Consider the following 64,526-nt stretch of genomic DNA (forward strand, 5'->3'; position numbering starts at 1 on the left):
TTGTTTGAAGCTGAGCGCAGACTTTTAATCGTTCCTCTCTTGCTCCAAAAACAACCACCTCAGTTTTTCCTTCATTTAATTTCAGAAAGTTCTGGCACATCCAGCCGTTTTTTGTCGATGCACTTAGTCAGTTTTTGTATTGGACTATAGTCCCCTGGCGATAAGGTTATGTAAATTTGTGTGTCGTCCGCATAACTATGGTAACTTATTTTGTTTTTCTCCATAATCTGAGCCAGTGGAAGCATGTAGATGTTAAACAGAAGAGGCCCCAGAATGGAGCCTTGCGGAACTCCGCACGTCATATTTGTACGCTCAGATGCATAATTACCTATATACACAAAGTAATCCCTATTCTTTAGTAGGATTCAAACCAGTTTAGTACTAAGCCAGAAAGGCCAACGCAGTTTTCCAATCGGTCTAGTAGTATGTCGTGGTCGACCGTGTCAAATGCAGCACTGATATCAAGTACTAAGATTGAAATTTTGCCATTATCTGTGTAAGGTGGATGTCATTAAAGACTTTGACAAGAGCCGTTTCAGTGCTGTGGTGTGGTCGGAAACCCGACTGAAAGGTATCAAACTGTTGCTTAGTGACAAGAAATGGTTGAGTTGTTGAAAGACTACTTTTTCAATGATTTTACTTAAAAACGGAAGGTTTGATATTGGCCTATAGTTGCTCATTAGTGACTTGTCTAGGTGTTCTTTTTTAAGAGTGGCTTGATTACTGCATTTTTCAGGGCCTGTGGAAAGATTCCTGAAAGAAGAGATGTGTTTCACAATCTGTAGAAGATCAAGTCAAACAATTGGAAACATTTTTGGAAAAGTCCCGTTGGTAGAACATCAAGGCAACAGGTCGAGGTTTCAGATGTTGAATAATGTCCTCCAGGTTTGTATGGTTGATCGTGTGAAATTCTGTCATATTGGAACTATTTTTGCTTGAACACTGTGACAACACATATCCTGACTTGATATGGAGGCACTGACTGTTTGTCTAATCTTTTGAATTTTGTCTTTGAAGAAGGAGGCAAAGTCATTGCAGGCCTGGTAGATAAAAGTTCAGATGCTACTGGTACTGGAGGGTTTGTTAACCTATCACAGTAGCAAACAAAGGCACGTGAATTATTATTGTTTCTAGAGATAATATCAGAGAAAAAGGACCTTCTTGCATTCCTCAGTTCCAAATTATAAATGCGAAGTCTCTCTTTATAGGAGTTATAATGGACCAGGAGATTTGTTTTTCGCCACCTTCGTTCAGCTTTCCTACACTCTCTTTTTTCTGTTCTCACCAGTAGGACATTTCTCCATGGAGATCTTTTCTTACAGAGACAACTTTGACCTTAGGGGAGCAATGGCATCAAAACATTTGTAATTTTACAGTTGAAATTATCTACAAGCTCAGTGACTGAGGCCCAGAGAGGGCTGGTGTGGAGGAGAAAGCTGTATAAATGTGTCACTGGTGTTTTCAGTGATATACCGTTTTCTGATTATCTTTGTTTGGACACTTTTGGGCACAGAGATAGTGCCGTTAAAGAAAACACAGGAATGATCTGAGAGAGCAACGTCAGTCACCACAACCTTGGAAATGTTCAGACCTTTGGAGACAATCAAGTCCAGAGTGTGCCCCTTATGTGTGGCTCCATCACATGCTGAGTCAGTCCATAGTTCTCAAAACCAACACAGCTCTTTTGTCCCCCTGTCCTGGGGGCTGTCAACATGAATGTTAAAATCACCCGCAATGATTACACAATCAAAGTTAATGCAGATAATAGACAGCAATTCAGTGAAGTCATCAATGAAGGTTGCAGAATATTTAGGTGGCCTGTAGATATTTAGAAACATCGCTTGAGGGGAAGATCTTATTGAAGAGCAACTATTCAAAAGAAACAAAATTTCCACAACATATTTGCGTACAGTGGAATGAGTCATTAAACAAAATGGCGACTCCACCTCCTTTCTTATTCACTCTATTCTCACTCATAAAACTGAAGTGGGGGAGCTGACTCGATGAGAACAGCAGCGCTGTTATTATGGTCTAACCAGGTTTCAGTTAAAAACATAAAATCTAGATTGTGCTTAGTAATAAAATCATTGATTAAAAATGATTTTCCCTGCCAAAGACCTGACTTTTAGTAAGGCTAGTGTTAGTGTGTTTTCATTTTTTGGGACAGGCTGTAGCTGACGAGGAATGGATGCTAAATTTGCTAAGTTTGCAGTTAAGTGCTTATTCACCATTCTTTTCCTATTACCTATCACAACAGAATTGAGGAAGAATTGAATCCACAGGGCCCGGGCTTGTCTTGAAAAGAGTCATTAGTATCACTAGTCCTGCAGCCAAGGCCCGCACATATCAGATAGGCTTGCCAGATTTGCACACAAGCGTCCTTATCAGTCTGGGGGAAGGAGTTTTCTGACATCCTGGTAGTGGTGGTGCTTGGCGTTTTTCTTTTGCCCGGGTTGAGCCATGGGGGTAGGAAGGGGTGCATATTGATGGGGGAAATAGGGAAAGGGTGTGTGGAGACATCAGTAGAGACAGCGATGAATCCTCAGAAGGTTCGGGGTTGGGAAGGTTTGAGGGGTGCTGGACGGTGAAGAGGGGAGTGGAGGTTTCGTGTCTCTGCTCTCTGGTCTCCCATGGTCAAATCTTTGCACAGGCGGGGCTGTGCTGGATCACTGCCGCACTTTTGTTGTGTCTTCCTTTTGTTTTGTGACCTTGGCAGAGGGAGCAGATGTGTAGCGCAGAAGTAAAGCATTAGAGGTGAACAGCTTTACTCCTGGCTTGTTAAGGGAAAGTCTATCTGCTTTAAAAGATGTCTGCGCTCCCAGAAAATGTTTAAATTGTCAATGACTTCAGAGAGTGGACGGTACATTCAGTTGAAAGCCATTTGTTTAGTCCCAACAGTCGGCGAATCTCTCATCTCCTCCTCTTCTGACTGACGGTATAGGACCACTGATAAACACATTTGCGCTTAGGGGGGTGACTGTGTCAAGCAGTTCCCTAAAGTCCAGTTTCAGCAATTCAGACTGTTGCTTTACAACATCATTTGACCCTATATGCAGAATATGTTCTTCACAGTTGGGGTGTCTGCCACGATATCTGGGATTTTTTGGGTCAAGTCAGACACCATGTCTTTGGGAAAACATAGTATTTTGGTGTTTTTACTGTTTTTTAAATCTTTTACAGCAGAGTCACCCACAATCAGGGTTTGAGGCCCAGTTGTTAGCTTTTTACTTTTGAATGCTCTCAGTCCTTACCCTGCTGTGTGGTGTGAGACGCAGTCCCGGTCATCAGATGACTGTCCAGCGTCTTGCAGCAGAGGAGCAAATCTGTTATCCAGTTGCACACCAGGTTGTTGGGGGGGCATTTTGTTGCTTATTTTCCCTTTTGCAGCTGAGAGAACTGAGAGTAGCAGCGTATCTACAGGTTTCTGGAGTTTATTCCAGATATGAGGAGCATAGAAACTGAAAGCGCTTCACCCTGTTTAGTTCTGACTCTGGGGACAGAAAGTAGACCTGTCCCAGATGACCTGAGAGGTCACACACACCACACACACACACACACACAACACACACACACACACACACACACAAGGTGGTGTGACACTATGGGCTTTTTTTTTTTCAGACTTGTTTTTAGTTTTGCGAAGCAGCACATTCATGATCCCTAATACCTTTCTAACCACTTACCCTGGTCCCTGACCCCTGCCCCGAGCTGGTATCTGTTCCTCAGCGGAGCAGGTCGGGCCCCGCTGCTCTGGCTGACTGGAGGTCGGCGGATTCAGACGAGGAGCCTCAAAGACCAACTGCTTTAGCAGCATCTGGTCCTAGTCTTCTGGAAGCGAGGCCTCAAAGACCCACTGCTCTCGCAGCATCTGGTCCTAGCTTCTGGCAGCGAGGCCTCCAAAGACCAACTGCTTTCGCAGCGCCTAGTCTCTCCCGAAGCCGCTGGCCTCCAGCTACCCGGAGCAGGACCCTGAACTTAAAGACTCAACATGGCTTGTACTTATAAGGTCCTCTATGGACGTTTTGTGACCTCACTGATGAGGTCATTGTGAACTCACAGCTGATTGGCCAGTAGTTCTTTAGATGTGTTATAGAATGCTGTGATGTCATACACCGTAAACAATTCCAGTCTATAAGACTTTATCATTTTATTTTTATTTATTTTTGAGGGATGAAAACAAATACATTGTAATACATTATGAGAATATACACATCACACTATAAATGTGTAAATTAATTTACGTGTTTAGAGCAGACATATTTTCACCTGTAGGTCGGTAACTAGGAGTTTATTAAACCAAAACTAGAGTTGTGATGGTTGGAGAAGTGAAAAGACGACCCAAACGGCTTTTCATAGTTTTATTTAGTTTCTTTCGACTTTGAATGAAGTGCGTGTTTTTACGATGCAAAATTACTGTTTATTCACATGGAGTCTGATGGATTTAGCAATTTTAATTACGTGGATTTTTTATGTTTAAAAAAGAATCTTACTCTTCAACCAAAAGGTCAACCTCCTTAAAATCCTTTCCATAAAGTTGTCAAAAATTTAGAATAATAATCAGAGCCTCTCAGTGCAAAACAAGCACTTTTGTGAAGGTATACACAATTCATTATGACATCACCTTTCTTTTATATTACTGCATATACACTAGGGGTGATCCGAGTACCCGGCGTGAAACGAGTATCCGTCGGATAAAGCACTTTTGCCGAGTACAAGTATTATCCGAGTAATATGAGTCAATATCCGTGCTCGGATTGAATACAACTCCTCAACTGGCCGCGCAGCGTTCTGTGATAATCACCCCCCCCCCCCCCCCCCCCCCCCCCCCGCCCCGCCTACAAACACGCTCAGCTCTATCACACACACACACAGAACATGGAGAAATGCGCTCCCTCGGCCGCTCTCTCTCTCTCCTCTCTCTCTCTCCTCTCTTCTCTCTCTCTCTCTCTTCTCTCTCTCTCTCTCTCTCTCTCTCCTCTGCTCCCTCAGTCAATTCGGTCTGCGGATCTGTTCCGTTAACGTTTAGGGTTTCTTCAGCTTCAGGGTTTGTTTTTAACTTCGGTTGTAGTCCTTACATAGAACCAGTAGATTTCTGGTGAACGTGGGGTTTGTAGTCCTTACATAGTAACCAGTAGATTTCTGGTGAACGTGGGGTTTGTAGTCCTTACATAGTAACCAGTAGATTTCTGGTGAACGTGGGGTTTGTAGTCCTTACATAGTAACCAGTAGATTTCTGGTGAACGTGGGGTTTGTAGTCCTACATAGTAACCAGTAGATTTCTGGTGAACGTGGGGGTTTTTAGTCCTTACATAGTAACCATAGATTTCTGGTGAACGTGGGGTTTGGTAGTCTTTACATAGTAACCAGTAGATTTCTGGTGAACGTGGGGTTTGTAGTCCTTACATAGTAACCAGTAGATTTCTGGTGAACGTGGGTTTGTAGTCCTTACATAGTAACCAGTAGATTTCTGGTGAACGTGGGTTTGTAGTCCTTACATAGTAACAGTAGATTTGGTTGAACGTGGGGTTTGTAGTCCTTACATAGTAACCAGTAGATTTCTGGTGAACGTGGGTTTCAGACGTGCTGCTTGGTTTAAATGCAACTCCGTGCGTCTCTGCCATCGGAGATTTTTTTTTTTTTACTGTCAGCTGCCCCCCCCCCACCCCCTCTCTCTCTGTGTCTCTCTCTTACTCACACACACACCACACACACACACCTGGTGTGGAAATAAAAAAAAACAAAAAAAATAAAAAGAACCAAAAACAAAAAATCACACTGATCATACAAAAAAAAGTTAAAAAGAAAAAAGTATATGATGTATGAAACTCTTGTTCATTACATTTTACTTCATAATTGCACCCATGTGTTGTATTCATTGTTGCAAAACGTTCTGTATATATTGGTTGTTGTTACCATGACAACACCATTGATCTGAAGCTCGATGCTGTCATGTAAATAGTTTTCAAATCAGCAATAAATATAACAATTTTTGATCAACTCATATCAATTGCATGCTTAAATAACATACCGGTTAAAGCCCCGCCCATTTCAAGAGACCCGACCCACTGCCGGGTTAAATCTGACCATTTCCGGTTTAGGCCCCGCCCAGTCGAGTACGGATCCGGATACAGATAATTCATGTGGTAAACAGATACGATACAGATAATGCTTACTCGCTCATCCCTAGTGTATATGCATTTATCAAAACAAAAGTTGATGTTTATAATTTATCAAAACAAAAGTTGATGTGTATATGCATTAATTAAAAGAAAGTTAAGTGTTTATGCATTAATCTAAAAGGAAGTTGATGTGTATATTTATTGATCAGTGGCACAGCGGTAGCGTGTCTGACTCCAGATCAGAAAGTTGTGTGTTCAAATTATGTTGGGATCAATGTTTAGGGGGGGCAGTAGATCAGTCTGTATGGAATTAGGTTGGGAACCGAGGGTTGCTGGTTAAGTCCCCATGTGGACCAAAGTGTGGTTTGGTGGCTGGGAGAGATTCCACTTCACCTCCTGGGCACTGCCAAGTGCTCTGAAGCAAGGCACTGAACCCCAAACCGCTCAGGGTGTTGGACCACTTCGATATGTCAGTTTAAATAAACCTTTTGTTTGTAAGAGAAATAGTTAATTTGTTATGAATCTATTTTGTAATTTTACACGTTTAAAAAATATCAAAACATATTGATATTGCAGTTTTCATAATCAATATTGCAATATCACATTTTGTCAATATCGTGCCGCCCTAGTGTGTGTGTCTGTGTGTGTGGGTGTGTGTGTGTGTGTGTTGTGGGTGCTGTGTGTGTGTGTGTGTTGGGAGTGGGGCTGCTAATGTCAAGGGCTGGGAGGAGATGGATGCAGAACACGTGGTAGTACAGTGTGTGTCTGTGTGTGTTGTGTGTGTGTGTATGAGTGAGAGAGAGAGAGACAAATAAAAAAAGCTTCAAGTAGACTCTATAATATAATCATTTTTTTTCTATAATTTAAATTAAAATATCTGACTTTACTGCCACTATCTGTTTCTGCTTCTCTACCATATTTATAGTGTGTGATTTGCATAATACCAATCATAGCCTACATCACATATAAAAACTACCTCTGTCCCTGTTCTGTTTTTAAAGACACAACATTAGGTTTTTAATCAGACTGATAGTCAAACTGGAAATGTCCCCGTGTTTCTCCATTTTCGGGATTATGTTCCCAGTTTTGATCTCGGACGTCTGGTGACTTTATATCATATCAGAATATTCTAGTACTGCCCACTATGAATATTAAATAACGCCTAACCATGTGTCCTGTATCATAGCTACATGTATGACCTTGCAGCAAAAGAAACGTGTGAAAATCAGTTTGGTATTCAGTGAGGTTGATTGGTTGTTTAGAGGCTAAAAACAGGTTAAACTAACTGTCCCTGTTTAAACCTGTTGGGTGCTAACTCTAGCAGGAGGATAACACGGGGTAGACACCACCGATTGGTTTCATTTCTCTCTCCACTGACAGACCTCCTAATGTACAAACTACAGAGCTACGTGTTGAAATTGACTGGAATTCTCCTTTAGGAAAAGTCCATCTGCTTTAAAAAGATGTCTTAATGCACCTCTCCATATTTCTGACATTTGTCGTTACAATCATATGTCACTGTAAAAAATAGAATGTTGGCACATGTAGGGAGCTGCGTTGGGAACCGGAGGGTCGCCAGTTCAAGTCCCCATGCGGACCAAATTAAGAGTGTGGTTGGATGCCACTTCACATCCTGGGAACTGCCAGATACCCCCCCACCGCTCAAGGCGCTGGTCCAGCTGGTAGCCCACTCACTCTCACATCTCTCCATTAGTGCTTGAATAGATCCTGAGCGTGTGTGTGTGTATTTCAGGCCTGTGTGGATTACTGAAAAAGTGTACACAGAGTGTAAATTGTAATTTCCCCACTGGGGATCAATAAATATTATAGATGAAATTATATTAATCAAAAGAAAGATTATGTGTACGTATTACTCAAAAAGAACGTAGAGGCATATAACGTATAGGCATATGTGTATATGCCTTAAAAAGAACATATATGCATTAATCAAAACGAAAGTTGATGTGTACATGCATTAATCAGCAGACCTCGTGGCGCAATGGTAGCGCGTCTGACTCCAGATCAGAAGGTTGCGTGTTCAAATCACGTCGGGGTCAAATGTCCTTACTGCAGTTGTGTGTGTATTTCAGCCCTGTGAGTGATTAGTGACTGAGTGTAAATTTTAATTTCCCACTGAGGATCATTAAGTTATTTTAATCCAGTGGTCTCAACCGGTGGGGCGCGCCACCCTCTCTCCTGGGGGGCGCGAGTAGACTACAGGATGGGAGGTGAAAAAGACTGCTCAACCACGGGAGCTGCCGTGAGCCCCTCTCCCGTCCAAAAGCACTCACAGTTAGCAGTAGCCTCGCGCAGCAGGCACAGCCTGCAGTCAGAGCAGAGAGAAGACACACACCCCTCCGCGTCCAGGCTAGGGTGACCACCCGTCCCGCGTAGCGCGTGCGCGCACAGCGTTTGAAGCCCAATTCATACGTCCCGCAAATTGAGACTGTGTCACGCATAATCAATGCTTGCTCCAAAAAAAAGTTGTCGCTCTATCTTGGAGCCCGAGGCAGCCAAACAAACAACTCGTTCGGGATGAACTGCGCCTGTAAAGTAGACGAGAGCCGGCGGCAGCAGCCGTAGGGGGGGGGGACAAAAAGCTAGGTAAAGTCGGACAGTTTCCAGCCAATTTCAGAAGAGGAGGTGACAAAAACACTGTGGTGCAATTCCGATTTAATAAAATATATCAGATCATACCCACATATCAGCTGGAACAGTCTCTAGTTTTAATTGTAGCTCTCAGAATGTTCTACATGAGATCTGATGCTGATTTTAATTACAACAGACTGGAGATGATCTGTGATCTGAACGGATTTAGTCTCTCTGACTTCTAAACGTCCTATCAGCCAGAATGTACAGAATATGACTGTAAATCAGCCAAATAGTTAAAATCCCTCCGATTCGTTGTCATGACAGCGCACGCACGTTGCATACCAGACACTGGGAAGGGACTTTTAGGAACGCGCTTTCCAATTCAAAAAATGGAGAAAGAGCCCGAGTCTGAGCAGTCTGAGGCCCCCCCACCATCAGTTAAAAAGAGAAGGTGGGTACAAGGAAGACTGGGAAGACTCTTTTGTTTAAACTGTTCTGTGGTGTTGAGAAACTACAATTCCTGTTAGTTCTATAATTTTATTATGTATTTAAAGTGAATAAATTGTAAGGAAATATAAAATTAATAGCTAAAGTAAATCGTAAGTGGAAGTGCATCTGTCAATTATATTATAATTGTATGAATGTTCAAAATATTAATCTTTATTTAGAAAATACACATTGGTTGGCCTATTCATGAGCTTACATCAGCAGTTACACATGTTCAGGGGCATAGGGCATTATTAATATACCATGTAAGGTGGTATGTGCTAGAAATGGGTAAACCAGTATTAGTGAGTCTGCTCGTGGGGGGGAGGGGGGTAGGCACCGCTGCGCCAGGCAGTGTCCCACATTGTCCCTCAGAAACATACCACTTGTCCCCCCTTGGGCTTATTAGCAGGTGGTCACCCTATTCTTAAGTGAGTTTTATCTTTAAGCTTTTGAGTGTTGTTTAGGTTTTATCTGCTTTATCTATTACCGGACAGCGGGGGCACGGAGCAGAGCAGAGCGGCCGTTAGGGAGGAATCCTCCTCCGTGTTCAGTCCCCTCCTTTTGAACGGGCGGCAAAAATCTTAACGTTGGAACTTTATGATGAATAGAAATGTTGACAGGTTGATTTCTGTTAATAACAAACACAACTATAGTCAATATAAAAAAACAAAATATGACAAGCCATCTTGGTCATCTTTCCACTGTTCCTACAATCACCACTGGTTGGAAACTAAAGGATCCAAACTCAAAGGATGTTCCTCTTTAACTAAAAGGTCTATCTCTGTAGGGATCCATCCTAATGTTGTCACACTTAGAATAATAATCTGAGTCTGTCAGCAGCAACAACACAACCTTTAGTGGACGCTGACTTTACCTTTAAATTAGGAGTTTAAAACAGAGACACAACAGGAAGAATAAATCCATCAAATCAAGTCCCCAATAATCAGCATGTGGCTTGTTTTATTTCAGGTAGTCACCATGGAGCTGTTCCAGATTCCCAGACATTTAAAACAAGTCAATCATTGGCGTTATCCTACGAGTCAGATGATAAATCAGCTGTTTGCTATTTGAGCTGCTCTGTTTCCTGCTGCTCCGTCATTCTTTAGTGTCCTCTGGAAACAGGTTGCTGTCCTTTATGTTTCTTTTGGATGACAATCATCAGTGTCTTTGCTTTAGTCTGGAGAAACTCCAACAGATTTAAAACCATGCAGTCACAGAAAATACAAACAGGAATAGAAAATGTCAGACAAAGAATATGAAATGAAAAGTCCCCAAAGTAGGAAAATATAAGGTTCATCTACCAAACACCAATACTGAGAGCATCCAATTAAACATGGCCGACTTCGTATGTCGGTAATGAAGAGAAGAATGTTTGGACTTATTACAGATTCATTTTATTTTTATTTAACCTTTATTTAACCAGGAACAATCCCATTGAGCTACAATAAATCTTCTTCAGGGAATAAGTTTCATAATACATAAAAGACAGGAATGGTTCCATACTACAACACAAACAAGATATTACACTTAACTTAAGCAGACATACAACTTAAAAACAGGTTCCACTGAGATTTGAACTCAGATTGCTGGATTCAGAGTTAGAGTGCTAACCATACACCATGGAACTTTTAGAAGTGTTGCAGGGGTATACTAGACAGTTTCTTTCATGATATCCACATGTGTGCTATTGAAGGTACACAACAATCACAACAAAGATGAAAAAGCAAATTAATGGGCCAACTTAAGTCATTTAGTTAGTTAAGCATCCAGAGGATGTGGGAAAAGCAAGTCAAGAACAGGTTTTGAAGGACTTGCCACAGACAGTGAATACAGCAGTAGATATGTCTACTGTGTACAAACACATGGTAACTTTATATCTGTTGACAGTAAAGATGCTCACAAAAAAGCTTAACTTGCAATTGCGTTTCTTGCGCAGATTCATGTCTTCTTAAATAAAAGTAATTTCTAAGTTCTTTATTCCCAATATCATGTCTCAGACGTTAGTTCCAGATGAAAACACTAGTTGTCAGAAGTGGGATTTGAACCCACCCTCCAGTGGAGACTGCGACCTGAACGCAGCGCCTTGGACCGCTCGGCCATCCTCTGATCCAACAGATCTTCAGTAGGACCTGTCTCAAAAATTATAAGATAGTGAATTAAACATGTCATGATATAGTAGGTTCTCAGTCATCCATGTCATAGTTAAACAAGGGAAGGTTTCTCAACTGTCAGCCCACAATATGGGCGTTCATGGAGACATGGAAGTAAGTCACCAGGGTGGCAAACTGTTATGGATCCGTCAAGATGCGTATCCAACGCAGATCTCTCTACTCGGCATGTCTGACCACAACTCTGTTCATTTGGTTCCGTCTTACAACCGTCCCCTCAAGAGAACAAGCCGAAACGAAAGTTAGTTCCGGTTTGGTCAGAGGACTCGATGCAGTGTCTACAGGAATGCTACTGCTGCACTGACTGGGATCTATTCAAAAACAATGTAAGGACATTGATGAGCTCAAAGAGACTGTTTCTGCATACATCCCCTTCTGTGAGACTTAGTCATCCCTCGTAAATCCTCTCCATATGTCCAAATAATATACCATGGGTCTCCAAATCTGTCAAAAGCATAATAATGAATGAAATATTCTTCATCCAAGGTAACATGACTCAATACAGAGTACTTCAAAAACAAGCTAAAAGGAACTTAAGCTTGCAAAACTTAATTATAAGGAACAAAGTTGAGAACATGCTGAGCACAGGCCACTCACGTCCTGCATGGGAGGGTGTGAAAGCAACGATGGGGATGCAGCCTAAGAAGTGTCTGTTCCCCACCAATGGCATGTCACACCTTGCCCTCTCAAATGAGCTGAAGTTTTAATATTCATGATTTTAGTGTGGAGCTGTCAGTTTTTAACAACGTTGCCCCAACGCTTAAAAACAAGAACAGGCTGCAATATGTAGTTAACGTGTGTGGCAAGATTTCTCACAACCCTCTGACTGACTTAAACTCTGTATATGAGACAAGGTCCCTCAAGGAGGCCCAATCAGTCCTGGCCGACCCTAGTCACCCCCTGAACAGCTGCTTCATTTTGTTGCCGTCTGGCCGCAGATTCAGTCTAAAGCCTAAATGCAGGACAAACAGACACAAAAACTCTTTTGTCCCTGCTGCTATAGGCTTGTTTAATAAGTCAATGTGAGGTGTGGACTTCTATGTAGTACGTATTTATTTTATTTCTAGATGTATGGCTGTTGTCTTGTATAACCTGTGTGTTATTTATGTTACATGCTGCTGCACAACAAATTGCCCCCCGGCGATAATAAAGACTCCTTGAACCTTGAAGGGCAACAGGACTTAGTAAAAAGGTCCTCCGCAGTAGTTTTGTCTCTCATCCAAAAGAATACTTTAGTTGTTTTTTACACAGAAAGGGTTGGACACAGAGCCCACTCCCCCACCCATATCTGACAATTGAAAGCTGTGGGGAAAGGGGGGTTCCAAAGCTAATAGACCATCAACAAGCAGTTCTGATGCTCTATACTGGCCCATTCAGGATGAACACTGTATACTCTGACTGCAGCAACACAAGTTCAAATTTCGGTGATACCTAATTTTTATGGTGATTACAAGACTGAATGCAAAGTGTGTATCCCCCATGTAACTCAAAGTGACGTGACGTTGTTTGCTTTGTTTGTCAAAAAGTAACCAGAAAGGTTACTCTACCAACCCGGTTTGATAAAACATTAGATCTCTGTTACACTGCACAAATAAGGGAGCATATCAATCAATCAAGCTGCCTCCATGATGATCTACAGACATAGAAATGTTCCACCAGCCGCAAAAGGCTGACCCATGGCTAAATGACACCACAAGGGCCCTTAGGCAACACTGCAGACAAGCTGAACGAAGATGGAAAGACAATCTACATGTGTCACTGGGTGTATTAAGGGACAGTCTATCCACATACCAGAATGCTGTGAAGGTGGTGAAGATGCAGCATCTCTCGTCATAGCTACCAATTGCCACAAACCTAGATTGATATTTAATACTATTAACTCATAAATCCATGCACCTCTGCTTCGACTGATGCGTCAATTAGTACATTTGAGAAATTTCTTGGTTATTTTATTGACAAAGTAGCATCTATCAGGGAAATTACCAGTGCTAATTTTAAGGCAGGACAAATTGATCAGGATGGGAGTGGACCTCTATCTGGTAGACTGGATCAGAGACTACCTCACCGACAGGCCAACGTACGTCAGGCTGAAGGACATCATGTCTGACACTGTGGTCAGCAGCACTGGAGCCCCCAGGGCACAGTGCTGGCCCCTCTTCTCTTTACCCTGTACACCTCGGACTTCTGCTACAACTCAGAGCTGTGTCACATACAGAAGTACGCAGATGACACAGCCATCGTTGGTGTATCAGGGGTGACAGGGAGGAGGAGTATCGGAGTCTGGTGGGGGACTTTGCTCTCTGGTGTTGCACTAACTGCCTACAGCTCAACACCTCTAAGATGAAGGAGCTGGTTGTTGACTTTGGGAGGTCAACGGTGGCTGGACAGCAAACTGGGCTGGACAACACACAGCAGCCACCTGTATAGGAAGACACAGAGCCGGCTGTACTTCCTGAGGAGACTGCGCTCCTTTAAAAACTGCAGCAAACTGCTGTGGATGTTTTACCAGTCTGTGGTCACCAGTGTCCTCTTCTACACTGTGGTGTGCTGGGGGGGCAGCATAACAAAGAAGGACATCCACAGGCTGGAAAAACTGATCAGGCGGGCCGGCTCTGTGGTCGGCATGAAGCTGGAATCACTGGTGACGGTGGCAGAGAGAAGGACATTGGACAAACTGCTGGACATTACTGAAAATGCCAGCCACCCCCTGCACACCGTCATCAGCACCCAGAGGAGCCGGTTCAGTGGAAGGCTGCTCCTTCCCAAAAGCCGGACCAACAGACTTAAGGACTCCTTTGTCCCTCATGCCATCAGACTGTACAACTCCTCACTAGGGGGGAGAAGGAAATAGGGCAGAGAGGACAATACATACATACATACATACACACATACATACATATATACACACAGTACACATACATACGTACAGTACACATACAGACAAACATACATGCACACCTGGACTTAAATTCACACCTGGTCACTTTATCACTTTAACACTGGACTCAACACTGACACTTTAATAATAATGTATGGTCTTTTCTTTGTTTATTTGACGAATGTTCTTATTGTTGTTCTTATTATTGTTATTTTGCTGTCTTTATACTGTCTTTTTTCATCCATTTTTTATTTCTTTTTCTTGCTAAAACTGCTGCTGTAGCTTTCAATTTCCTTGAGGGAGTCATCCCAAAAGGATCAATAAAGATAAGTCTAAGTATAATACAATGACGGTTCAAGTCCACATGTGGCTGGAGAGATGCCACTTCACCTCCTGGGCACTGCCAGGTACTCTTGAGCAAGGCACTGAACCCCCCCCCCCAAAGGCACAGGTCCAGCTGGCAGCCCACTCACTCTGACATCTCTCCATTTGTGCATGAATAGGTCCTGAGCGTGTGTGAGTGTTTTTCAAACCTGTGTGTGGTTACTAACAGAGTGTAAATTGCAATTTTCCCACTGGGGATCTTATGTGATCTTATTAACAAATAAATTTGATGTGTATATGCATTAATCTAAAAAAAAGTTGATGTGTATATGCATTAATCAGCAGACCTTGGCGCAACGGCAGTGTGTCTGACTCCAGATCCGAAGGTTGTGTGTTCAAAACACTCGGGGTCAAATGTTTAGTGGTGACGGTAGCTCAGTCGGCCTTTGCAAGTGCCCATGTGGACCAAAGTACAGAGTGTGGATTGGTGGCTGGAGAGATGCCACTTGCTTGCCAGGCCCTGAACCCCCCCCAACTGCTCAGGGTGCTGGTCCAGCTGGCAGCCTACTCACTCATACCTCTCTCCATTTGTGCATGGTCCTGAGCATGTGTGTATTTCAGGCCTGTGTGTGATCACTAACAAATTGTAATTTCCCCACTGGGGATCAATAAATATTGTATGTTAAATTATGTTAATCAAAAAGAAAGTTGATGTGTATATATGACATAATGAATTGTGATGATGACATAATGAATGGTGATGATGACATAAAGAAAAGGAAGTTGACGTGTCTATGCATCAATCTAAAAGAAAGTTGTAATGATGACATAATGAATGATTATTTAATGAAACGAAAGTTGATGTGTATATGCATAAATCAAAAAGAAAGTAACTTATTATTTGTTAATGTAAATTCTGAAAAGCATAGAATTTGTCAAAGTAGCATGAAATAGGGCTGTTGGTGAGTTTGCAGGTGCAGTGAACATTTCCATGGTAACAGGGAGTTCCACCAATCAGATATGTCACTGTAAAAAATAGAATGTTGGCACATCAAAGGAATGCTTTTGATCCTTTAATGCGGATCAAAGGTGCTTACGATGTTCTGGTTTCAGATCAGGTCCATATTAAAATGATTGCACATGTAATGATTTTTATGACCACTGTGCACTTTGTACTAATGAGTGGCAAATAACTGTTTTTGTCTTTTTCTAAGATGTATATTCTGTGATGTCTGAGTAGTTACAGTGTGTAATTTTTCTACCTAATGGATATTTTCTAATGTGTTTTGTTTCCATAAGAGTGTTTTCTAGCTGAAGAAGAAATTATTTGGATTTTCTGTGTACTAACAGGTGGCACCCACATCTTCTACCATATCCATGAATTCATTCCCACAACTCTCAATTGCTCCAGTACAAGATGACACCATGGCTAATGGTACCCAAGCGCAAAATGTGGTTGCAAATCAGGTAACCAATGTTGACACTGTATACACATTTTTAAGTATTTATTTATTTATTTTTTTGTATACTATTTGATTGTGAGTAATGCCTTTATTTTTTTATTTTTTTATTTAGGCTCTTCAAGAATTGCGAGCTATACGTGCCCAGCAAGACCAGAAGTATAATAAAACTTTGTTAGTGGATCAGGAGAAGGTAATACTTAAAAGTTCTACTTACGTATAATTCACATTCTCTTACAGGATGCATACATACTTTAGAATGTGATCTTCTTTTAATAGGAGAGGAAGAGACTAGGCTACCATGCCTGTGAGGAAAGACGTCAAAAGGTTTGTTTGTAATATATTAGTTTGGTAAACTAGCTAAAGGTTTTTTAATTTTATTTTTAAATGAGAAGTCACATTTCAGGCTATTGAGGCAAGACGTCAGCGACTCTCTGCATGTGAGGAACCCTCAGATGGGGTGTTCATCAAATTTAAATATCCAAATGGACACATCAATATGAGGAAATTCAGCTTGTTGGAGCCAATCCATGTGAAATGTGTTCAGCTTAAGGAAAAATATCAGGTGTCTTCTCAGTGGGTTGGAACACTTGACTAACACTGTTTCACATCTTTTAAGATCTTGTTTGACTTTGTGGGACAAGATGATATTGCCAGTGAAATCTTTGTGGTGCAAGAAGCCACATCACCAAGATCAATTGAGAGCACTTCCTCCGGGTCAATAATGGATCATGGCATAAAAGCAACCTCAACTTTATATGTACTTTGGTTTTCAAATCATGATGTACAGGTAAATGTGTGCTGGATTAAATTCCTGTTTCAAATTAAAACAGTGTTTTGGTTTGCAAGCTCATGTATTGTGCATGTTCGTATTCAGGAAATTCTGTCGGATCAACAAAATGATGGAGCTTATGCCCTACGCCATACATCTCATGGTCAGTCATCGCTGTGTGAGACCTCCTCCCAGCCAAGTCTCTCTGTGCCCTTTCTCCAGCCACTGCTGTGTGAGACCTCCTCCCAGCCAAGTCTCTCTGTGCCCTCTCTCCAGCCACTGCTGTGTGAGACCTCCTCCCAGCCAAGTCTCTCTGTGCCCTCTCTTCAGCCACTGCTGTGTGAGACCTCCTCCCAGCCACTGCTCACTCTGTTCTCGCAACCACAAGAAATCTTGACTCTCCATGATGAACCATCACTTCCTCCTTCATCTGCCCAGGAATCAATCATTATTCTTGATGAACAAGATGAGACAGTATTACAAAATCAGTCTCCTGTTTCAACACATGACCTCAGAGGACCTGATGATGAGTAGGTTTTTCCTCATTAACTTGACTTCACATTTTTGTGTATTTAAAAAATATATATGTATATATATATATCCTGTTATATTTAATCAGGTGTTAAACTTATAAAATATGGTACATATTTGGCATATTAATAAAATGCATGAACTTATTTGGTTGCAGGATTGATCTACAGACCATATTGGAAAAAATGGTCAGCAAAGTTGATGGAAGCTTCTGTCCCACAAGAAACCAAATAAATGTGTGCAGGGATAATGTTTTCCTGTGTAGCCTGCGGGCGTTCAAGCGTAGGTCCTTCAACCCTGAAGCAAAATTGAATGTTGTGTTTGTGGATGACGATGACAATGGTGAAGGGGCAGTTGACGAAGGGGGCCCAACAAGAGAGTACCTAAGGCTGTTGATGAGGGCCGTCCACCAGTCAAATATCTTTGAGGGACATGAGAAAGACCGGCAGTTGTCTCTTGATACTCAAGGTAGGGAATCCCAAATTCTTAAGACTGTTGTTCAACTGGCAGAATTCTAGAAATTTATTTGGAAAAACTCATTTAGAAATTATTTGTCCTGTATGATTTATTTTGTTCTGTTTGGGTTGGGCAGATTTCATCAGGTATTGTCTGTATCTTATATTCTTGGTAAGAATTTTTCCATGATTCCCAAAGGTGCAATAGTAATTTGTAGTAGCACTAATATTAATCATAGCACGTTAAGGTATTACATTTTCAGGACGCAGAGCAGTCTTTTAGTTATGTTTTTATTTTTAGCTTTGCAGACTAAACTTTAACTGTGGTTCAGCCGCAGGTAACCAGTGTCGTGAGGATATCGACATCCTCATAAACACGAGGGCTATGTTGCTTAAACATCTCATTTATGTAGGGAAGGTGTTGTTAGAAGCCAATTTTGGACTCTCTCACGCTTTCATTATTTTCTATCTGTCTTTTAGGAAGGAAACAAAAACAGTCCAAGATGCAAACAGTGCAATTGCAGAGGCAGCCGATAGTCTCAGCATTATAGGTGCCTTAAGACATGTGTCCAGCCTGCAGGAGAAGCTTACTTTAAACTAGATGTGGAAAGTTGAAAGGTTGATTTCTTTCACTTATACTGTGGCTTAAAACACATTCCACTGAGATTTGAACTCAGATCACTGGATTCTGAGTCCAAAGTGCTAACCATTACACCATGGAACCTTTAAAAGTGTTGCAAGTGTTTACTTGACATTTTCTTTTTTATAATAACCACATAATATTGATATGATATGATATTGAAGGCACACAACAATCACAACGAAGATGAAAAAGCAACACATATTGGCCAACTTAAGTCATTTAGTTAGCTAAGCGTTCAGAGGATGTGGGAAAAGGCAAGTCAAGAACAGGTTTTCCAAAAGTAGAATGGGAGCCCGAGCGTTCCTCTCCTGTGGAACCAGGTTCCAGTTTGGGTTCAGGAGGCAGACACCGTCTCCACATGTAAGAGTAGGCTTAAGATTTTCCTCTTTGATAAATCCTATAGGTAGGGCTGGCTTGGGTGAGTCCTGAACCATCCCTTAGTTGTGCTGCTATAGGCCTAGACTGCCGGGGGACTTCCCATGATGCACTAGGTACCTCTCTCCTCCTCCTTCTCTCCATCTGTATGCAACCTCATATGCCTTTGAGATACAAAAACTTCTTCACTTGCGTAAATGGCCTGTTTGTGCATACAAAAGGTGGATACAGATGATCTTGGGTGTAGGGTTTGGTGATTTTATTACCCCTAAAGTGTCTGCCGGTGCTTAGCCTTATTAGCACCACACTCAAACCATCTGAGCTAACCGGCCTGCTTTTTAAGTGTTTGAAAAAGAAAGATTTCCGGAACCAAACCAGGCAAAATCAAGCAAAATTGGGCCAGTTCTGGATGGGCTACCTGGTTGTGAATGGTTTGTAGGGACTGCATATGTTTTCGGCCTTGCAAAAAAGAAATGGAAAGCATAGCTATAGAGTCCAAACCAAGGTGCTACATGCTCCCATTCTGGAGGTAGACAGGAGTTTCTAACCACGAAGGGACTTGAACCCTCAATCTTCTGATCCGAAGTCAGACGCCTTGTCCATTAGGCCACATGGTTGCAAGAAAAGGTAATATTTCCAAATCTGAATTGCCATGGTTTATCTGAAATTCAGGCGCGAGGTAACATTTAAAAAAAAGGCAGACTAATTAGGTGGCCAGTTAGCTTTTGTTGAAGGAAATAGATTGAATGCTAGGCACATCATTTACCTGTGACTCATATTGCACTTACTGAGCAGACAACCTTACAACTGTTGTGGCCTTGCTACAAAAGACATGGAAAGCAGAGCTATAGAGATTGAGACTTGTTTTTTGCGTTAATGGCCGATTTGTGCAAACAAAAGGTGGATACAGATTATTTTGGGCGTAGGGTTTGGCGATTTTAGTACCCCTAAAGTGTCTGCCGGTGCTTAGCATTTTTAGCACCACACTCAAACAATCTGAGCTAACCGGCCTGCTTTTTAACTGTTTAAAAAGAACAGATGTCCAGAAACAATTAGAGTTCTGGATGAGCTGGATGAGTTGTACACTTTGGCAATTCTGAACACTTTCAGACACTGTTGTCTCATGTAAGTAACATGCACAAGTCTTCAAAAAGAAATGTGGCTGTTTTCATGCAGGTTTGCATCATAACAATGCGGGTGCTATCTCTAAATGAACAATGGCAAACCTACATCCATCTTGATAGCACCCAAATCTCTGTGCTGATCTCCCTGCTTGGATGGCAAGTCATCTGGTGGATTTTTCCCGTCAAGAGGAAGCGGATCAAGAGGGAGTGTTGTTTTATTGTACCCACTAGCAATAAAGTTTATTTGTCTAGAGCCGTAAAATTGCATTAGGTTATCAACGTTTTGAGCAAAAAAGAATACCACAGCTCAAGTCCCTGGTAAGGCAACAGCTTGATTGTGTGATATGTATGAAGTGCTCGCTAACGTCATCTGTCATGCAGGTTTGCAGGATGTTCACAGTCTGCTAGTGGCCATGATGAGTTGTGACTTTGAGCTTTTTAACTGTTTTGGCCAATTTAGCCAATTTTCAACAGTTTGTGCAATAACAATTGGTGTTCTCAGGCATTGTGCAAAACGTGGTCTACCCTCCTGCAGTCCAGAAGACTGTGATCATGGCAACAGTTTAATGGTCTTCATTTACTTAAACTTCAATCTGTAGTTCAGGAGATTATTTTTTCCACAGCCAGTAGTTTTAGAAGCCTGGGTAGCTCAGTCGGTAGAGTATCAGACTTTTAATCTGAGGGTCCAGGGTTCAAGTCCCTGTTCAGGTGTAGAGTTGACGTTCTTGAACACTTCAGATACTGCCATATCGTTTGTGTTCCATCCATAAGTCTTTAAAAAGAATTGTGGCTGTTTTTCAAGCAGGTTTGCATCATAACAATGTTGCTGGTAAGTCTAAATATACAATAGGCAACCTATGTCCATCTTGCTAGCACCCAAATCTCTGTACTCATCTCCCTGCTTGGATAGAAGGTCATCTGGTGCATTTTTCTTGTCACGAGGGCTAAGTGTTGTGGTCTGGTGCATTCCCCAACCTGTGTCGTGTCTTCCCTTTCTTCTGTGTGTCTTGTCTGTCTTGCCGTGAGGGCGTTCCAGGGGATCTAGAGGCGTGGCTTTCCATCTACGTTCTGTCATCCACTCAGCTGTTCCTCATCACTCATCACCCACTGCAATACATAAACCCGGGCTGACCGCCTCTTCAACGCCAGATCATTACATGCACTATTGTGGTAACTGGGCTCCTAGTCATTTGCGCCTGTGTTGTTGTTTGTTGTTGTATTCTAGTACTAACTCTGCCTCTCCTTAGATCCATCCGTTGTCCCTCCGAGCTGCCTTCCTCCCTCACGCCGACCAGCCACCTGTCTACACCAGTGTTTGAACCCCTCCGTGCTCATTAAACGTGCCTTTTGTATCTCTATGGTTCTGGGTCTTACTAACCGTAACACTAAGAGTATAGAAGTGGAACAAGAGGGAGAGTTGTTTTTTTGCACCCACCAGCAATAAAGTTTACTTGTCTGAAGCTGTGTTGTTTGAATTAGGTTATCAATGTTTTGAGCGAACAAGAATACCACAGCTCAAGTCCTCGGTAGGGCGACAGCTTTATTGTGGGATATGTATGAAGTGCTGATCTCTATGCTTTGATGGCAAGTCATCTGGTGGATTTTTCCTTCCATGGCAACAGTTAATCTTCTTCATTTACTTGAACCTCAATTTGTAGTTCAGGAGATTGTTTTTTCCACAGACCTCTGTTTTTGAAGCATGGGTAGCTCAATGTTGGTGGTACGTCTAAATGAACAATGGCCAACCTACATCCATCTTGCTAGCACCCAAATCTCTGTGCTGATCTCCCTGCTTGGATGGCAAGTCATCTGGTGGATTTTTCCTGTCACGAGGGCTTTTGATCAAACTACGTATAGTGCTTCCGCATGAGGACACTAAGGGTATAGAAGCGGAACCAGAGGGAGAGTTGTTTTATTGTACCCACTAGCAGTAAAGTTTATTTGTCTGTAGCCATTAAATTGCATTAGGTTATCAACGTTTTGAGCGAAAAAGAAAACCACAGCTCAAGTCCCTGGTAAGGCAACAGCTTGATTGTGTGATATGTATGAAGTGCTCGCTATTGTTATCTGTCATGCAGGTTTGCAGGATGTTCAGTCTGCAAGTGGCCATGATGAGTTGTGACTTTGAGCTTTTTAACCGTTTTGGCCAATTTAGCCAATTTTCAACCAGTTTGTGCAATAACATTTGGTGTTCTCAGGCATTGTGCAAATCGTGGTCTACCCTCCTGCTGTCCAGAAGACCGTGATCATGGCAACAGCTTTTTGGTCTTCATTTACTTGCACTTTAATTTGTAGTTCAGGAGATTGTTTTTCCCACAGTCCTCTGTTTCAGAGGCCTGGGTAGCTCAGTCGGTAGAGCATCAGACTTTTAATCTGAGGGTCCAGGGTTCAAGTCCCTGTTCAGGCGTAGAGTTGCACATTCTGCTAGATGAGTTGTCCATTTGACATGCCTGTATGGATATGGACAAATTCAGACACTATCATATCATGTATGTTCCATGCACAAGTCTTTAAAAAGAATTGTGACTGTTTTTCAAGCAGGTTTGTATCATAACGATGTTGCTGGTAAGTCTAAATGAACAATGGGCAGACGGAATGGATAGATGGAAGCAACCCTGTTCATTAGCTCATTGTATTCTTGCAAGACAGGCTTCTCTGTAGAAGGCGCTGTAGCTTAGTGGTTAAAGCGCCTGCCTTGTAAACAGGAGATCCTCCGTCCAAATCCCAGCAATGCATAGTTATCACTTAATGAAGTGTAGGCATGTCATTCTTAATAAGTGCAACAAAGTTACCAATTGTCTAATTTTTAGAGCAAAAAAGTGACATGTAATGTTGTCTTGTATCGTAACATTATATGTGGCCACATTCAGCCCATTCAAAACAAGCTTTAAAAGCATTAACAAATGTGTTCAATCCATTTCCTTTCTCAAAAAACAAGGAATGATTTCTTTCAAAATCTAATATTGTCCACAACCCTGTTCCAGGGTACAAGCGGCCAAAATGCGTTTCCTCAGGAGGGGGGCTGGTATCTCTAACCCAATGGATGGTGGGGGCTTGGAGTAAAGCCGCTGCTCCTTCACGTCAAAAAGAGCCAGTTGAGGTGGCTCGACAAAGGGAAGTTTGGGGTCCCCTGCTTGAGCTGCTGGACAAAGATAGATGGATGGAAGCAACCCTGTTCATTAGCTCATTGTATTCTTGCAAGACAGGCTTATCTGTAGAAGGTGCAGTAGCTTAGTGGTTAAAGCGCCTGTCTTGTAAACAGGAGATACTGGGTCCAAATCCCAGCAGTGCCTGGTTCTCACTTAAGGAAGTGTATGCGTATGATTTGTGATTCTTAACAGGTGTAAGAAAGTTACCAGTTGCCTGATTTTCCAGAGAACAAAAGTGACATGTGATGTTGTCTTATAACATTATATGTGGCTGAAAACAGTCTATACCAGTGGAGTGGAATGCTGGCTTTAATAGGTGCAGGTGGCCTGCACGCTGTTAGGTCAGTCATTTTGGGAATCATTGGTTTAGACTTCCACCAATGACACTCATCAAGGGTGTAGGTGATGACGGATGGCCTCGCGCCCTCTTACCCATCTCACCCCGGACACAAACTATTCCAGCTTCTCCCCTCTGGAAAGCGCTACAGAGCACTTTACGCCAAAACCAACAAAGTCAGGACCAATTTCTTACCACAAGCCATCACTCTGATGAAATATTTGCACCGCTCTTCTATGGCTTCTGAGTGAGAGTAAGTTTGTTGTTTTGTCTGTTAGTAGTACACAAGGGGGTGCTGTGGCTTAGTTGGTTAAAGTGCCTGTCTAGTAAACAGGAGATCCAGGGTTCAAATCCCTGCAGAACCTTGTTGTTGCAGTCATTACCTCTGTTTGTATCCCATCATCATGTCTACCAAATCCCCATGCTACTCATTAAGCCCTGGTAGCAAATGAAAAAGGTATGTTACATTTACACAGAAAAACTACATCAACACAGACTTAAGATGATACATGAAAACACATGAAATTCAGAGCAATGCAAATTTAAGATAGTTCATTCATCAGGTTTTGTGGTTCTGTTTATAGAAACTACATCCTGTTATATCGCGTGATCATACATGAATTTTCGAGATCCTGTGGGTCCTTGTGACTTCAGTGGCCCGTCAGGTGGGTGTTGATGGACTGCGGATCACAGAGCAGACATGAAGCAGAGGGGATCCTCAGTTGGTGGAAGTCAGGGGTAAGGCCTCCTGCACACTGCCTGTGTGGTGTGAGCATGGTATTTCTGTTGTGTAGCATTTTCTTGGTCTTTGCACACCAGAAACATTTCTGACGTGGCGATGTTACTGCTAGCCTTGTTTGTACACATGTGTGTTTCTCATTGACATGTGATTCAATAACTTGTTAATTATTAATCTGGACTGGTTCAGAAATGAATCAGATCAACTAAAGGGGGTGGATTAACTACCCACATTGCACCTGAAATACCCTCAAGATTTGAATGATCCTTTGAAACTGAAGTGCTTGGGAATCCCCATCAGTCATTCAGATCTTGCCAAGGTACTTGTGAGATAGCCTCTATCTTTGTCTGATTGATGGTACCAACTGTAATGGAGTCTGTCTGGCCTCAGGGGTTCTCCGCTGTAAAAACAGGAAGCTTTTTACAGCTGTGATGGCTGAGTGGTTAAGGCGTTGGAGTTGAAATCCAATGGGGTTTCCCTGCGCAGGTTCAGACCCTGCTCACAGCGATTTCAAACTACAGAATAAATAAGAATTCAGTGAGATATAGGGGAGGATGACATTTTGAGAAATTACAGTTCATTGGTGGTGCAGATCCCTACCAGTTGGCTCCCTCTTCTTAGATCCATGATGACACAGTGATTCTTCTTTCAGTTGCATATCGCGATATAGTCAACTAATATCAAATAATCAATGTATTAATTTTCATTCCAGCAGCACTGAAGACGTTAAAATCACGCGGTCAGTGCCCAAAGTGCCAGTGCTCGTGTTTGCTTGGCAGTTTCTTTTAATAATATCCTCATGTATTCTTGTTACCACTGCTGTCGTATTTGTTTGTTTTGCCGCGCGTATGTCCTGTGTTTTTCTTTTTTTGTATGCAAATAGCGCTGTGCCGGTGCTTGCGGATGACTGGTGAAGGCAGCCCACACCCAACTCATGATTGGTTGCAGCTGTTGAGTACGGGATATTTAAAGAAGCAAGATGGCGGAGGTCAGGGGGGAAGAGGCCAGCAGGCATTCCTCATCCTCCTCGCCTCCCAACCGGCCAGCCACACGTTGTCTTATTAAGTTGATGTTGGTTCAGTACTTTTCAGTTTCCTATGTGTAAGGGTGGACCTCTAGAAGTGTTTGGTTTTTCTCCTGTTTTTCTCAGTTTATCGGCACGGCGCCACAGCACGAAGGCGTTGTAGGCAGACACGTCGAGGATGTTGTGGAACACGTCGAGGGGCCAGCGCGCCGTCTTCCTGCGGCAGCTGTACGTGCCCACAAGCTTGTTCCCTGTGTGCGTGTCCAAACAAGAACATGGAACATGGAACGAGATGGAAGAAAAAATGTAAAAACTACACACACACACAAAGACAATTGTACGGCAATGGTAAACAAAAAAACAAAACAAAATAACAACAAAGCAATACAACACCTCGAAAGGGCACCAGCTGCTCGTCCACCGTCATGTCGGCGCCCGGGTTGTAGAGGCGAGCCAACTGCCTGTCCACGTGTCCCACACCTCTCGTACGGCCTCATTGCGGGACCGGTACACGCCTCCAGCTGAAGAGGAAGTGATGCAGCGGCGCCTAGAAGCTGAGGAGACAGGCTTAATTGCGGGTGGTGGAACATGTCTATGTCTGTGGATCCTCATGGAGGCAGCTTGATTGATTGTTATGCTCCCTTATTTGTGCAGTATTACCAAGATCTAATTTTTTATCAAACCGGGTTGGGTAAGTAACCTTTCTGGTTACTTCTTGACAAACAAAGCAAGTAAGGTTACTCAAAGAAAGTTACTGGCTGGGAATCAAAGCCATATCAACTGCTTGGAAGGAAGCTATGCTCACAACTATATCACCATTGCTGAACAATATAACATTCACTGCAAATCTAACAACACATCTGGTTATTGAGACTCAAACATAAATGCTCAGAGAAGCATCGGTGGCTTCCAGTGCCTATGAGGTATTACAAGATTGTCCACGAAGGAACATCTGCCATTTGTTATAAAGGGATGTGTGACCACCATTAAATTATGTGTTGTTTGCGTTGTGTGAAGGTACGGCGCAACCGCAGGGGAACGTTACAGTTGGTTGGTTCTCTTAACGTTTAGGGAACGTTATAACCAGGAGGAAACGTTCCCTAAACGTTAGTTTTTGGTTTGGTTCAAACTAACCTTTAGAGAACCAAAAACTAACGTTCCCTAACGTTCTCTAAACGTTCTGTGTTAGTGGCGTACTTATCGCTGTCAAAAGGTATGGTGTTATGTTTGACAATGATACTCAATACGGAAACATGACAATGCATAATATTTTTTTTTATTCTTCAAGTTTGTCTTTTTGTCGTTAATGGCCACAAGTGAACAGTTCCTTTCTGCCTTTGACCAACATATTTCGGGTTGTTTTACCAGCCCCTGATTAAGCACAGCAGAGCAGAGTGGCGCAGCGGGAGCGTGCTGGGCCCATAACCCAGAGGTCGATGGATCGAAACCATCCTCTGCTAATTGCCATGCTTCATATCAGCACTAAATATGTCTGTTGACATTTAACAAAGCATCTGTTGCTGCTAGTGTCTGAAGTGAAATGTCTCTGCCGGCTGAAGAGTAAACTTAATAGTTTGTAAAGTTCATTTCATCCATAAAAGTAGAAACTACAGTGCTCATACCTGCTGTAACACCCATTAAAACTGATGCATAAAACAATAAATACATTACACTACAGTTAATAAATACTGTAAATAGAAACATGTATGTTTAAAGTGCTTGTTGTGCTGTCTACCAGTCAGATTACCACAGGAGGTAATATTGTTTGCAGCTCTTTTAAAGACTCTACCATAATACCTGCTGGAGATGCCAGGTCCTCATACATGTAAAGCATGAGCTCTACCACTGAGCTACATCTCCTGAAGATTTTCAGTTTTTTTACTTTTTTCTGAGATAGACTTAGACTTATCTTTATTAATCCTTTTGGGAAGACTCCCGCAAGGAAATTGAAATATCACTGAATAAAAGAAGAAACCTGGGTAAAACGTGTAATGTTAATGTGTATAGGGCTTCAAATCTGTAAATGCAACTGCGGTGGCTGAAATCAAACCTGGGCAAAATGCTTGCACTGCCATGACATAATTCATAGTCAAAAAGTAACAAACCTGTTGCCTTTCTGCCGGACAATACAACGTTTACTGCAAATCTTGTAACACAGACTGAAAATAAATGCTAAGAAATACATTGCTGGAGACGGGTGGCTTCCAGTAGTTATGAGATAACACAGTAATGTTATTGAAGGCACACCTGCAGTTTGGTATATGAGTCATTGATGAATCAATGGTTTGCTACCACCCTTAAAGAGTGCCTTTTGTTGTCTCAGTCTCAGAAATAACTACAGAATCAGTGTTCAACCACCTGTCATTTTCTTTTCACCATCAGTTGTGTTTTTTTGTTTTTTAACACACCTGCCCCACGTGAGAGTTGAACCCACAACCCTTATGAGACTGACGCGCTGCCTACTGTGCCAACAAAGCTATGAAAGCATCAACAATGGTTAGGAAGATTTCTGAAATACTAACAATTTGGTCTTTAATCTCAATAAAAACAATGTAGGTGGAAACCTAGTATGTACTCACACAAAGGCTAAGATCGACCCTAGATGCTTTGTCATGACCTCAGGAAAAGGCCAGGACAAAAGACCGTGTGCAAAGGTTGAAGGAAATGCGAGAATATGACCACAACAAAAGAAATGATAATTCAATGATGGTGATAGTCAGTTTAGTCAGTGGTGAATGTATATGCATGGATGAGTGTGAGGTATGGTGTCAGCGATTTATGCTGGACAGTGTAAAACTAACAAAGATGAGCGGGAGAGGTGCTGGACTGAGAGACCTCTAGGGCAATCACAGATGCACAACCAATAATAAAAACACTACTGAGGGAATGCGTTCAGAAAATGAAGAACATTGTTCAGAAAGCTTAATGAAGCTTCATTTGACCATAACTATTAACCACCTGAACCTGGTAAAAGGTATGAGGTACTCATGCATAGCTAGCTAGTGATTTATCTACTGTAAACTCTGTCTCCCCCACTTCTTTTTTTTATCCTTGTTACGTCTCGCCAAGAAATATTATGCTTTTGGGTCATCCGTCCATCTCTACATTCAAAATTCTTTATTAATCCCCAAAGGGAAAATCTGGAAAGAGTGATCCTTCGAGCCAGATATGAACCAGCGATCTAAGGATTTCAGCTTTATGCATCTACAGTCCTCCACTCTACCAACTGAGCTATCGAAGGGAGATAATATATACACTTGCACATCCCATTCTTGTGAATGTGATAACACAGGACCTCCTGGAGGGAATTTCTTCAGATTTTGCAAACACTATCACATGAACTCGCAGATCAATTGACGAGTATCCCACCCAGAAAACAGATTTTCAGAGGCTGGAATGAGCCTGGAACGTTCATTCAGATGATGAGGGAAAAAGCAAGTCAAGAACAGGTTTTAAAGGACTTGCCACAGACAGTGAACACAGCAGTAGATATGTCTACTGTGTACAAACACATGGTAACTTTACATCTGTTGACAAAGAAGATGCTCACAAATCTCTGTACTTGCCATTAAGTTCCTTGCTCACATTCATGCTCTCTTAAATACAAAGAATTGCTAAGTTCTTTATTCCCAATATTATGTCTCAGACATTTGTTCCAGATTAAAACATTAGCTGTCAGAAGTGGGATTTCAGACCACGCCTCCATTGGAGACTGCGACCTGAACGCAGCGCCTTGGACCGCTCGGCCATCCTGACTGATACAACAGACATCCAGTAGGACCTGTCTCAAAAATTATAATAACGTAAATTAAACATGTCATGATCTAGTAGGTTCTCAGTCATCCATGTCATAGTTAACAAGGGAAGGTTTCTCAACTGTCAGCCCTAATATATGGGCGTTCATGGAGACATGGAAGAAAGTCACCAGGTTGGCAATGTGCTTGACAATGGCAATACATTGCGCGGGATGTGAAGTCAATGTGCAATACAGGCCAAATCCTATGGTGGGAATCAAGATCCACCAATGTCTCTGTCCACAATGTCCACCTGAATCCAGAAATGTCCCTGCCACATGGGAAATAGACTGACAATTGGGTCAACATTGTGCAATTATCTTCAAAATTTCCAACTGAGTCCACAGATATACCTGCCAGGTGGGAAATAAACTGATAACTGTCTTCATGGTCTAAACGTGTCAAATATTGCCGTACAATGTCCACATTGAGTCCAGATGTGTCCGTTTTGGTTCCTGATCAATGCTTTATCCCAAAAGTGCACAACTAGGCCAAGGGCAACTGGACTTGGTAAAAGGTCCTCTACAGAAGTTTTGTCTCTCATCCAAGAGACTTCTTTAGTTGTTTTTTTACACAGAAAGGGTTGGACACAGTGTCCACTCCCCCACCCATATCTGACAGTTGAAAGCTGTGGGGAAAGGGGGGTTCCAAAGCTAATAGATCATTCAACAAGCAGTTCTGGATGCACTATACTGGCCCATTCAGGATGAGCACTGTATACTCTGACTGCAGCAACACAAGTTCAAATTTCAATGATAGCTTATTTTTATGGTGATTACGAGACTGAATGCAAAGTGTGTATCCCCCATGCAACTCAAAGCCAATCACTTCCAGTCAATACTGTCAAATTTGGAGCTCCTTCAAGTTACATTAACAACCAGGTGACTACTCAACATGCCCCCACCAACACAAGCTTACTTTAAACTAGATGTGGAAAGTTGAATGTTTTCACCAGTGCTGTGGCTTAAAACTAGGTTCCAACGAGATTTGAACTCAGATCACTGGATTCAGAGTCCAGAGTGCTAACCATTACACCATGGAACCTTCAATAGAGTTTGCTAGGCAGTTTCTTTCATTATATCCACATGTGTGATATTAAAGGCACACAACAATCACAACAATTAAAATATCACGCCCCAATATATTCTCGGTTTTGAGTCCTCGCCCCTACTATTTTCGACATGGCCAGACGTAATCCGGCTAAGAAGCAGCACTTTTCAGAGGTGGAGATTGAAACCCTAACATCTCAGTTTAATAATTTGCAGTAAAGTATACACCTACATATAAAGTGTACCCATATTTAAATAAACACACGGTAACAAAGTTTATGCAGTGTTTTTTAATTTTACTTGTGTTTTTTTCGTGAGTCAGTGTAAATATTAGTGCAAATCAGTATTACACTGCTTTCCAGGTTGTTGTGGCCGAGTGGTTAAGGCGATGGACTTGAAATCCATTGGGGTCTCCCCTTGCAGGTTCGAATCCTGCTAACAACGAGAGGCGCTCTTTAATTGTGGTGACACATCCCTTTGTAACAAATGGCAGATGTGTACTCAATTTGCACTTTTTATCTGTTATACATAACAACCTGGATGACTTGCAATTGCGTTTCTCGTGCACATTCATGTCCTCTTGAATACAAAGAACTGATATGTTCTTTATTCCCAATATCATGTCTTAGATGTTAGTTCCAAATGAAAACAATTTTTGTCAAAAGTGGGATTTGAACCCAAAATGAAGACCATTGTTCAGAAAGCTTAATGAAGCTTCATTTGACCATAACTATTAACCACCTGAACCTGGTAAAAGATATGAGGTACTCCTGCATAGCTAGCCAGAGATTTACCTCCTGTAGATGGTGGTCGGCGTTCCAATGAGGCTCGAAAATTTGCAGATGGTGATTCAGAGGAGATGTAACAGTTTAAAGTGTAAAGTAACTTAATCTTCTAAATTGTCCACCAAATTCATCACGATTTTACTATCACTTTTTACTGACAAAATCAAGTCTGTATTTTGGTAAAAAATTTGGTATCAAATGTTTCCTGTTGTCAAATGAGATCGGAAAGCTGAACCGGGCCGTGGAGCCATGAAAGCATCCCATGACAGTCTACTAGACTTAAGTGGTTTTTAAGTGGCTCGTTGGTCTAGTGGCATGATTCTTGCTTTGGGTGTGAGAGGTCCCGGGTTCAACTCCCAGACGAGCCCTGATGGCAGGAGCTGTTACAACCCTAATCTGTAATTTAAAATCCAGTTTATTGTTAATTTAACACAGATAAGGAGCAAGCAATGTGTTGGCAATTTTTCACATCCTGCTTCAACGGCACGCAATAGAAAAAACTGGGAAAAAATGTGAGGAACAAACCGGACTCTCCTTGTTCGTTGGTCTAGGTTTATGATTCTGCGAAAGGGTCTGGATGAGACTACTTTGCATAGAAGTGGAGGTATGGATTGAATAATCTGGTTTATTTATTGAGTGTGATGGACGAGAGAGTGTCACCTATTTGGCATATTCATCACAATATTACTATTACTTTTTACTGGCAAAATCAAGTCTGGTGTTTTGGTAAAAATATTTTGTATCAAATGTTTCCTGTTGTCAAATGATATCGGGAAACTGAATCGGGCAGTGGAGCCATGAAAAGACCCCATGCCAATCTACCTGACCATAGCCTTTCAAGTCAGTGACAAATCCAAGCTGCATTTCCTTTTTAAGCTGCTTTCCTTTCTACCAAAATTCAAGTTCCAATTTTGGCTAAAGTAGTCTGTCGTCCAATAGATGGTGGAAACTAGGCTTATCTGCTGTCACTTTTGACTGCAAAAATCAAGTTCTAATGTTGGTAAAATGTTTTGCTTCAAAAGTAGTCTTTCATCCAATATAATCAGAAAGCTCAATCTGGCAGTGTTGCCATAAAAACACCACATGCCAAACAAACTACTTAACAATTGCCTTTCGAGTCACTGACTGATCACATGTACTTGATGGAAAATTGCTGATAAGATGTTTTTAAGTGGCTCGTCGGTCTAGTGGCATGATTCTCGCTTTGGGTGTGAGAGGTCCCGGGTTCAACTCCCGGGTGATCCCTGATGGCAGGAGCTATTACGATCCTAATCTGTAATTTAAAATCCAGTTTATCGTTAATTTAACACAGATTAGGAGCAAGCAATGTGTTGGCAATTTTTCATATCCTGCTTCGACTGCACGCAATAGAAAAAACTGGGTAAAAATGTGAGGAACAAACGAGCAGGACAGAACTCTCCTTGTTCGTTGGTCTAGGTTTATGATTCTCGTTTAGGGTGCGATAGGGTCTGGATGAGACTACTTTGCATAGAAGTGGAGGTATAGATTGAATAATCTGGTTTATTTATTGAGTGTGATGGACGAGAGAGTGTCACCTATTTGGCAAATTCATCACAATATTACTATTACTTTTTATTGGCAAAATCAAGTCTGTGTTTTGGTAATAATATTTTTTATCAAATGTTTCCTGTTGGCAAATGATATTGGGAAACTGACTCAAGCTGCATTTCCTTTTTACGAATATGAATGTTAACCTGTAGTTCTGGAATGTTAAGTTGCAGTTCTGGAACAATAGGTTGAAGTTGTAGAATTTTAAGAGTTGCGGTCCTAAACTGTTAATTACAGTTCTAAAATGGTACATTGTAGTTCTAGAATGTTAAGCTGCAGTTCTAGAACAATAGGTTGAACTTTTAGAATTTAAACATGCATTGTCACCAGACTTTAGTTTGATCTGAGGAACAGGAGGTCAGCACAAGCCATTATTGTAGAATGCAGGCACATTTTAGTCTGGTAAATTACAGGGATTTTTACACTGGCATGGACCTGCTAATCTTGCGTTGACAGACGATCTAACTCTCTAAAACATCACCGCCCAACATGGGGCTCGAACCCACGACCCTGAGATTAAGCGTCTCATGCTCTACCGACTGAGCTAGCTAGGCACTTCTTAACCCTTTTGTTGTTCTTCGGGTCCTGGGGACCCGTGCAGTTTTACCCATAGTGTTGTCCTCCGAGTCCCCGGGACCCGTGGCGTTGTACTTTGGGTTCCAGGGAGCCGTAGCATTGTCCTTTGGGTCCCGAGGACCCTTGATGTGGTCCTTTGGGTCACCGGGACCCATGACATTGTCGTTTGGGTCCTGGGGACCCTTGATGTTCCTTTTCGGGTCCCAGGGACCCTTGACATTGTCCTTCGGGTCCATAGGACCCGTGGCATTGGCCTTGCGAGTTCCAAGGACCTGTGGCATTGTCCTTCGGGTCCCGGGGACCCTTTACGTTGTCCTTCGGGTCCATAGGACCCTTGACTTTGTCCCTCGGGTCCATAGGACCCTTTACATTGTCCTTCGGGTCCATAGGACCCTTGACGTTGTCCTTCGGGTCCATAGGACCCGTGGCATTGGCCTTGCGGGTCCCAAGGACCCGTGGCATTGTCCTTCGGGTCCAGGGGACCCATGACGTTGTCCTTCGGGTTCCAGGGACCCTTGGCATTAGCGTTATGGGTCCTTGGGACCCGTGGCATTGTCCTTCGGGTCCTTGGGACCCGTGGCATTGTCCTTCGGGTCCCGCGCACCCTTGACACACTTGAGATAGACCTTTTAGTTAAAGAGGAACGTCCTTTTAGTTTAGATCCTTTAGTTTCCAGCCAGACCAGAGTGGTGATTGTAGGAACAGTGGAAAGATGAACCAAGATGGCTTTTCATATATATATTTTCTTTTTCTATTGACTATAGTTGTGTTTGTTATTAACAGAAATCAACCTGTCAACATTTCTGTTCATCATAAAGTTCCAATGTTAAGTTTTTTACTGCCAGTTCAAAATGGAGCTGAACACGGAGGAGGATTCCTCCCTAACGGCCGCTCTGCTCTGCTCCGTGCCTCCGCTGTCCGGTAATAGTTAAAGCAGATAAAAACCTAAAGAACACTTAAAAGCTTCAAGATAAAACTTACTTAAGAAGCTTCTTCATTCAGGTTCAAGAGAAGGTCTGTTTACAGCCAGACCATTAATTGATTCATGAAATCCCTGTTATTAATACAAAGTCAGTCCCATATGGTCTAGCGGTTAGGATTCCTGGTTTTCACCTAGGTGGCCCGGGTTCAACTCCCGGTATGGGAATCTCTCTCATCTAGCCGATGAAGGTCTGTAGCAAAAGCTGTAATATGTAGGTATTTAGCTGTTGAAGGTCTGAGAAAGATCTGTACAATGTCCAACATTGGTCCTGTAATAAATCAGAGCTGTGGTGACATTCGTATCCCTCTGTTAGACTTTGCTGTAATTTCTACAGTTACTTACCACAAAATGCCCAGTAAAATACCATAATTTTCTTTACCAGTTCATTACTGTAATAAACATTGCATTATGGGTATTACCATTTAATTTACAGTGATTTACTGAATTTTTTGAATTAGCGGTAGTCTGCTGTAAAACAACAGCAGTAGTGCTACTGTAGTTGAATAAGACAGACTTAAATAGACCTAAATTGTTAGTTCATGTTATAAAAGCATAGAAATGAAATGGAAAAATAAAATATCTCTATAAAATTAAATTATGTCATTTTATAGAGATATTTTACATTTTATTTATTATGGTTTTAGCTTTTAGCAGTGAAGGTAATTTAAAAATGTGACATGCTTTTCAGCAGTGTAAATAACTTATTGAAAGTTGTAGAGACAAACAAGAAAGGGATTACGGATATAAATGCTTGACCGCCATATTTGACCTCTGACCTCACGACTTCTAAAGAATAGCGGGTAGATACTTCAAAGGTGTTGAAAGAAGTAGCGGCTCGAGACATCAAAGGAGGACCGGTTTGGTCCGCGCGCACCAGAGTCCGGTCACACACACACTACTCAGAGAGAGCTGGAGCAGCGTTAAGGTAAGATCAATCTTTGCTAATTTTGTGACATTAAAATCTCTGCTGATAAGCCTTCGCAAGCGGCGACGTTAGCTTACCGACCTGCGTCATAGCTAGGCTAGAGCAAGCTGTTAACTAGCTTCCCCCCCGAAGGAAAACTTAGTCTTGCTCCACACTAACATTTCCCCCGTGGTTAGGATTAGCTAGCTATATTACGACGTTCGGTAAAGCTAACACAACTCGGTTTACATGCGCTGTTAGGGACATCTTTTTACTTCACTGTCCCACCATTGCCTGAAATACAATGTAACCCATATTCTGGAAGTTTAAGGTCGGTTGCTGCTAGCTTTTGAGCTAGCTGTTGCTGCATTTTGGCTAACATTACCTTTGGTTGATGCTAATGTTATGTTCCCGATTCTGTTGGTTGGTTTGTCAGTGTTTTAGAATGATTAATCAAAACTTATTACAGCTATATTATAGGCCTATCATAGGATAAGCGGTTATGTTAGTGGAGTTAAAGTTAACAATAAACCGTTACCTTTACATTTGCCCATCTAGATAACATTAAGCTCTGTCTTTTTAAAAAAAAAACACCCATTCTACATGTCGGGTGAGAGGAAAAGCGTCTTTAGTTAACGTTAATGTGGTGGATGGAAAGGGAAAAAAAAGAAACTTTTTTTTAGCTAAAAAAGACGTGTGGTAAATTTAATTAAATGTTACCCACATTTAGCTCTAGTTTTGGTGGAAAATTCAGTGTCTCCAGCATTTATGGAGAGCAGTTTTATGTCTTACCTAAAGAGTGTGTAACTCAAAGAATATGGTGTTAGGAGTTGAGTCTATAGCTACCATGGTTTATGGGCGAAAGGAAAAGTAAAATTTTAAAATGTATTTTCCCATCCTCTTAAACCTTTTTTTTTTAATTTGACAGATTGTTTTAACAAATTATTTAAGGACTCTTTTTAATGACATAGTGATTAACTTTAAATACATCACATAACATTTTGTGTTATTCTAACAATATAAGAGTTACCTACATTATACTGGTTACCTGCATACTAAAGCATGCTCTGAATTTTTTTTTCTTGTTGTAATTGTGTTAATAACCTAATGCATGCACTGTTAAATATACATTTTCATCGTTACAAATGTAGAACAACAACCAGTGACTAGAACTACTGAGAGAGACGGGAGGAAGAAGAAAGCTGGAAGAAGGTCTGACCCCATGACCCACACTCCTGTGGGTCATGGGGTCAGACTTACTGGCAATGTATTGCCAGTAAGTTACACAAGTTGTACAAATATACAATAAAAACTCTAACAGTGTTCAGACAAACATCACTGACTTTCTTTCTTGTAAAAAACACAACTTCCTGGACTTTCTTTACAATATAGTCTATAATTGTCCCTTGCTTCCAAATTCCCATTTTTCATGGGCTGAATCTCAACTATCACTGACTCTGCAGAGAGAGCCAATTAGAGCTGATCAGCAACAGCTGTGCTACCTGCATGATGGGTTTTTAACCTGGCATGTAGCACAGGAACCAGTTTCTCTTGGTGATTGGAGCGATGGCAGCTGTTTGGGTCTTTGTTGTTTGTGTGCTGACTGTTTGGATTAACAAAGGTTGTTACATTTCTTCTGTTATGATGCTTGTATTCAAATATGTAGTGGAGTGTAGCAAATGTAAAAGTAGGGTAAATTACTGAAATGAAATTTAGCTGGAACAAGTTCATGATATGTGGCGTCAAACAGCAGAAACATTTGATTAACAGCAGTTGCATTGTCCTTAGGCTTGAGTTTGCCAGTTGGCGGAGCAAATGAAAGACATGATGATGAGCTGCAGAGGAGAATGATTAGAGGTAAGGACATTAGTGACAGAATATTTCAAGAGCTACTTACGGACACTAACTGAATTTATTTTGTACTACAGACATGTCTCCAAATGATATCTCCATGAAGAGGGCCTTTGCACTTCAGTCAATGGAGTCCAAGTTGATCCAAGCCGCTAAAGAAGGTGAGCAGGTTCTATGAAACCATATTGGGAAAATGTTGCAATTGTATTTCCAGCAGAGGTTCTTTGTGGCACAATGCAGTAATTTAAGGTTTAGTTGTCTGGCTTTTGGATTGGGGATTCCAACCCATGTTTGATTTAAGCTATTTTGAACATACAATGTGGGTATAAAGCTGGCTTCTCAAATTATTCAGACATTTATATAGTCATTGTTGGAGCTAAATCCTGCTCCATCTCAGGGTTCATACAATTAGTAGTCAAAATCTAAGGTGTGGATGTGTGAATCCATTTTATTACAAAGGATATCCTAGAGACAAATACAGAGTCAACCTAGCCCGGCTCTTCCCCAAATTTGTCTGACTCTCTGCTCCTGGACCCCCTGGTCTTATTCACAAAGGGTGGGGTCTCCAGGTCACAGTGAGGTGATGTGTTTGTGTGCTTAATCGTTATCTTTTCAATTGGAATGTGACTTAAAGTTTATGACCCTCAGTTCAGTGGACTGTAAAGAGGGACTGGAACCAGATTCAGGACGTGTCTCTCTAACATCATCAATTCAACTTCTGATGCATTTGTAGAGCTGGGTTATAACAAAATATACCAGAACATCTTATATTATTGCAAAACATCTTAATGTAACAAACAACAAACTATGTACTTATGACAACAAACTTAATGCATGACCAACATGTCTTCATTTATGCTGAAATAATGCCTCTACCTTTCAGCTTAAATGTATAATGCAAATCACACACAATGTTTAAGCACATATAACATTTTAAATTCCAACACTTCGGATCCAAACTACTCTGGCAGATGTAGTAGTGTTGATGTAGCCTTGGGAAATAATTAGCAGCTGGTAGATAGATCTCCCCATCGGGAAATAAAACCCCAGTCTTCTGTGTGAGAGGCGGAGGCGACCATCCAAAGTTTCAGTAGTGTGGTTTTTGTGTTGGAACAAGTTGCACTGTTTGAAATAAGCTTTTGAGATACAACGTCTTCACTTGGGACAGCAATTGACTCCCAACCCGATGGGAGAAATCCTGAGCTTTGAGATTTGGAGGAGCTGACTTTGATTCCAAATGCTTGACACTGGACTTCAATCTGCCCCAGTGGGCGCTGTAGATCACTGTTTGATGAAGAAAAAGAACAAAATAATCTGGAAAGAGCAGAAAAGGAATTATAAGGTGCCCAGACTTGACGCTCTCCCACCTTCTGCTGCGCCTTGTGAGGTGCTGTTCAAGTCCAGGAGTTGTGCTCTTTCCATCGCTTGAAAATATTCCCATTTCGGATCAGGAGATCTCCTCCCATGCTGAACACAGCTTGAGCCAAGGCCCACTTCCCGGAGTATACCACGCGTTCGCCGGGACTTCCTCGAGGCCTTGTAGCATTTGTTAGCTGGTAGAAAAGTCTCCCCGTCGGGGAATCGAACCCCGATCTTCCGCGTGACAGGCGGAGATACTGTCCATTATACCAACGAGGAATGCCCAAGCTTAATATTTGGCACATCAGGAAATAGGTGGCGCTATTCCAACATTTAGGCCACAGTCAATGCATGTAGAAATATTTGTTTACTACATATTTGCTGTCATTCAAATACATGACAAAGCATCTGTGACTGAATCTAGTTTAAAATCTCTATTTTGTAGCATTTTGAACATTTGCAGTAAAATAAAAATGGTGCCTTTTCCCACAAATATTCCAAATAAATTTGTTTTGTCAGTTTCCGTAGTGGAGATCACGTTTGCCTAACATGCAAAAGGTCCCCTGTTCGAAACAGGGCGGAAACACATTTCTTTATTTGTATTGACTTTGCACAATCAAACTCTGCGAAGTTAAACTCTCCATAACTTTCACGGAAAAATCTCCCTGACGTGAAATCGTGGCCAGGCCTACCGAAGTTTCCCCAGTGCAGTAGTCATCACATTCAGAGATACAGGAATATCCTGTCTAAAATTGATGCAGAAAACTAGTCCACGCATTTGTTACTGCTAAGCTGGATTACTCCAATTCTTATCAGGCTGCTTAAAAGAGTCATAAAGATTCTTCAGCTGATCCAGAATGCTGCCGCACGTGTTCTGATAGGAACCAGGAAAAGAGATCACATCTCTCCGGGTTTAGCTTCTCTGCATTAACTTCCTGTAAAATCCAGAATGGAATTTAAAATCTTTCTTCTCACCTAAAAAGCTCTTCATGTTCAAGCACCATCTTGTCTTAAAGAGCTCATTGTACCTTATTAGGCAAGGCAAGGCAGCTTTATTTGTATAGCACATTTCAGCAACAGGGCAATTCAAGGTGCTTTACACAAAATCATTAAAACAGATAAAACACAAGTACAAACAGTTAAAAGTCATAAGCATTAAAAATCAGTAAGACACATGAATAGACAGTTGAAACAAAATAGAAACATTAGGACACATAAAACACAAGAATAAAAGTTACAGTGCAGCATAAGAAAGAAATGAGCATTAATTTAACGAAAGGCAGCATCAAAAAGGAAGGTCTTCAGCCTTGATTTAAAAGAACAGAGTAGCAGCGGACCTGCAGGTTTCTGGGAGTTCATTCCAGATATGAGGAGCATAGAAACTGAAAGCTGCTTCACCCTGTTTAGTTCTGACTCTGGGGACAGAAAGTAGACCTGTCCCAGATGACCTGAGAGGTCAGGGGGGTGTCATAGTGTAGTAGCAGATCAGAAATGTATTTTGGACCTAAACCGTTAAGGGATTTATAAACTAGCAAGAGCACTTTGAAATCAATTCTTTGAGACACAGGAAGCCAGTGTAAAGACTTCAGAACTGGAGTGATGTGATCCAGTCTCTTGGTCTTAGTGAGGACTCGAGCAGCAGCGTTCTGAATCAGCTGCAGCTGTCTGATTGATTTTTTTAGGGAGACCTGTAAAGACCCCGTTACAGTAGTCAAGTCTACTGAAGATGAAAGCATGGACCAGTTTTTCCAAGTCCTGTTGACACATAAGTCCTTTAACCCTTGATATGTTCTTAAGGTGATAGTAGGCTGACTTTGTAATTGTCTTAATGTGGCTGTTAAAATTCAGGTCTGAGTCATGACTACACCAAGATTTCTGGCTTTGTCTGTTGTTTTTAACATTGTTGTTTGAAGCTGAGCGCAGACTTTTAATCGTTCCTCTTTTGCTCCAAAAACAACCACCTCAGTTTTTCCTTCATTTAATTTCAGAAAGTTCTGGCACATCCAGTCGTTAATTTGTTTGATGCAGTTAGTCAGTTTTTGTATTTGACTATAGTCCCCTGGCAATAAGGTAATGTAAATTTGTGTGTCGTCCGCATAACTATGGTAACTTATTTAGTTTTTCTCCATAATCTGAGCCAGTGGAAGCATGTAGATGTTAAACAGAAGAGGCCCCAGAATGGAGCCTTGCGGGACTCCGCACGTCATATTTGTACGCTCAGATGCATAATTACCTATTGACACAAAGTAATCCCTATTCTTTAGGTAGGATTCAAACCAGTTTAGTACTAAGCCAGAAAGTCCTACCCAGTTTTCCAATCGGTCTAGTAATATGTCATGGTCGACCGTGTCAAATGCAGCACTGAGATCAAGTAATACTAAGATTGAAATTTTGCCATTATCTGTGTTAAGGTGGATGTCATTAAAGACTTTGACAAGAGCCGTTTCAGTGCTGTGGTGTGGTCGGAAACCCGACTGAAAGGTATCAAAACTGTTGCTTAGTGACAAGAAATGGTTGAGTTGTTGAAAGACTACTTTTTCAATGATTTTACTTAAAAACGGAAGGTTTGATATTGGCCTATAGTTGCTCATTAGTGACTTGTCTAGGTTGTTCTTTTTTAAGAGTGGCTTGATTACTGCAGTTTTCAGGGCCTGTGGAAAGATACCTGAAAGAAGAGATGTGTTCACAATCTGTAGATGATCAGAAGTCAAACAATTGGAAACATTTTTGAAAAGTCCCGTTGGTAGAATATCAAGGCAACAGGTCGAGGTTTTCAGATGTTGAATAATGTCCTCCAGGTTTGTATGGTTGATCGTGTGAAATTCTGTCATATTGGAACTAGTTTTGCTTGAACACTGTGACAACACATATCCTGAACTTGATATGGAGGCACTGACTGTTTGTCTAATCTTCTAAATTTTGTCTTTGAAGAAGGATGCAAAGTCATTGCAGGCCTTGGTAGATAAAAGTTCAGATACTACTGGTACTGGAGGGTTTGTTAACCTATAAACAGTAGCAAACAAAGCACGTGAATTATTATTGTTTCTAGAGATAATATCAGAGAAGAAGGACCTTCTTGCATTCCTCAGTTCCAAATTATAAATGCGAAGTCTCTCTTTATAGGTGTTATAATGGACCAGGAGATTTGTTTTTCGCCACCTTCGTTCAGCTTTCCTACACTCTCTCTTTTTTTCTGTTCTCACCAGTAGGACATTTCTCCGTGGAGATCTTTTCTTACCAGAGACAACTTTGACCTTAGTGGGAGCAATGGCATCAATAACATTTGTAATTTTACAGTTGAAATTATCTACAAGCTCAGTGACTGAGAGCCCAGAGAGGGCGGGTGTGGAGGAGTAAAGCTGAATAAATGTTTCACTGGTGTTTTCAGTGATATACCGTTTTCTGATTATCTTTGTTTGGACACTTTTGGGCACAGAGATAGTGCCGTTAAAGAAAACACAGGAATGATCAGAGAGAGCAACGTCAGTCACCACAACCTTGGAAATGTTCAGACCCTTTGAGACAATCAAGTCCAGAGTGTGTCCCTTATTGTGAGTGGGCTCTGTCACATGCTGAGTCAGTCCATAGTTCTCAAAAACACAACACAGTTCTTTGGTCCCCCTGTCCTGGGGGTTGTCAACATGAATGTTAAAATCACCCGCAATGATTACACAGTCAAAGTTAATACAGTTTATAGACAGCAGTTCAGTGAAGTCATCAATGAAGGTTGCACAATATTTAGGTGGCCTGTAGATATTTAGAAACATTGCTTGAAAGTGTATTTCTGTGCAGAAAACTGTACTGAAGTGGTGTTGATTTTTTTTAGACGTTTATACTTGTGTTATCTGTGTTAAATGGTGGGGTCAATGCCCAGCTGTTTAATTTCTGTGTGTGGAGTAATTATGTGTCTGTGTGTGTGTGTGTGTGTGTGTGTGTGTGTGTTGATCTTCTGCCCGTGGTGACTCCACATTTGCATATCAATGACTTGAGCAGACAGTTGAGACGCAGAGTTTCAAAGTGAGATTCAGTCAGAGGTGTGATTTAACTTCAGCCTTGATGCTGCAAAGGTTAAAAAAAACTTTTTTTTCACTTTTATCTTTTTCAATATTTGTCCAGTTGTAGGAGATTGTAAAGCTGCTCTAATGTTAACCACTGTTTCTTAGGCATCTACAAGATCTTGATGTCAAAAGTAGGCTTTAAAAGGTGCCACAGTGAAAAATAAAGTTTTTCAGATTTTTTTTTTTTTTTAGTTTGTGTATATATAAGTGGAATAGTGTCAATCTGGTCAAATTTTTACCACCTAATCTTAAAGCAGTCTTAATTTTTTTCACCAAATACGTATCATTAAGATTTAACTTATGGATGTTTCCGTCTTCCCTTCACAGATGACTCTAACAAAAAAACCTATTTACGGCCCTCTGTGCCAAAAAATGTTCTTTGCCTTGCAAAATCACTTGAGGCGGACGCATGGCGTCGCCAATGCCCAAGAAAGGAGCATTCTGCTCAAACTGGCTGCAGAGCGAGTGAACATTCGAGAGGAAGCTTTCCCCTTAGTCGGGTGCTCATACAAGAGCACCCGGGTGCTCATACAAGAGCACCCGACTGGATAAACATATTTTGGGAGGTAGCCATAGTGAGCTCACCAAAAATGAGGCTGAAGCCCAGCTCGCAGAGGTCCGGAGGAGGAAGGCCATTAGGCAGCTGGCGGCACTCCGGGCGTCCCAGCCAAGGTGGGTGCTGCACATTCTCTGTCAAATCCTTTCAGTGTCTATGATCAAGTTCTTTATAAATGGAATGTATCATCCACGTAATGTCATTGCATCTTTAGCATTCTCATGGTGTCAACTTTGGACATTGACGTTGGAGACGGCGGCGATGAGGACGTCGACAGGGAAGAGGCTCCTGTCCCAGAGGAAGAGGTGGAGGACACCGGCTGCCCCAACCCTGACTGCCAGGAGCGGCTGTCCTCCATTTTACAAGACCACAAGATCCTAAGGAGGAGGGAGAAGGTGCTTAGACAAAAGCTTGCACTACTTGAAAAAGAGCTGGCCTCCTGCAGGAGTGTCTGCCGCCAGCAGGCCAAGAGGCTCAGCCGCCTCCCCGGCTCTTTCAAACAGGTGAGTGCTGCTGACTGGAAGGCAAGAAATAAAGTACAGAAGTGCTGTTAAAACAATGACTCTCCCTTTATTTGCGCTTGTCTACCAAAGTCTAAGAGAAGCCGGAGGGAGCGGGCGGAGGAGGAAAGGGACGCCGATGTTGCCAGCGAGGGGCAAACGGCTGCTGCTGTGGAGGAGGCTGCTGCTGTGGAGGACGATACTGCTGTGGAGGAGGCTGGCGGCGAGGAGGTGGCTGATAGCAAGGAGCCAACAACCTCCACTGCCGCAGGCCGCCCGGTTCCTGGCAAACGGCAGCTGTTTAGGGGACAGGGACGGACATCGGGAGCATGCAACCTCTTCTTCCCTAAGTCCATTGGTAAGATTAAAAATACAATATGTGTGTGTGTAGTACTTGAACTCCACATCAATGTTACTCACAATGTTCCTGATATGTTCACAGACGACTACCTGGTGGAGTACAGGCGGCACCACGCTGGGGCCTGCCCGACCTTAAAGCAAGTAGAAAACGCCCTTTCAAAAGTCATCCGGGTGAAGACCTTCATCTATTACCTATGCCAGGGGAAGACGGAGCTCTACACCTGGAGGTTTTTGTATGACATAAAGGGCATCAGAGAGTAAGCGTGTCTTGTTTAAGTCATAGTTAACAAGGGAAGGTTTCTCAACTGTCAGCCCAAATATTTGGGCGTTCATGGAGACATGGAAGAAAGTCACCAGGGTGGCAATGTGCTTGACAATGGCAATACATTGCACGGGATGTGAAGGGAATGTGCAATACAGACCAAATCCAAATTTATAGCTCTTGTTGTAAAACAAGAAGAATCTAAAGTCCTCTGGAGAATGCAGGCGTTGATCCCGCTACCTCTCACATGCTAAGCAAGCGCTCTACCATTTGAGCTAATTCCCCTTTTCAAAAAAAGCCATAGTATGTCAAAAATTCATAAAAAGTCATAAAAAGTTATAGTATAGTATGTCGAAAATCCGTAAAAATTCATAAAAAGTCATAGTATAGTCTGTCAAAAATTCATAAAAATTCATAGTATAGTATGTTAAAAAAATTCCTAGCATAGTATGTTGAAAGAAATCATAGTATAGGATGTCGAAATATTCATAAAAAGTTATAGTATAATATGTCAAAAATTCATGGAAGTCATAGTATAGTATGACAAAATATTCCTAAAATGCCATAAAAAGTCATAGTATAGCATGTCTAAATATTCATAAAAATTCGTAGTGTAGTATGTCATAAAAAGTCCAAATTTGTAGTTCTCGTTATAAAACAAGAAGAATCTAAAGTCCTCTGGAGAATGCAGGCATTGATCCCGCTACCTCTCGCATGCTAAGCAAGCGCTCTACCATTTGAGCTAATTACCCTTTTCAAAAAAAGTCGTATGTTGAAAAAAGTCATAGTATAGTATGTAAAAAAAATTCATAAAAGTTATAGTATAGTATGACAAAAAATCATGACAGTCATAGTTTAGTATGACAAAAAATTAATAAAAGTTATACCCTGATCTGTAATTTATGTAAGTTTTATCTTGAAGCTTTTGAGTGTTCTTTAGGTTTTTATCTGCTTTAACTATTACCGGTAATGGCTCTTTACAGTGAATATGCAAAAGAAGATGTTCACAAGTTTAGACCAGGTAAATGGAAAATGCTCAGCCCATATTCAAAAACACCGAAACGTACTCACTTAATACCACACCATACCAACTTTATTTGTTAAGCACTTTACAACAACCAGAGTTGACCAAAGTGCTGTACAGAAAATAAACAAACAGATTTATAATTAATAACCATACAATTTAAAAACACACAAAGTAGCAAATAAGAACAAGTAAATGAAGTCGACATCTTACTATGTGTCAAAAGCCAAAGAGAAAAGATGGGTTTTAAGAAGGGTTTTAAAAACAGATAAAGAAGAGGCCTGTTTTACATGCAAAGGCAGATCATTCCATAGTTTAGGGGCAGACACAGCAAAGGCACGGTCCCCTCTGAGCTTACGCTTAGTTTTAGGCACAGTCAGGAGCAGCTGATCATCTGACCTGAGAGCGCGGACGGGTTTATAAGAGTGTAGAAGCTCAGAGAGGTATGGCGGGGAAAGACCATTTAGTGATTTAAAAGCAAATAACAGAATTTTAAAATGGATCCTAAATTGAATAGGAAGCCAGTGTAGTGAAGCTAAAATAGAGGAGATGTGCTCATGTTTACGTGTGCCCGTTAAAAGACGTGCTGCTGCATTTTGTATCATCTGGAGACGGGTGATGGAGGACCCACTAACCCCCACATATAGTGAATTACAGTAGTCCAGCCGTGTAGTTATAAAGGCATGGATTGCAGTGGATTGCAGTTTCAAAATGTTGCCTTGACAAAATTGGCTTTATTTTGGCCAGTTGCCTGAAATGAAAGAAGCTTGATTTGACAACAGCTTTGATTTGATTGTCAAATTTAAGCTCAGGGTCCACTTTAACAATGGCCAACCTGCAGCCATCTTGATAGCACCCAAATCTCTGTGCTGATCTCCCTGCTTGGATGGCAAGTCATCTGGTGGATTTTTCCCATCAAGAGGAAGAGATGTTTTATTGTACTCACCAGCAATAAAGTTTATTTGTCCACAAATTGCAATAGGTTATCAACGTTTTCAGCGAAAAAGAATACCACAGCTCAAGTCGCTGATAAGGCAACAGCTTGATTCTGGGATATGTATGAAGTGCTCGCTAACGTCATCTGTCATGCAGGTTTGCAGGATGTTCTCAGTCTGCTAGTGGCCATGATGAGTTGGGACTTTGAGCTTTTTAACCGTTTTGGTCAATTTAGCCAATTTTCAACCAGTTTGTGCAATAACATTTGGTGTTCTCAGGCATTGTGCAAAATATGGTCTACCCTCCTGCTGTCCAGAAGACCGTGATCATGGCAACAGCTTAATGGTCTTCATTTACTTAAACTTCAATCTGTAGTTCAGGAGATTGTTTTTTCCACAGCCAGTAGCTTTAGAAGCCTGGGTAGCTCAGTCGGTAGAGCATCATTCTTTTAATCTGAGAGTCCAGGGTTCAAGTCCCTGTTCAGGTGTAGAGTTGACGTTCTTGAACACTTCAGATACTGCCATATTGTTTGTGTTCCATCCATAAGTCTTTAAAAAGAATTGTGGCTGTTTTTCAAGCAGGTTTGCATCATAACAATGTTGATGGTAAGTCTGAATGTACAATAGGCAACCTACGTCCATCTTGCTAGCACCCAATCTCTGTACTCATCTCCCTGCTTGGATAGAAGGTCATCTGGTGCATTTTTCCTGTCACGAGGGCTAAGTGTTGTGGTCTGGTGCATTCCCCAACCTGTGTCGTGTCTTCCCTTTCTTCTGTGTGTCTTGTCTGTCTTGCCGTGAGGGCGTTCCAGGGGATCTAGAGGAGTGGCTTTCCATCTACGTTCCGTCATCCACTCAGCTGTTCCTCATCACTCATCACCCATTGCAATACATAAACCCGGGCTGACCGCCTCTTCAACGCCAGATCATTAGGCCTACATGCACTATTGTGGTAACTGGGCTCCTAGTCATTTGCGCCTGTGTTGTTGTTTGTTGTTGTATTCTAGTACTAACTCTGCCTCTCCTTAGATCCATCCGTTGTCCCTCCGAGCTGCCTTCCTCCCTCACGCCGACCAGCCACCTGTCTACACCAGTGTTCGAACCCCTCCGCACTCATTAAACTACCTGAACCTTATCCTGTCTGCGTGCCTTTTGTATCTCTATGGTTCTGGGTCTTACTAACCGTAACACTAAGAGTATAGAAGCGGAACAAGAGGGAGAGTTGTTTTTTTGCACCCACCAGCAATAAAGTTTACTTGTCTGAAGCTGTGTTGTTTGAATAAGGTTATCAATGTTTTGAGTGAAAAAGAATACCACAGCTCAAGTCCTCGGTAAGGCGACAGCTTTATTGTGAGATATGTATGAAGTGCTGATCGCCATGCTTGGATAGCAAGTCATCTGGTGGATTTTTCCTTCCATGGCAACAGTTAATCTTCTTCATTTACTTGAACCTCAATTTGTAGTTCAGGAGATTGTTTTTTTCCACAGACCTCTGTTTTCAATGTTGGTGGTACGTCTAAATGAACAATGGCCAACCTACATCCATCTCGCTAGCATCCAAATCTCTGTGCTGATCTCCCTGCTTGGATGGCAAGTCATCTGGTGGATTTTTCCCGTCAAGAGGAAGCTGATCAAGAGGGAGAGTTGTTTTATTGTACCCACTAGCAATAAAGTTTATTTGTCTGTAGCCATAAAATTGCATTATGGCTATCAACGTTTTGAGCGAAGAAGAATACCACAGCTCAAGTCCCTGATAAGGCAACAGCTTGATTCTGGGATATGTATGAAGTGCTCGCCATCATCATCTGTCCTGCAGGTTTACTTGATGTTCACAATCTGCTAGTGGCCATGATGAGTTGTGACTTTGAGCTTTTTAACCATTTTGGCCAATTTAGCCAATTTTCAACCAGTTTGTGCAATAACATTTGGTGTTCTCAGGCATTGTGCAAATTATGGTCTACTCTCCTGCTGTCCAGAAGACCGTGATCATGGCAACAGCTTAATGGTCTTCATTTACTTTAATTTGTAGTTCAGCAGATTGTTTTTTCCACAGTCAATAGCTTTAGAAGCCTGGGTAGCTCAGTTGGTAGAGCATCAGACTTTTAATCTGAGGGTCCAGGGTTCAAGTCCCTGTTCAGGTGTAGAGTTGCACATTCTGCTAGATGAGTTGTCCATTTGACATGCCTGAACACTTCAGACACTGCCATAACATTTGTGTTCCATGCACAAGTCTTTAAACAGAATTGTCGCTGTTTTTCAAGCAGGTTTGTATCATAACAATGTTGCTGGTAAGTCTAAATGAACAATGGGCAACCTACATCCATCTTGCTAGCACCCAAATCTCTGTACTCATCTCCCTGCTTGGATAGTATGTCTAAGGACATAACACATATGTTCTATAACCCTTTTCATTGGGTTGCTACCACTCTTAAATAATTCCTTTCATTGTATCAATCTCAGAAATAACCAAAGTGACAAATTCCATTCATGTTCTAGTACCAGTGTTCAACCACCTGAATGTCACTGTTTCCGCATTAGTTGTGTTTTTCTTGTTTTTAAAACATCTGCCCCGTGTGAGGGTTGAACTCACGACCTTCAGATTATGAGACTGGCGCGCTGCCTACTGTGCCAACGAGGCCTTGAAAGCCATTGCAATGGTTGGGAAAATTTCAGAAAAACTAACAATTTGGTCTTTAATCTCAATAAAAACAATGTTTCTGGAAACCTATGTACTCACACAAAGGCTAAAATTGACCCTAGATGCTTTGTCATGACCCCATGAAAAGGCCAGGACAAAAGACCGTGTGCAAAGGTTGAAGGAAATGCGAGAATATGACCGCAACAAAAGAAATGATAATTCAATGATGGTGGTAGTCAGTTTAGTCAGTGGTGAATGTATATGCATGGATGAGTGTGAGGTATGGTGTCAGCGATTTATGCTGGACAGTGTAAAACTAACAAAGATGAGGGGGAGAGGCGCTGGACTGAGAGACCTCTAGGGCAATCACAGATGCACAACCAATAATAAAACACTACTGAGTGAATGTGTTCAGAAAATGAAGAACATTGTTCAGAAAGCTTAATGAAGCTTCATATGACCATAGCTATTAACCACCTGAACCTGGTAAAAGGTATGAGGTAGTCCTGCATAGCTAGCCAGAGATTTACCTCCTGTAGATGGTGGTCGGCATGCCAACGAGGCTTGGAAATTTGCAGTTGGTGATTCAGAGGAGATGTAACAGTTTTAAGTGTAAAGTAACTTAATTTTCTAAATTGTCCACCTACAGTGCCAACGAGACCTCTACTCTAATATTACCGGGTACGCAATAGCTATTCAACTTTAGAAGGTATTGTTGATCTCAGAAACAACGATAGACAGCACCATCTTATCACAACGCCCATGTATGTGTTTCTTCAAAGTTTGCAAAAACATTCACATGAACTCGCAAATCAATTGATGAGATTTTGGAGGTCAAAGGTTCAATGTCAAGGTGACTGTGTCCTCATGTCTGTCCATCCAATTCTTGTGAATGCAATATCCCTGAACGCCTAGAGGGAAGCACTTCAAAATCTAGAGGTCAAGGTTACTGTTTCATTATGTCTCCAGAACTGTATATGTATTTCTCCTGAACTGTTGAGTTTGGGTGACGTAAAGCCCCAGTGGCCTAATGGATAAGTCACTGGCCTCCTAAGCCAGGGATTGTGGGTTCAAGTCCCATCTGGGGAGGTTTTCAGCAGAGTGGCGCAGCGGAGGTGTGCTGGGCCCACAACCTTGAGGTTGATAGTTCAAAATCCTCCTCTGCTACCTCTGTTTTGCTGGTGACACAATGGTAGACTCTCTGAAAGGGAGATGAATCAAGAGATTATGATTTCCATGGTGAAACGAATCATGTTATAACTGCTGGAAAAGTTGTTGACAGACTGTCTTTCCAGTGATGTGATTGGTAAGTGGTTGGGCTGTATACAGGTTTTAATCATATCCATCGGTTGCATGGACGGGACATCAATACCCTGGTTCTACCGCCTGATCGCTGTCTTGTCTTTGTCATTCAACGACTATTTGGGCTCACACCTAAACGCACCCGAAGCATCTCAGCCGAAAATCACACTGCACCTCAAAAGTGCTCTCAAGCACTCCCAGCTGTGCTTTTGCAGAAGAGTGCTTGTTTCTTTTAGCTTAGAAAAAGGCTTTAGCTTGACAAGGTAAACAAATTGATCCATAGTGCTACTCATTAGTGTGTCCACTTCAGTTATGTATTGAAGCACATCCTTAGAGCTAATGGCCCTCATTTATTAACCTAACGTACGACAGGCTTCACGTGAGATTCATGAAACGTTCGTATCACACCAATCAGAGCGTAAGAATGATCGTACATTGATAAATGCAGCAGCTGGAAACGATCATAATTAAAATTATCACACCCCATTATATTCTCGGTTTTGAGGCATCGCCGCTACTATTTACGACATGGACAGACGTAATCCGGCTAAGAAGAGGCATTTTTCAGAGGTGGCGATTGCAAACCTGACATCTCAGGTGCTCTGGTGCAGCCAGCTACCACCAGGACCAGGAGCAGCCGGCTACCACCAGGCCCAGGAGAATATGCCACCTAAGAAAAATGCAATCCTACCCGATGAGGTTGAGGAGATAAAGAAATCTCTGGACTTCTTGTCGGCGGAGATTTCAACAGAAGAAAAATCATAGATCTGATGAGTAAAATACAAACGCTAAACGGGCAAAACGTGGAGAAGATTGCTTTTCTGAAACTTGAGTTGCTGACCTCGAGCATGCAATGTGATTATCAGCGGCCTGAGAACCAAACAACGGAACCATGCCAGAGTGGCCGCAGACGCTGGATACACCACTGCTAGGCTGAGGGAAGCTCTCGAGGAGGAGAAGGAGACGCTGGAACAACAGGTGATTTGCTTTTGGACAGCAAAGGCATTTATGTTGATAGCAGGGACATTGAGGATTGTCATACTCTTCCGAGCAAAAACAAACGGCCACTCCATTGGTAATAATCCGGTTCACCAACAGAAAGAAAAAGTCCGCACTTCTCAGACAAGGAAGGAAATTAAAAGGCATCCAAGTTTACATCAACAAACACCTCACCAAGAAAAATGCTGATATTGCCAAGAAAGCACTCATACTCAGAAAACAAAACAAGATCCAGGCAACATGGGCAAGAAATTGTAAAATATACATCAAACTTCACGGGTTGACGCCTGAGGCAGCAAAAGAGATTGAAGTGATTCTCATCAGGGACATCACCGAGCTGGATAAGTTTGAAGAAGGAATGAATCAAGAGCAACATAGGCCTACATAAGGTAACTGCATACAAACTGAATTGGACGTATCAAACACAATGATCATGGCAAACTTGGACAGAAACTTCTCTGTTACATATAATCAACTGAACTTTCAAACTTTCAAATACACAGAACATAAACCACAAGACATTGAAAACAACATTGACCAAGATAATAATTTCTACAGTAGTTCTCACTGCCAGTGTGAATATTACACAGTTAAACCTGTAAGCTTACTGTAAACTAGATGTGGAAAGTTGAAAGGTTGATCTTTTTTACCTGTGGTGTGGCTTAAAAACCAGGTTCCATCGAGATTTGAACTCAGATCGCTGGATTCAGAGTCCAGAGTGCTAACCATTACACCATGGAACCTTTAAAAGTGTTGCAAGGGTTTGTTAACTAAAATGGACTAGTCCATACACACAATATATACATACTCTAAACAGAACAATACAGAGGCCGTCAGAGATGGCAAAAGTACTCACTGCCCGTGCTCAAGTAGAAGAAGAGATAATTGTGTTAACAAATACTCTGGTAAAAGTAGAAGTACTGATTTAACTTCTTTACTCAAGTAAAAGTACCAAAGTACAGGCTTAGCAATATAATTAAAATATAAAAGTAAAAGTAGCCTTATGAATGACAAAGCTACCTGGGCCAGACAGATGTTACTAGAGAGCACACTGAGAAACTACAGTGGACATGGAGAAAAGACTCTTTATTCTTTATTCTTTATATGCCATTGCCTACATTTTAAATGGCCGTCTACCAATAGGCCTGAAACATATATAAACATATAGCCTATTTATATTGACAGAGACTGGGACTCCAGGTTAATAAGATTCTGACCGAGTAGCAAGATATGAATTCAAGTGTGATTTTGTGAGAAGTCTGTGTATGTTCCAATTTAATTAGATTAAATTTCGTAATGGTAACTCCAGGGAAATTATTTGAAATTTAGTGAGGACTAGATTAGAACTGGATTTAAAGCTGATTCTGGTTTCCAACTTCGGCCCAGGTGTCTGTTAAAACACAGACGGAGACAACTCTCTGTTACTGCTTTATTACAATCAATCATCAGTATAAACATGGGGGGCAGCTCTGCTATGAATTGTGTGTGGTAATAAAAGAAATAAACAACATTGTAATGGCTACCATACACAATGTATAGGAATCTTACAGTGAGGAAAATAAGTATTTGAACACCCTGCTATTTTGCAAGTGCAGCTTAGGCATTATATGGTGTGTTGAGGTGCTACATGAACATTTCAGCAAACAGTCATAGCTCAGCTTATCATGTTGTTGTGGCCGAGTGGTTAAGGCGATGGACTAGAAATCCATTGGGGTCTCCCCGCGCAGGTTTGAATCCTGCCGACAACGAGCAGTGTTTTTTAAGAGTGGTACCAAACCAATGACACATCAGAGTATACCAAATCGCAGATGTGCTTTCATAAACAATATTGTCTTATCTCATAGGTACTGGAAGCAACCAGTCTCCACCAATGTATTTCTTATCAATCTGTCTTACAAGATTGCAGTGAACGTTGTATTGTCCAGCAGAAAGGCAACAGGTGTGTTACTTTTCAACTATGATTTATACCATTAGCACTGCAAGCATTTTACCCAGGTTTGATTTTCAGCCACCGCAGTTGCATTTACAGGTTTTAAAGCCAGCTACAACATTAACATTACATGTTTTACCACGGTTTCTTCTTTTATTCCGTAATATTTCAATTTCCTTGTGGAGTCATCCCAAAAGGATTAATAAAGATAAGTCTAAGTCTATCTCAGAAAAAAGTCAGAAGAATTTCAAAATCTTCAGGGGATGTAGCTCAGTGGTAGAGCGCATGCTTCCATGTATGAGGACCTGGCATCTCCAGCAGGTATTATGGTAGAGTCTTTAAAAGAGCTGCAACAGATATTACCTCCTGTGGTAATCTGACTGGTAGACAGCACAACAAGCACTTTAAACGTACATGTTTTACAGTTTCTATTTACAGTATTTATTACCTGTAGTGTAGTATATTTACTGTATTACACTCCAGTTTTATGGGTGTTACAGCGGGAATAAAGGAGTATGAGCACTGTATAATGTATATACTGTATAATCTCAACATGACATTAAGTTTACTCTTCAGCAGGTGGAGAGACGTTTCACTTCAGACACTTGCAACATCAGAGGCTTTGTTAAACATCAACAGACAGGAAATAGACTTAATGCTGATACAAAGCACAGGAATTAGCAGAGGATGGTTTCGATCCATCGACCTCTGGGTTATGGGCCCAGCACGCTTCCGCTGCGCCACTCTGCTCTGCTGATAACAATTCGGGGCTTTTGTGGGGAGATTTGGGAACCTGTGGCCACCAAGGTTCCAACATTTTACGACTTGTAAAGTTAAACTTTTGGTAGACCTTGCAACTATCTTTATGTGAGCTCCCTGATTACTCACACATTGATTATTCACATGTAAGACTTGTGATTGGCTGGTGTTTTAAAAAAAGGGCATTGTGAGTACAGATATAAACATCAGTAAGGAGTCTACCAAGTTGCCTCTTATCATTTTAGTTTGGACACCCAGTGAGGCTTACAATGTAAAGAGAGGAGCTGGTCGGGCTAGAACTCGCCTCTGCTGGATCGGGCTGTACTGCACCGCCTAATGAAAATATACACCCTTGACATATGGATAGTCCTAATATTAATATATAGGCTATTTTGCAATCTCGTCACCCTACATGTAGGTGTACCTATATTTAAATGAACACACAGTACAAAGCTTATGCAGTGTTTTTAATTTTACTGTGTTTTTTTGTGAGGGACAACTCTGTCCAGCTTATTTATGTAGCATGGAAGCTAGCGTTAGCTAACTAGCAGCCAGCCTGCTTCCAAACAAATACTTTTTAATTATCTCAACACTTTTTAACAGTCAAACTGAAACACTGGCGGTGAGCTCCAGGTCCTGCAGCTGCAGATGGACATGGATAGCTTCAGACCCGCTCACCACTAGTGTTGGTGGATTAGCAAGCTAGCGTACTAAACTAACCCCGCTTATAAATAAATACATTTTAATTATCCTAACACTTTAAACAGTCAAACTGAAACACTGGAGGTGAGCTCCAGGTCTTGCAGCCACGGACAGACCGCCATCAATGGGTATAATGCGTGCCTTTTAAATTAAATATTTTTTTTTTTTAAGCGGGCTGGTTGGTTAGTTTGCTAACGCTAGCTTGCTATTCCCCCAACACTGGCGGTGGGCTCATGGGGTTGTGCCGCTGCTATCGGGTCTGGAGCTTTCCATGTCTCGCTGGAGATCAGATCCCGTTGAGGTCGGCAGCGGAGCTTTCTAGCGATGTTTCCCGCTGGCCGAGCCCCACTGACGGCGGACCGTCTGCGTCTGCAGCACCTGGAGCTCCAGTGTTTCAGTTTAACTGTTAAAAGTGTTGAGATAATTAAAAGGTATTTACAGTATTTAGAAGCGGGCTGGATGCTAGTAAGCTTATGCTAGCTTTCATGCTCATAAATAAGCCGGACAGAGTTGTCCCTCATCTGGGGATAAAAACCCTGCTGCCCCCTCCCCCCCATCCTGTTGGCGCAGAGCTCCACAGACTAAGTCCACAGGTACAACTTAGTTTTGCACCAAATGTATCGTAAGAAGTGTTGCAAAAGTCAAGGGTGCAGACTCGCCTTTGTGGAAAAGTGACTGAAGTGAAAAAAAAAATGAAATAAAGTACAAGTACAGAATTTTTTTCTACAAGCTCTCAAATCATATTCTCTAAGTGCTCACATCACATCTACGCGCTCTCACATTTGCACCATATTTACCTTCATATTCTTTGTTGAACTTTATTGCTTTACAAACACCAAAGCAAGTAAGCGCTGTGACTACATTGCTCTTCTGAAGTGATTTTGGAGAGGACATCAGGTAGAAATACTCTGGTTGACTAGCATGACACCATTGTATTCATATAATAATCAATCCAGGTTAACGTGAATGACAGTGACTGCATGTTGCTTCCTCTAAATTTCAGGTTGTGGTCGACTAGCGAGGCCAGCTCGTCAGTTTGATAAACTGACCAGACCTGCATGCCTCTTGTTTCTTTGGGCTAGTTGTATTAGCTTTAGACCGGCTGGTAGCAGCTTTCTGCTTGTTTCTTTAAGCTAACTATATTAGCTTTAGCCTGGCTGGTAGCAGCTTTCTGCTTGTTCTTAAGCTAACTATATTAGCTTTAGACCGGCTGGTAGCAGCTTTCTGCTTGTTTCTTTAAGCTAACTATTTTAGCTTTAGCCTGGCTGGTAGCGCCTTTCTGCTTGTTTCTTTAAGCTAACTATTTTAGCTTAGCCTGGCTGGTAGCAGCTTTCTGCTTGTTTCTTTAAGCTAACTATATTAGCTTTAGACGGCTGGTAGCAGCTTTCTGCTTGTTTCTTTAAGCTAACTATTTTAGCTTTAGCCTGGCTGGTAGCAGCTTTCTGCTTGTTTCTTTAAGCTAACTATATTAGCTTTAGCTTGGCTGATAGCAGCTTTCTGCGGTGGGAAATGGCCGGGAGACGTTGTGATTATGTTGCATTAATCAGGGGGTTTAGTTTGTATTTGAGGAGAACATAAAACCCCAACTACTGTAGCGTCACTCACTACCCATCAAATACTATGACATCACTGTGTCAGAGGCAGCTGTTGCCAACGGTAGGCTACTTTTCTACACGCGAAGAGCCTCACTTCCCATAACAATAAACCCATCGGACTAACGTCACATACACACGTTGCCCACATGGCTACCTGTCTTAAAGGGGAATGGTCAGATGGTAATAATCATGTAAAGGAGAAACAGTGAAAGGTTACTTTCTATCAAGCAGCAAAAAAGTATTAACGTCAACATCGTAACGTCCTGCAATGTGACTTTCGCGCATGCGCACATCGCGATGTCAATGCTAAAACACAATATTGTTCAGCCCTAACTGACGGTATACTTCAGTAAGATAGTTTGCCACTTTTATCTTGGGTAATGCCACATGTAAGTATATCTTAGTTTATTTAGATACCCAACATAGGTTATAACGTACACTGTATAACAATACATTACGTGTTTCTTTATTTCATCTTACATTTTTGCTAGCCTTGTGTAGTTATATTGTTTTTACAATTATCTTTGTTTAATATATGTGACTCATTACTATCTAAGTAACTGGTCATTGTGTTTTCTCCCAGTTTCACCCTTTGTTACTCAAATAAACGTGTTACAAGGATCCCGGTCGCCAGTGCTTGATGGTGGAAGGTGTTTAGCTGCTGGTCAGATTGCACAGCGTTACGTACGTGAAGGACAAGACATATTTCATGGTAAGTATTTCCAGGTAATCTCTGCACCTCTAATCTCTGCACCTCTGTTATTCTAATATTACCATGTAATAAAATTGAAACAGGCAGTTTTGCATTTTCCACCACTGATTCATGGTTTTTATTTCAGAAACTACCGGAAGCATTTCCAAGTAATCACTACACCTCTGTTTTGTATTATTACCATGTAATAAAATAGAAACAGGCAGTTTTGCATTTTGCACCACTGCCTTCTAAATCTCTAACCATGCGCCATTTCTTGCCTAAAACAATATAACCAACAATATGTTAAATTAAATTTGATAGAGTAACTCCCTGATGGTCTAATGGCTAGGATTTGGTGCCCTCACTGCCGCGGCCGGGGTTCAATTCCCGGTCAGGGAATGGTCAGGACTTGACAGATACAGATTTAAAAGAGCAAGTTTTTGGTTGATTTGTCAAATTCTTCCTCATTAGTTTAACGTTTTAAAGAGTACCATTTCCTTAAAGCAGACCCCCGACAGAGGATGTCTCCTTTTGTCATCATTGATGGGTCATAAACACTTCATCTGCCTCCATCTCAATACAATTCTTTTCATTTTTTCAAGCAGTAACTAAACCCCTAACCAACATTTTTAACTGAAAACCAATGTATGTGAGTGTCAAGTAATGTTATTGTTGGATTCAGGTCCAAATTTTGACATTTTAGTGCAATGCAAAGGTGCATAACAGATTTTTTTCTACATACCTGGAGCGATGCAAAGCAGGGGTGGCCGACTAGTCAAGGAACAGCAAGAGACTTGGTATTTAAGACTACAAACTGACTATGTGACAGATGTGTAATCTGTCATGTCCTACCTTCTGAAGCTCTAGCCAGGCGCCATTCCTCGCCTAAAACAATATGAGTCATTCCAGTAAATGAAAAGAAAAACTCACATCTACAAAGATAAATTTGAAAGATGTGACTCCCTGATGGTCTAGTGGCTAGATGGTCTAGTCTTGAGAGACTCAGGTGTGATGTTTGAAAGAATAAGTTCTGGACTTGATTTTGATTTTCAAATTCTTCCTCATTAGTTTAAATGAACTGACAACATCAGTTATATGACTTACAGTTCTCAAAGACGCACACAATCTCAACTGGTTATCCTTTAGACAGCTAGTCTCTTTTTCTTTTCTCTCACTTTTTGTCTCTGTCTGGCCTATGTATTTGCTTGTATTACATCACGTGACCTGCATACCAATGACCGTAAAGATTAATATGTACAGTACATGGTTTTCAGAACTGTACCTTCAGATAAAGGTAAGGCCACTTGGGTTATCTTTGGGCTAGTCTATATTCACCTGCAGAATGATAAACCCTAGAGTTGGCTACTCCAGGTATTTAAGCAACAAACGTCCCTGGGTGGACTTGAACCACCATCCTTTCGGTTAACAGCCGACTGCGCTGACCTATTGCGAACAAGGTGAGGGCCATGTGGGGCCTCTGAGCATCATTTATAGACTATTAATTATTCTTGAGTCAAATTTTTATTTGAAAACACATACTAACATGAACATAGAAGGGCCATGTGGGGCCTCTGAGCATCATTTATAGACTAATTAATTATTCTCAAGTCAATCTTTTTATTGGAAAAACATACTTACATGACCATAAAATATTTTAGTTTTCTCCTTTTAAGTAATGCATATTAGTATCTCCATACTTCCAGCCAACAATCTCCTATATTACTGACACATTTCATCTCTCCTCCATCTGTACAGGCTTAGCAATATACTTAAAATATAAAAGTAAAAGTAGCCTTATGAATATCAAAGCTCCCGGACCAGACACATGTTACTAGAGAGCACACTGAGAAACAGTAGACATGGAGAAAAGACTCTTTATTCTTTATATGCCATTGCCTAATTTTAAATGTCTGCTAATAGGCCTAAAACATATATAAAAATATAGCCTATTTATATTGACAGAGACTGGGACTCCAGGTTAATAAGATTTGACCGAGTAGCAAAATATGAATTCAAGTGTGATTTTGTGACAAGTCTGTGTATGTTCCAATTTAATTAGATTACATTTTGTAATGGTAACTCCAGGGAAATTATTTGAAATTTAGTGAGGACTAGATTAGAACTGGATTTAAAGCTGATTGTGGTTTCCAACTTCGGCCCAGGTGGTCTGTTAAAACACAGATGGAGACAACTTCTCTCTGTTGATTTATTACAATCAATCATCAGTATAAACATGGGGGGGGGCAGCTCTGCTATGAATGTGTGTGTGGTAATAAATGAAATAAACAACATTGTAAAGGCTACCATACACAATGTATAGGAATCATATATGCTAGTAAATAATAACGTTAGTTACTTTGGTAACTCCAGATTCTATTAGTATAGGCGTAGCCCTCTAAGGCTACGCTATTGGGCTACGCTATTGGGTTTATCCCTTCGCGCATGCGCAGTCGTGAAGATTTTCTTTCCCGCCCTAGCGTCCAGCTCGGGCCTCAACTACGTCCGCATTTACTGCATAAATACAGAGCGGACCCGTTGTTCGACTCCCAAAACATCAGCTTTTCTTCAACTAATGTTCTAGGAGCAGGTGGCCCGGCCTTAGAGGGCTACGCCTATACTAATAGAATCTGGAGTTACCAAAGTAACTAACGTTCTATTTCGTATAGGCTTCGCCCTCTAAGGGCTACGCTATTGGGTTAGGGCGAAGCTGATGTAGTCAATGCCACCTGCGGCACAAGGTCCACAAGCCGAACATACACCACATTGCCCCAGCAACAATGTACAGAGGCTAGTCAGAGTCATTCTTCTGACAAAGCCTGCCCTGCCAATGGCGTGGCCGGAAAGGTTCATGTGGCCCGCAATATGATGCAGTAGTACAATGATTAATGGGGGTAAGCGTGATTGATCCTGTCGCGCATGCAACGGAGAGACATGATTACCTCCGTGCGTGCAACATGATTATGACAATGTATGAGATAAAAACTGTGTCTCACAAGAAATACCCAGGTATAGGAGAGGTGAGACAGCAGAGCAGGGTCATTCAGCACTAGGTGTGAAGGAGATTGGCAACAATCAAGGCATCCGCTTTTTTTTTTTTTTTTTTTGCACATTCAGCGCGGCATTACGCGTCACTGACTGTGACAAACCGCATGAGACATGGAAGATTCAGACATATCTCGCAGATAAAAGCGGATGAAGGGGCACGGGGAAGCCCAGGAGGCTGCCGCGCAAATGTCGGCTACTGCCATGCCTTTAAATAGAGCCGCAGACGCCGACAGAGCCCTCGTAGAGTGACCCCGAATGTCTTGGGGGGGCTCTTCCCTTCCGAGCTATAAGCCTGGGTAATAGCCTCGCACAGCCAGTGAGACAGACGCTGTTTTGAGAGGGCTGATCCTGGGAGTGTTCTATAATGCACAAACAGCTGCTGAGTTTTCCTGATATTTGCCGTGCGTAAAATGTATTGTGACAGAGCGCACACCGGACACAACCGGTGGGAAGCCTCCTCCGCACCGTTAGCGTGAGGTGGGGGGGAAAAAAACCTCGAGGGAAAACACCCTTGACCGAAAAGAACTAGTTAAAGTCTTCGGTGTGAAGGAGGGATTTGGCTGTAAGGTGGCTGCGCTCCAGTCCCCTCTAATGGAGAGGCAGGACGGAGAAACTGACAGTGCACATAAATCACTCACTCTTTTGGCCGACGTTAGGGCAAGGAGAAGTGCTGTCTTAAGCGACAGCATTCTGAGCGAAGCCTGTGTCAAGGGCTCAAAGGGGGGCTTCCCCAGAGCCCGGAGCACCAGAGCTAGGTCCCATTGGGGGGGGGGGCGAACAGCCGGTTTTGACGCCTAACCCCCTTCAGGAAACGCTTCACCAGGGGATGCGCAAAAAACTGTCCTCTCACCGAAACCTTCGTGACAGGATGAGATGGCTGCTGCGTATGCTTTGACTGTAGATGGAGCCAAATCATTATCCACCAGAGTTTGTAGGTACGTCAGCACGAGAGGTAGGGGACACGATGTGGGGTCTGCGTCCCTCTCTGTGCACCAGCGCTGGAAGGCAGACCAGCGCCCTGCGTAGCCTGCTATGGTAGAGGGGGCTCTGGAGCCCTGGATAGTGCGTACCACGGCGGGGGGCAAGCCTAATCTCTGTAAGCGTTCCCGCTCAGCAACCAGCCCCACAGCCTCTGATTTATCACTGGGGGATGACAGATCGCACCGTTCAGCTGCGATAGTGCGTCTCTCCGCCACGGAATCTGCCAGGGGAGAGCCACCAGCAGCTGAACGAGGGTGGGAACCAGGACGCGCTCGTGCGCTCGGTGCCACCAGAACAATTAACAGATCCTCCTCCTGGACGCGCCCCAGGAGGCGAGGGATCAGGGGGACCGGGGAAAAGCATATAGGAGGGTTTGGGCCAGGGTTTGTGGGAGAAGGCGTCTACGCCGAGGGGAGGGTTGTCCCGCGCGGTCAAGGAGAACCACAGTGTGCACTGTGTGTTCTCTCGTGAAGCGAACAGATCCACCTCCGCTTCCCCGAACCTGCTCCATAACGTTTGAACGATAGTGGGATTCAATCTCCACTCGTTGTGGGAGGGCCCCCCCTCGACATCAAGTCGGCTGCCCGGTTCAAAATCCCCGGGGATATATACTGCTTTGAGAGACAGCAGGTGGCTGTGCGCCACAGCAGGAGGCGTCTGGCTATTTAACAGCCGGGCTGAGCGTATGCCGCCCTGGCGGTTTATGAATGCCGCCGCCGTGATGTTGTCCGTCCTTACTACAACATGCCTCCCCGTCACCACTGGTGTAAAGTGTTTCAACACCTTCAACACCGTGGACAGCTCCAGGCAGTTTATGTGAGGGAGAGGGGAGGAGGCCAGGCCCCCCACCACCTGTGACTCGCACATTCCCCCCCAGCCAGTGAGGGACGCGTCTGTGTACACCGTCACATATGACGTCACTCTGCCCAGGGGAACCCCGGAAGACAGGGTTTGGGGACTCCCCCAGTATGCCAGGTCTGATTGGAGGGAATGAGGGATGGACAGCATTCGCCATTTGTGGCGAATGGGATCGAGCCGCTGGCGGTGAAACCACCTCTGGACTTTCCTCATGTGGAGGAGACCCAGGGGGACCACCGTGTGTGCCGCGGACATCATGCCCAAGAGCCGCATAACTGACAGCGCTGACACTGTCGCGCGCGGCCCGAAGCGGGACAACAGAGAAGTCAGGGCTTCCTGCCTCGGTGCTGACAGCCTGGCTCTCATGTCTGATCGAGCTCATGTCTACGCCAAGATAAACTATCGATTGTGCGGGGACGAGGGCGCTCTTCTTCCAATTTATGGCAAAACCCAGCGTTGTAGGTGCTGCAGAACCTCCATAGGTGCAGCGCCGCCCGCTCCCGAGAGGGGCTAGAATGAGCAGATCGTCCAAGTAAAAGAGGACTCTGATGCCCCTCTCCCGTAGAGGCTGGAGCGCCGTTTCCATGCACTTGGAAAAGGTGCGGGGGGCTAGTGAGTATCCGAACGGCAGCCGGTTGAACTGGAAACGGGCCCCTTGGAAGGAGAAGCGCAGGAATTTCCTGTGCCTGGGATGATTTGGATGTGAAAGTAAGCGTCTTTCAGATCCACGGGTGTAAACCATTTGTCGTGGCGCACACATTCCAACACGTGCCTGATGGTGAGCATGTGGAAGGGGCGCTCCATGACATACCGGTTGAATTTTGACAGGTCGAGCATGGGATGCAGTCTCCTGGCTTCTTTGGGGGAAAAATAGAGAGAGTAAAAACCCTCGTTTTCCTCCCCTGGAGTGACGCGGGAAGTAGCTCCGCTCGTCAGCAACCCTTCTAGCTCTGACGTCATTGCGCCTGACTCTGCCAGGGATGAGACCGTCGTCTCCAACACACCCGCGAAAGGGGGTGGGGGGGGAGGCGAACTGGAGTGTGTAACCCCGTGTATCAGCTTGACATCCACGAGTCCATGTGAGTCAAGCCAATCCATGCCGCGCTGCACTCTGACAGCGGGCGAGCACATGTCTGAGTGTGTTCACCAACTGGCAGGCAGGGAGCGCAGAGACCATCCCGCCGCTGGGCGGACGAGTGATCGCCTCGCCAGCCCATGGTAGGGCTTTCGAAAGGGCAGTGGCCGGTCGCCGCGGCGCCGCGTGTGGGGCGGGAGCGGTCACTGGGTTAACCCGACCCCCGCCCCGCGGCATCGCCGTGGGGAGGTGGGTGGACAAGCGTCGTCGTCCACCGTGGGTGGACGCTCATTCCCGCTGTCTGCGCAGCGGGGACGCAAAGGCGCCCCGCTCGCGGCGACGGCTTGGTGTGTGCTTGTGTGGGAGCGACTGTCATAACAGCGTCTTGTTAGAGCAACAGGGGCTGTTCGGCCTTCTCCTTTTCTTTCTTTTCTCTAACGTGTCCCTCGTCCCGCCGGCATCGCCGTGGGGAGGGGGTTGATTGAGCGGCGTCATCCACAATGGGTGGGCGCGATTCCCGCTGCCGGCATAACGAGGGAGCTGTGGCGCTCCGCATGCGGCAGCGGTACCTGTGTGCTTGTGTGGGGAACGACTGTCATATCAGCGCGTGGTTCAGAGCAAACAAGGGCTGTTTGTTGAGGGGAAAAAACGAGTTAAGATGGGAGGTAGTGGCCCTCTAACATGCCGTTGTGTTTTTAACTCTCAGCCGAAGACAGACGATCCCCGCGTCCCGTCATAGCCACCGTCGTTGCTGCTTGCTGGGTGGCTCGGGAGGCGGATTGGACCAGGTGGGCCGCTCTCATGGGTCTCCGACCTCGTGCAGCCCGCCGGCCGAGTGGTGCCGGCTGTTGCTGCGGAGGGTGACCGTGCCGAAAAAGCCCTTCTGAAGCTAAGGGGCCGTACAGACGCCAAACTAGCGTCTAACTGCCGCGGTCAGCTGAGGCATGTGGAACCAGGTGTTTCACTGGGCCAGTCTGCCAAGCCATGACCCTGGACAGCGCCACCGTGGGCACCGTAATCCGGGTGAGGATGGCGGTGGGCCGTTGTTTGTGCTGCCAGCCCCTGGGAAAACCCGCAGCCGTGTCGCCTTGAGCCCGAGTAAACGGGGCGTAGCGAGAGACGGGAGCCCTTCAGTTTCCCAGGCTGGGAGGAAAAACCACCCGGCCGAAGCTCTGTGAAGCGCCAGCCAGAGTGGGGCCCGTGAGGGGGCGGCTCCGGAGCTGAACATCCCGCTCAAAAAAGGCCGCGAGCGGGGGCTGGCAGCTCCATCGGGAGTGCTACGCCTCTCCGCTCTGCCGCCGGCCTCTGCCTCCCGGCAGATCAGCGAGGGGGAGCTTTGGCGGTGGAGGCTGGGCCGTCTGAGGAAAAGGGGAAGGCCGCTCGGTGGTGCCCCTGGCCGTTCGGGAGACGGAGAGAGCTCCGTGGGAGAGCGTCGATCGCCGTCTCCAGGCCCAATTCCCCTAAGGGTAAGGAGGGAAAAAAAAGACCGGTAACGGCGGCGCTGTCCGAGAAACAGAGCCGGAGCTCATGCTCGTCGAAAGACGCCGTCCGCCCGCGGATCCAGGTGTGCCGGTTTGTTTCCGTCTGTCTGCCTTGCTCCCGTTCCTGCCCCCCGCAAGCCTGGCAAGACCAGAAGAGCTTCCGCCTGTCAGTTAGCTTTTAGATGACAGGCGGGCGCAAAACTGGCAGGAGCGTGCGGGTGAGAGCCTGGCCGGCGAGAACGGCGCCGAGGCAGGTCCCCGCAGCGGGGGTGAAGGCGGCCGGGCAGGATGTGCCGGTCTGGCAGGAGGGTCAGACGCGAGCACCACTGGAACTTCTGTCTTCATACTGCGTGAGCTTTGAGAAGAAAAGTGGGAGTCGAAACACGGTGTCCGCTCTGTATTTATGCAGTAAATGCGGACGTAGTTGAGGCCCGAGCTGGACGCTAGGGCGGGAAAGAAAATCTCACGACTGCGCATGCGCGAAGGGATAAACCCAATAGCGTAGCCCAATAGCGTAGCCCTTAGAGGGCGAAGCCTATACGAAATAGAACAATAAACCAACTAATAATTACATTGTCTTAATGAGAGGACGTTCAACAATCGCCATTATATCGAATCAACAGCCAGGTGTAACCAAGCCCACAGTAGAAGAACACAAACAGGCTAACTTTTAAATGTACCAGAAACTACAGACCACACAACAACAGGCTACATGAACTGACAA

The 64,526-nt window shown here is 43.0% G+C and overlaps 1 protein-coding gene, 1 long non-coding RNA gene and 13 other non-coding genes across 15 annotated transcripts; 13 read left to right on the plus strand and 2 right to left on the minus strand.

Moving 5' to 3' along the window:
* Window positions 1-8,104: 8,104 nt before the first annotated feature.
* On the plus strand, window positions 8,105-8,176 carry trnaw-cca (transfer RNA tryptophan (anticodon CCA)). Its single transcript has one exon. It is a non-coding gene; the product is annotated as a tRNA-Trp (tRNA).
* An 8,158-nt stretch (window positions 8,177-16,334) lies between these two features.
* Window positions 16,335-17,175, plus strand: LOC116683104 (uncharacterized). The gene is made up of 3 exons (XR_004330524.1): window positions 16,335-16,357; window positions 16,437-16,820; window positions 16,908-17,175. It is a non-coding gene; the product is annotated as an uncharacterized LOC116683104 (long non-coding RNA).
* A 2,175-nt stretch (window positions 17,176-19,350) lies between these two features.
* On the minus strand, window positions 19,351-19,423 carry trnar-ucg (transfer RNA arginine (anticodon UCG)). Its single transcript has one exon. It is a non-coding gene; the product is annotated as a tRNA-Arg (tRNA).
* A 1,145-nt stretch (window positions 19,424-20,568) lies between these two features.
* On the plus strand, window positions 20,569-20,641 carry trnak-uuu (transfer RNA lysine (anticodon UUU)). The gene has a single exon. It is a non-coding gene; the product is annotated as a tRNA-Lys (tRNA).
* Window positions 20,642-22,264: 1,623 nt separating this feature from the next.
* On the plus strand, window positions 22,265-22,337 carry trnak-uuu (transfer RNA lysine (anticodon UUU)). The gene has a single exon. It is a non-coding gene; the product is annotated as a tRNA-Lys (tRNA).
* Window positions 22,338-23,707: 1,370 nt separating this feature from the next.
* trnat-agu (transfer RNA threonine (anticodon AGU)) lies at window positions 23,708-23,781 on the plus strand. Its single transcript has one exon. It is a non-coding gene; the product is annotated as a tRNA-Thr (tRNA).
* Window positions 23,782-24,580: 799 nt separating this feature from the next.
* trnas-uga (transfer RNA serine (anticodon UGA)) lies at window positions 24,581-24,662 on the plus strand. Its single transcript has one exon. It is a non-coding gene; the product is annotated as a tRNA-Ser (tRNA).
* Window positions 24,663-30,384: 5,722 nt separating this feature from the next.
* On the plus strand, window positions 30,385-30,466 carry trnas-uga (transfer RNA serine (anticodon UGA)). Its single transcript has one exon. It is a non-coding gene; the product is annotated as a tRNA-Ser (tRNA).
* A 637-nt stretch (window positions 30,467-31,103) lies between these two features.
* trnap-ugg (transfer RNA proline (anticodon UGG)) lies at window positions 31,104-31,175 on the plus strand. The gene has a single exon. It is a non-coding gene; the product is annotated as a tRNA-Pro (tRNA).
* A 2,852-nt stretch (window positions 31,176-34,027) lies between these two features.
* On the plus strand, window positions 34,028-34,099 carry trnae-uuc (transfer RNA glutamic acid (anticodon UUC)). Its single transcript has one exon. It is a non-coding gene; the product is annotated as a tRNA-Glu (tRNA).
* Window positions 34,100-38,255: 4,156 nt separating this feature from the next.
* On the minus strand, window positions 38,256-38,327 carry trnad-guc (transfer RNA aspartic acid (anticodon GUC)). The gene has a single exon. It is a non-coding gene; the product is annotated as a tRNA-Asp (tRNA).
* A 4,111-nt stretch (window positions 38,328-42,438) lies between these two features.
* Window positions 42,439-43,783, plus strand: LOC116683103 (uncharacterized). Its single transcript, XM_032509820.1, has 3 exons — window positions 42,439-43,165; window positions 43,256-43,520; window positions 43,605-43,783. The coding sequence occupies exons 1-3, from the start codon at window positions 42,884-42,886 to the stop codon at window positions 43,781-43,783; spliced, it is 726 nt and encodes a 241-aa protein (XP_032365711.1). The 5' UTR covers window positions 42,439-42,883.
* Window positions 43,784-47,811: 4,028 nt separating this feature from the next.
* On the plus strand, window positions 47,812-47,884 carry trnak-uuu (transfer RNA lysine (anticodon UUU)). Its single transcript has one exon. It is a non-coding gene; the product is annotated as a tRNA-Lys (tRNA).
* Window positions 47,885-49,397: 1,513 nt separating this feature from the next.
* On the plus strand, window positions 49,398-49,470 carry trnar-ccu (transfer RNA arginine (anticodon CCU)). Its single transcript has one exon. It is a non-coding gene; the product is annotated as a tRNA-Arg (tRNA).
* A 2,878-nt stretch (window positions 49,471-52,348) lies between these two features.
* trnas-aga (transfer RNA serine (anticodon AGA)) lies at window positions 52,349-52,430 on the plus strand. The gene has a single exon. It is a non-coding gene; the product is annotated as a tRNA-Ser (tRNA).
* The last annotated feature ends 12,096 nt before the right edge of the window (window positions 52,431-64,526 follow it).

The sequence above is a fragment of the Etheostoma spectabile genome, unplaced genomic scaffold, assembly GCF_008692095.1.
Source record: "Etheostoma spectabile isolate EspeVRDwgs_2016 unplaced genomic scaffold, UIUC_Espe_1.0 scaffold00018894, whole genome shotgun sequence".
Taxonomy (NCBI): Eukaryota; Metazoa; Chordata; class Actinopteri; order Perciformes; family Percidae; genus Etheostoma; species Etheostoma spectabile.

Excerpts from the sequence above, each read along its gene's own strand:
- LOC116683103 (XM_032509820.1), top strand. The coding sequence starts at position 42,884 with ATGGTGTCAACTTTGGACATTGACGTTGGAGACGGCGGCGATGAGGAC. Across the intron at positions 43,166-43,255 it reads TCCCCGGCTCTTTCAAACAG|TCTAAGAGAAGCCGGAGGGA; the intron begins GTGAGTGCTGCT and ends TGTCTACCAAAG. Across the intron at positions 43,521-43,604 it reads CTTCTTCCCTAAGTCCATTG|ACGACTACCTGGTGGAGTAC; the intron begins GTAAGATTAAAA and ends ATATGTTCACAG.